Below are 72089 nucleotides of genomic sequence, written 5' to 3' on the forward strand. Positions count from 1 at the left end.
CTATTTATAGATTGAAACAAACCTCAAGGAGATAGAATATTCATTTTGTTGAACAGTTAAAGAGTTTGGCTTTATTCAAAATGAAGATGAACCGTGTGTTTACAAGAAGGTTAGTGGGAGCCATGTGACATTACTATTATTATATGTAGATGACATATAACAGATATGGAATGACATACATGCTCTACAGGCTTTTAAGACTTGATTGAGAAATAGTTTCTCGATGAAAGACTTAGGCGATGCTACCTACGTATTAGGGATCAAGATTTATAGAGATAGATTGAAGAGATAAATTGACCTAGTCGGAGTACATATATTGATAAAGTATTGCATCATATTAGGATGTAGGAGAGAAAATAGCAGTAGCAGCATATGTTTCGATGTTTCATGGGATAGTGATCTCAAAAGATAATTGACCCCTAAATTATTAGATGATAAGGGCCTTTTGAGAAAGTTCCATATGCTTCGGCAATTGGATCTATAATATGTACAATGATATGTATTTATCCTGATGTTTCGCTTTGAGCATAACGAGCAGATACCAGTCTAATCCAGGTGAGGGTCACTGGATAGTTTTCAAGAATATTCTTAAGTACTTAAATAGGATTAAAGATTTATTTTTGGTGTATGGAGAAGATAGGGAACTAGTTGTAAAGGGTTACACTGATGCTAGTTTTTTAACCTAATTTTTAGACAGACAAGGATGATTATATGTTTATGTATGTTTTATCTAAATATAAGTGATGTTAGCTGGAATAGTTCACAGCAAGAACATTGATGATTCTATAATGGAAGCCAAATATATTTATGCTTTTGAAACAACCAAGGAGACTTTTTAGGCATGTACTTAGGCGGTATCACCTTATTACTGAGATTAGTGATTAAAGAGATATAAATGTAAAGTGCATAGTAATGATAATATTGTAGACCCACTGACTAAGGCTTCGTCACAGCAGAAGCAAGATGATCATACTAGTTCCATGAGTATTAGATATATGGGTGATTAGCTCTAGTGTAAGTGGGAGATTGTTAGTGTTTATGCCATATAGACAACACTATGATGTTTTTAGTTTAAGACATTTGGATTATTAATATTTATGTTCTATCGATTATTCCTTTTATAATTTATTAGTTCTTTATTTAATGTGTTAGATATATTTGTGATGTCATGTCTAATAGTGATTTGTGTTTAGTTTTCAGATCTTACCTAACAGGACAAATCAGGACTTAACTGGAAATCAGTGCTTATACTGAAGTCAGAACTTAAGATATCAGAACTTAAGATATCAGAAGATATTTATCAGGAGATAATATTAGGACTTAAGAAGACGTTCAGATAAAGAAGGCGGCTGATTGAAGGAAAGAAGATTAAAGTAAACACAAGAAGAGATATGCATGGAGAAGAATTCTTTGAAGAATAGAATACTTGGAGGAAAAGATAACTAGTTGATATATTTTAGGATGCAGACTTATATTCTATATCGATTAGAAAATTATCTTGTAACTGTGTGTCTATATAAACACAACATAGGGTTTACACTATAAGTGTTATCCTAATCGAGAATATTATTCATTGTAACCCTAGCAGCTCTCATGATATTTGTTCATCACTGAGAGAGAACGGTTCTATTGTAATACTGTTTTATTAATAAGATTATTCTGTGTTTCATACTTTTGTTCTTAATTCGATTTGATTGTAGTATACACTGTATTCAACCCCCTTCTACAGTGTGTGTGACCTAACAAGTGGTATCAGAGCCAATATGTTAACACATATACAGTAAAGATCCAAAACAATCATGTCTGAAGAAGAGAAAACTCCAACCAAGCCCACCAAAACTGAAGAAACTCCAAAGACTCAAATCCATAATTGATATGAGACTATTAGTGTTCCAATTCTGAAACCTTCTGAGTATCCCATATGGAAAGTGAGGATGACTATGTTTCTGGAAGCTACAGATCCAGAATACCTTGACAGAATTAATGAAGGACCACATAAGCCAACCAAGCTCTCTGTTGTAGTTGCAGATCAGCCAGCACAGACTGTACCAAAGGAGAAAAATGAATATACAGCTGAAGATATCTCATCTATTACCAAGGATGCAAAGGTAAGGCATCTGCTGCATAGTGCCATTGATAATATCATGTCAAATAGGGTAATTAACTGCAAGACTGCAAAGGAGATATGAGATGCCTTGGAGACAAGATGCCAGGGAACTGACTCAATTAAGAAGAATAGGAGGACTATACTCACTCAAGAGTATGAGCACTTTGACTCAAAACCTGATGAGTCATTAACTGGTTTATATGACATATTTGTCAAACTCTTGAATGATCTGTCACTGGTGGATAATGAATATGATCTTGAAGATACTAATCTCAAATTCCTTTTAGCTCTTCCTGAAAGTTGGGATTTGAAGGCAACTACTATAAGAGACAACTATGCTCTTGATGAAACTACTCTTGATGAAATTTATGGTATGCTCAAAACTCATGAACTTGAGATGGATCAAAGAAGCAAGAGGCATGGGAGAAAGTCAAGAACAGTTGCTCTTAAGGCTGAGGAGGAATCCCCCAAATTGGTTGTCTCAAAGAAAGGCAAAGGAAAGGCTCTCATCACAAAGTCTGATTTAGAGTCATCAAGTTCTGATGATGATGAGGATTCAGAAACTGAAAGTCTATCTGAGATGGATGCTGATGAAGAGATGATGAAATTGTGTGCTCTAATGGTGAAGGGTATCACAAAGATAGCCTATAGGAAATTCAGAAGGGGAAAGAAGTTTTCCAGGAAAAGTGGAAGTTCTGATAAGATAAGAAGGGATTCAGAAAATCTGAAGGCAAGGCAGGAAAGTCTGACAGAGGAGATTACTCAAATGTTAAATGCTACAATTGTGGTGAGAGAGGCCACATATCTCCTGATTGCAAGAAAGGAAAAAGTGACAAAGGCAAGGCACTTGTCACAAAGAAGAAAAGCTGGACAGACACTTCAGATTCTGAACATGAGGAGAACTATGCCTTGATGGCAAATGCTGATAGTAGTTCTGAAGCTGCAGAGTTAAAGGTACCTCAAACAACTTATGCTTTTCATAATGATGATATTACTGAGTTGAGATCTTATCTTAAAACCATATTCATTAGTTATAGAGATCAGACTTTAACATGTGAAAGGTTAACTTCTGAAAATCTGGCTTTTAAGAAAAGGAATGACTATTTAGAAAAGGAGTTAGTTATATTCCATCAAACTCAGAAAGAAAGAGATGATGCTTTTTATGTTAGAGATGAAGTGTTAAAATTGAATCAATCTCTAAAAATTGAGTTAGAAAAGGAAAAAGAGTTTATCAGAACTTGGACTAACTCTGGCAGAACAATTCAGAATTTGCTAAGTAGTGGAAACTGGAAAGAGGGCTTAGGTTATGGAGATGATAAAAGTGAAATGGGAACTGAACAAATTAAGCCAATTATTGTTAAACAGACTACTAAGCCAAAGTTAAATCATGTTAAGTTTGTAGCTAAATCTGTAGAGTCTGATTCTGAAAAGATGAAAGATACTGAGACAGAAGTTAAGGCAGAGTCAACATCTGACAAATTAAAACAGGATAAACCAGCTAAAGTTAACATAGGCTTAATGACAAAGAAGCAGCTTAAGTATAAGTTGAAAGGGATTAAAAATGTAAACAAGGTAAAGACACCTAGGAAAAATAGGAATGGAAAGGAAGGTGTGAACAAAAGCAATAATTATGTGCATGTTCCTAATGCTCCTAGAAAGAAATGCTATAACTGTGGAAATTCTAACCATCTGACTTCTTTTTGTAGGAAGAATAAGAATATAAACTTTTTGCCTTCTAAGTCAGGAGTTAAGAGTCAGTATGTTAGGTTTAAGCCACAAAATCCTTGTTTTCATTGTGGTAGTTTATGGCATTCCATTTATACTTGTAAGGAATATCATAGTTTGTACTATGATTATTATCAAATAAAACCTTCTTTAAAGAAAGTTAGCATTATTCCTTCTACTGTAAGTTCTAATGCAAAGTATGATACTGTAAATTCTGATAAGAAAAATGTTAACATAAACTCTGATGTTAAATCCGCTGCAAATGTTAACAAACTTAATAAGGCCAAAGGATCCAAGCAAGTCTGGGTCCTTAAAACTAATCATTAGTGGTCTTTCTGATTGCAGGGCAACAGGAAAAATATCCTAGTTCTGGATAGTGGATGTTCAGGACATATGACTGGAAATAAAGCCCTGCTATCAGATTTTGTGGAGAAAGCTGGCCCAGGAGTTTCTTATGGAGATGGCAACATGGGAAAAACTCTGGGATATGGCAATATCAACCTTGGGAATGTCATCATTGAAAAAGTAGCTCTAGTCTCAGGACTTAAACACAATCTGCTGAGTGTTAGTCAAATCTGTGACAGAGGTTATCATGTGGATTTCTTTGAAGAACACTGTGAAGTTGTAAGCAAATCTATAGGAAAAGTTGTTCTAAAGGGATACAGGCATGGTAACATTTATGAAGCCAAGCTTTCAACAAGTTCTGATGGTTCTGCAATCTGTCTGTTAAGTAGAGCATCAATTGAAGAAAGCTGGAATGGTAAAAAAACTCTCTCATTTAAATTTCAACAATATAAATGAACTAGTCAAGAAAGATCTTGTGAGAGGACTGCCAAAATCAGTATTTTCTCGTGATGGTCTTTGTGATTCATGTCAAAAGGAAAAACAAAGAAAATCTTCATTCAAGAGCAAGACTGAATCTTCAATTCTTGAGCCTTATCACCTACTACATGTTGATCTATTTGGTCCAGTGAATGTCATGTCTATTGCAAAGAAGAAATATGCTATGGTCATAGTAGATGAGTTTACCAGATACACATGGGTGTATTTCTTGCACACAAAAAGTGAAACTGCATCTATCTTAATTGATCATGTCAAACAACTGGATAAGTTGGTCAAAGACTTTGTGAAAATCATAAGAAGTGATAATGGCACTGAGTTCAAGAATATGATTATGGAAGAGTTCTGCAAAGACCATGGAATAAAGCAGGAATTCTCTGCTCGTGGAACTCCACCGCAAAATGGAGTTGTTGAAAGAAAGAATAGAACTCTTATTGAAGCTACACGAACTATGCTTGATGAAGCAAAGTTACCAACCTACTTTTTGGCTGAAGCTGTGCAGACTGCTTGTTTTACTCAGAATGCAACATTTATCAACAAGCATGGAAAGATACCATATGAGATGGTGAAGAAAAAGAAGCCAAATCTGAAGTACTTTCATGTATTTGGATGCAAGTGTTTTGTTCTTAAGACTCATCTTTAACAACTATCCAAATTTGATCTAAAAGCTTATGAAGGAATTTTTGTTGGATATCCACTTTCCACAAAAGCCTTCAGAGTCTACAATTTAAGAACAAGGGTTGTCATATAAAATCTATCAATGTGTCTTTAGATGATAAGAAGATTATTGGACTTGAAGATTTCAATGATCATGATCAGCTGAGATTTGAGAATGAAGCTTTAAATTCTGATTCTGTAAATTTTGATAGTCTAAATCCTGATACTGCAAACTCTGATGGGTTAAACTCTGATGTTATTGAAACTGTGGTGACTACGCCAAAGGAAAATGCACTTGTGCAGGGGGAGCATATTGAAGATCCAACCACATCTCAAGAAGCATCAGAACTTAAAACAGGCTCTTCAACTTCTGATTCATCAAGTTCTGATGGGTCAAGTTTTGATAATTCTGTAAACTCAAATTATGATTCATCAAGTTCTGATAGGCCAAATTCTGAATATTCTGGAAACTCAAATCCTGAAGGATCCAACTCAGATAGCATAATTTCAGGGGGAGCATCAGAAAATGTTGTTGGAGACAGCATGGATCATGGGGGAGCATCCAGTTCTAGAGATAATCTTCCATCTGCAAGGAAGTGGACTAAAGCACATACACCTGACTTGATTATTGGAGATCCTGAAACAGGTATTAGAACTAGAACAGCAACATCAAATGAATGTCTCTATCACTCTTTTCTTTCTCAGGATGAACCAAAGAAAGTGGAAGAAGCTCTTCAAGATGCTGATTGGGTGTAAGCAATGCAGGAAGAGTTAAATGAATTTGAAAGAAATAAAGTCTGGACCCTAGTGCCAAGACCAAAGGGCAGATTAGTTGTTGGTACAAAATGGGTGTTCAGAAATAAAACTGATAGTGATGGCATAATTACAAGAAATAAAGCAAGGCTGGTTGCAAAAGGATACTCTCAACATGAGGGAATTGATTATGATAAAACATTTATACCAGTTACTAGATTGGAAGCCATAAGGATATTTTTGGCTTATGCTACTCACAAAAAGTTTACAGTCTTTCAAATGGATGTAAAAAGTGCTTTTCTTAATGGAGAATTGGAAGAAGAAGTATATGTTGAACAACTTCCAGGTTTTGTAGATTCAAAATTTCCTAATCATGTATACAGACTTGATAAAACACTTTATGGCCTTAAGCAAGCTCCAAGAGCATGGTATGAGACATTAGCTCAGTTTCTTCTGGAAAGTTGATTTAACAGAGAGACTATTGATAAAACATTATTCTATCTCAACCATGGAAAGGACTTACTTTTGGTACAGATATATGTTAATGATATCATTTTTGGTTCTACAAATGATAGACTATGTAAAAGGTTTGCCAAGCTAATGTAGTCAAGATATCAAATGAGTATGATGGGAGAACTTAGTTATTTTCTGGGCCTTCAAGTCAAGCAGAATGAAGAAAGAACTTTTATTTGTCAATCTAAGTACACCAGAAATTTGTTGAAGAAATTTGGAATGCAAGACTGTTCAAGTGCATCCAATCCTATGGCCACAGCAACAAAATTGGATAAGGATATTGGTACATCAGTAGATATTACTGATTACAGAGGTATGATTGGCTCATTACTCTATTTAACTGCAAGTAGACCTGATATCATGTATGCTACCTGTCTTTGTGCAAGATTTCAAGCAGATCCAAGAGAACCTCACTTAACAGCTGTGAAAAGAATTTTCAAGTACCTTAAGGGTACAGCTGATCTGGGATTTTGGTATCCTAGGGAATCAGACTTTAAGCTAATAGGTTACTCAGATGTAGATTTTGCAGGGTACAAAATTGACAGGAAAAGCACAAGTGGAAGCTGCCAATTTCTTGGAGGCAGATTAGTTTCTTGGTTTAGTAAGAAACAAAAGTCAATTTCCACATCAACTGTAGAGGCAGAGTACATTGCTACAGGAAGCTGTTGTGCACAAATTCTTTGGATGAAGAATCAGTTACTGGATTATGGGTTAGAATTTTCAAAAATCCCTATTTACTGTGATAATCAAAATGTTATTGCTATGACAGGTAATCCAGTTCAACACTCAATGACAAAGCACATCAGCATTAGGTACCACTTCATAAGGGAGCATGTGATGGAAGGTACAGTGGAATTGCATTTTGTTCCAACATATCAACAACTAGCAGATATCTTCACAAAACCACTATGTTAAGCTACTTTTACAAGATTGGTAAATGAACTTGGAATGGTTTCAGGTTCTTTCTCTAAATCTGCTTAGTTTATGTTCTGATACATCAGACTTTATGATCAGTATTTACAGATATTACTATCTTTATGTAGTCTGTGCTTAAATTGAAATTTCCTTAAGTGTTGATTGTTGTCTGATGTGAATTTCTAAACTCTGATAGTGATATGAATGTTTATGTGAATATTCAATCCAATGAGGATAACTTTGCTAGATACTGACCTAGTAGTCTCTAATATACTAATGATCCCATGTTTGAAGTAATTATTTATGTGGAAATCTTTTAACACAAGCAAATTCTGATATTGAGCTTGGTTAGGTTTACTTTATGTATCTTATTACTAAGTCAACAACTAGAATAATACTTCTTATCTGTTAAGTTCTGATGTTAGTAAATCTTATGGATGTACTAGGTGCTGATAAGCCTCACTTATCAAAAGAAAAAGAAAAGAAAAGAAATAAATATCAGGTACTCCTTTGAGATCTAGAGAAAAATATATGTGGAAGGGAAGATCCAAGTGCATTACTGGTATTAAGTAATATGCATTAGAAAAGCAAAATAAAATTTTCTTGTTGACTTTTTACATTCTCTGATTACTGGAGAAATACTCTGATAATAGCATAAATTCTGATAAGCAGTCTTGACTCACTTACACTGAAAAGCCACTGTAAAAAGGAATTTCAAAAGATGCATAAAATGAGCACAAAACAGTTGAGGTGGACTCATGCATGAACTCATTCTAGAGTAGACTTCAGACTAATGACAGATTTTAAGCAAAGTTCTTAGTTATGCCTTATTTCTAAGATGTACTGAAGTGAATTAGACTTTACTCTTTGTCTGATATTTAGCTTAATGCACACACTTACACTCCATGTGAATGATGAAAATTACTGTGGTGATCAATGTTATTTTAGATGAACAGTTTAAGTGTTAGTTGCATAAATTCTGAGGACAAGTTCTGATGGAAGTTCTGATGATTAAGTTCTGTTGAAACCATATCAGTATTTATGTGAAGAATTACAGAAATAAACATTCACTTTTTGAGTAAAGAAGCCATATTCTGATGACTTTTAAATTCTGATAATAATCAAGTTCTGATGCTGACGTGGCAGTATTTATTTCCTTGATTTATTTTTTAAGTCAATACTTGAACAATTATATTTTATCAGAATATTGGTTTATGTGAGATAAAGACAGTAATAATCATATGTTTAGTGGGAACAGTTTTTTTTTAAAAAGCTGCATATGCATAGTAATCATTACTTATTTCCCGTGCCCATTAACTACTGTCTTAACTGTTGCATGCCTGACAGGTGTAACGTCTGTTCCACTTCTCAATAATTGTTGTAACGTGGGGTGTATAAGTAAAAGTGATAAAAGATTTTCAAATCTTTTATTTATATTTCTATTCTATTTACTCTCTCTCTCTTTCTTACTCGCTCATATTTTTTGACGGTTTACAATACAAACATTTTATCAAACACTTTTCAGGCATTCTAACTTCTCATCTATTTTCAATGGCACCCAAGGATATAATCTTTAATGGAGCAAAGTTCGTCCCCAACAACTATGCTGCCATTCTCACTAAGAGTGAAGCTCCTTCAGAACTTCATTTTGTACAAGATTTCTTAACTCATAGTGAGATTGGGTATGCTCTGACTCAACCTCAATCTATTTCTGGCAAACAAGTGCTGACATTCTGGCGAACTGGGTTATATGATGATAGGGGTGCTGCTGGTTCTCCAAGCATAATTTTCACATCAGGCGATGTCGAGTATGTGGTTACCAAATCGACTATTCATAAAGCTCTCCATTTACCTGAAGACTGTACATTCTTAACAGTGGAGGAGCCTATTTTACAGCAGCTTATTGCCAATTTGGGCTATGAGCAAAGTCTGGGAAAGCTGGGTCAATTGAAAAGATCACATATTAGAAATGAATGGAGTTATTTCTTTGACTGCATCACCAAGGCATTCGTAAATAAATGCTCCAACTTTGATGTTATTCCCATTCTGAGTCAGCAAATCGGGTACGCTCTTATAAATCAAACTCATTTTGATTATGCAAGTGATGTGCTAGGTTTTATAGGGGATAGGATGACAGATGATAGGAATGTAGTATATTTTGCTAGATTCTGTCAGCTTATATATAGTTATTGTTGTTCTAAGAACCTCAACTTTTCAGTGACTTAATTTCATCCTTTAAGTTTGCAAAAAGGGCATTTAATGACCTGTTAAACTCTGATACCAAGAAAAGAGTGTTGAGACCTTTACAAATCCCTCAATCAGTAAAACAAGTCTTGGTAAATGCTGATCCAGAAACCTATACAATTGTATATCCTGATGTCCAACCCATCAACCCACAACAGCCATCAGTACCTACTCCTGTCACTCAACAACCACTTACATCAGATCATGCCCATCAACCATCAGCATCTACAGTGAAGCCTTCTTCTTCTAGAGCAAAGAGGACAAAGACTGTACCTCAGACACAACAAAAGAGAAGGAGGATGATTCTGAGAGATGAATCAGAAGATGAGGCACAGATTCAAACATCAGAACCTGTTGCTGAAGCAGCTGAGGAAGTGTTTTCTCAGAAAGTTCAAGAAACTGGGAGTTCTAGGCCCCTCAAAAGGCTTAGAAAGAGAAATTCTGATGAAAAATCTCCCAAAGTCTCTCCACCCTTGAAGAGATGGAAGAAACAAAGAGCTAACAGGAACACAGCTGAGTCAGATTCAGAGGATGTGGAAGCAGCAGCTAAGGAAGGGGATCAGGAATCTCTGATCCCAAAGGAGCCAATTGTGATTGAATCCCTTCCTTCTACACAACCAGAATTTGCTGAAGCCACTGCATCTACACCTCCATTGTCACCAATTCAAGCTGAAGAAACTGCTCAAAACAGAGTGCCTACACCTCCTGTGTCTCCAATCATTGATCAAGTGCATTATGAAAATCCAGGTACAAGTGCTGAAATAGATATTCACAACTTGGTTGTGCCTGAGGTTCTGCACTTAGAAGTTCCACCCATTCCTCAACATACTCCACCAACAACACCAATTTTGGATGCTGATATCAATGCAGATATTCCAACAACACCTCTTTTGAATCCAGATGATGAAGATCAGATATTAGGTGAGCATCAGAATTTGGATGTTGATCAAAACTTAGAGGATGATTTTGAAACCTCTATAGCCTCACACACTATCATTTTATCAGAGGAAGCTGATTATGCAGGCTCTGTAAGTTCTGATGCTATAAATGTTGACACTACTGGTGAAGCTGCTATAAATGAAAATGATGATGGAGCTGGTCCTTCAGGACATGCACCTCTACCAGCAGTTAATAAAGCAGATTTGATTAAAAAGTTTGTAAGAGGGGATGCACCAGTACCTTGGAGTAAAACTCCAAGAGGACAAGAATGGATCAAGGAGCACCTGGCTAAAGCTGATGAGATGCTGGTGAATGATGATTTCAAAGCACAGCTCAGAGTTACTGCATTGAGTACAAGGCACCTTCAAGGTCAACACTCAATAACTCAAGCCAAGGTGAACAAAATTCAAGAAACCCTGATTCAGCAAGACATGAATGTTAAAATGGATAAGAATAGGTTTTTCAAGCCTACCTTTAACAGAGTTGAGGCTATTGAGAAAGCTCAGGAGAAACAACAAGCTCAGATTGATGAAGTACTAAAGAATCAAGCTTCTCAACAAGTTCAACTAAATGAAATCCAATCTTCAGTGGAATTACTTCTCTCTCTCTCTCCTATTACCTGATGATGCCAAAAAGGGGGAGAAATTGATTAAGTCCAAATGCAAATTTGATTTAGAACTGAAGAAAAAGGATGATGAAAATGATGACCAGGGAAACTCTGAAAGGGGTAGAGGTCATGGACAAGGCAAAGGCTCTTCATCCAGGAAAGCAGGAACTTCTACACAGAGATTAAGTTCTGATGCTGATAGAAGAAAAAGTTCTGATAAGCAAGTTCTGACCAAGCCTGATGTTCTGATACAGGGTGAAAGTCAAGAATCACAGAAGTTTATGAAGACACTGAAGCTTAAGGGGAAGGAAACATCAGTATACTATCAAGACCCCAAGTTACAGAAGCTGGATGAAGAAATTTCAAAAAGACTATTTCTCAAAGACAATCCAAGAATGGACTTTGAAAGTCTGAAGAAAGAAGAAGCCAGACTTAAAGCAAAAATGACAAATTCAAGTCTAAAGCTTCTATTACTGCAAAGAAACCTCCAAAGCCTAAGGGCATTGTGATTAAAGAGAAGACAAACTCTGAGGTAACCAAATCTGAATCCAAATCCAAATCACAAGTAGAGGTAGATCCAAGATTCAAGGGCAAAGAAAAATTTGATGAACCTGTAAAGGTTTATATGCCAATTATGGATCTGGAAGTAAATTTTGATGAAGATACTAGTCTGATTTTGAAGAAGAAGAATATTCAAACAACCTCTGACAGAGCTCATGTTGTTCAAGATCAGGACTTAGTAAATTCTGATATTACAATGAAGCAAGCAATCTCTGACAAAGCTCAAGTTGGCTTAATATCAGAAGATAAAGGAAAGGAAACCTCTGACATTGCTCATGTTAAACCTTCAAAAATTCTACTACATGGGTTTACTAAAGCTCAACAATCTACTCAACCTTTGAAGACTACATCAAGTGGTTTTGAAGCAAGAGTTATTCGAGGAAAGGAAGCTAGAGACAAATCAGGATTGGGTAGTTCTAAAGAAAAGAGAGTAAATAATACTACCTCTGATCCAACTTCTTTGAGTGAACCAGGAGGGGGAACAACTCCTGAAAGATTGAATCAACCGGAGTCTGTACAAATGGTTTGTACAAATGGTTTACCACTCTGTGCTAAAAGAAGATATCATGCTATACTTCATGACAGATGGGAGGGTATTCCAGATTAGAAAGAATGTTATTCGTTTGAAGTACTTTGAAGAATTGCAACATGTGATATTTCTACTTCAAGTGAAAAATAGGTCAACAGATGGTGCTGCCAGTTACTTAAAATCTGATATTCAAAGGCAGAAGAAACTTTACTCTGTAAATTCTGATAGACCATACTATCCTAAGTACAGAGCTCACAATGGTGATATAGTTGAGATGAAGCCTAATACCGCCAAAATCATCACTACATTTCTTGGTATTAAAGGTCTTGAATTCAATCTAGAGTCTGATAAAGCCTATGTCATCAGACTGGATCAGGATATAAGGAAAGCAAAAATAAATGATCTCAGGGCTGCTATCTTTCAAACAGGTGAAGATGCAGTTGAACTTAAAGATGCAAAAAGGAGGATGCAGAATGAACTTGAATATACTGAGAGAAATCTTTTGAAGAACTATCTCAGAACAACTCCTGATATTAAAGAGATTACACACTGAAGCCAAGTCAAGAACTACAACTGATAAATTTTGAAGTATATACAGGCTAAAGCTGATATCAGACTTTAAGGATGGTAAAAGCTACAAGGACTGTGAGTTGTAGTTACTTAGTCAAATTCTCATATGCATTTGTACTTAATGTTTTTGACATCATCAAATATCTATTAAACTTGTATATTATGCTAATTTACAAGTTGGGGGAGATTGTTAGATATATTTGTGATGTCATGTCTAATAGTGATTTGTGTTTAGTTTTCAGATCTTAACTAACAGGACAAATCAGGACTTAACTGGAAACTAGTACTTATACTGAAGTCAGAACTTAAGATATCATAACTTAAGTTATCAGAACTTAAGATATCAGAAGATATTTATCAGGAGATAATATCAGGACTTAAGAAGACGTTCAGATAAGGAAGGCGGTTGATTGAAAGAAAGAAGATTAAGGCAAACACAAGAAGAGATATGCATGGAGAAGAATTCTATGAAGAATAGAATACTTGGAGGAAAAGATAACTAGTTGATATACTTTAGGATGCAGACATAATCGATTAGAAGATTATCTTGTAACTGTGTGTCTATATAAACACAGCATAGGGTTTACATTATAAGTGTTATCTTAATTGAGAATATTATTCATTGTAATCCTAGCAGCTCTCGTGATATTTGTTCATCACTGAGAGAGAACGGTTCCATTGTAATACTGTTTTATTAATAAGATTATTCTGTGTTTCATACTTGTGTTCTTAATTCGATTTGATTGTAGTATACATTGTATTCAACCCCTTTCTACAATGTGTGTGACCTAACATACTGTGATATAAATGTTAGATTAATAAATGTCTTTGGAATATGATATGTGAATTCTATATCTCTGAGTACGTGACTTAGAAATGAGATTATGAGAATAGTATCAATATTCCTAAAGGTCCATAGTCGAGTATTATTATTAAGGGAAAATAATAATATATTAAGACTGGTATGTTTGTTGACTGATGATCACATCTCACTGATCATAGGTATATTGATACTAAAGTCAAAAACACAGGCAGATGTAAATATACATGATGCTGGACAGACCCAATGCGAGATTCTACATGTCTGTTGTGTCATAAGTAATTCTCACTGTGATAATGATGTAATGGTCCTTAGACTTGAAATCATTATATTATTATACGAGAATTAATGTAATTTGATTACATTAAAAGTTACCTTTTACCTGGTAATGATAAAAGTGTATTTCAGGCATATTATGAATCGTATGAGAAATACGAATGATCTAGAAAGGATTTAACCCTCCTAATTTAAGGAGTGATATTATTAGCCTCTTGTGTGAGCTAAACTATATAAATGCGTGGTCACGCTCAAATATTGATTTGATATGATAGTTTACTCATTGATCAAGGAAACTTGGATTAAACTATGATGAGGATGACACATTACATGCCTCTAGTTTAATCTATAATATTTGGTTAAAGGGATTATATTACATTGTACATTATCACGAAAGGTTTAATCGAATCATCGATTTAATTATTATTACTTGGGTAGCAATGATGTATTACTAGATGTCTCTCATTGTTTATAATTTTAATATGAGATATTAAAATTATTGCCAACGTAATAATAACTTACAGGGTCACACAAAGAACGCTTGAAGGAGAAATTATTTAAATTATGAATTTAAATTAAATAAGTAATTTATTTTATTTATGATATTAATTAAGTATTACTTAATTAATTAAATAAATAAAATAGAGAAATTACTTAAACTAATTTTGAAATAAGTTATTAATTAATTAAGTGTGACTTAATTAAATAATAAATTGGAATTTGGGATTAGTATTAATTATAATTAGATTATAATTAGAACACTTATTATTCTCTCTATATAAACGCTTTGAGGGCTATTTATATAGGAGGATACATGGTTTACAAAACCCTAGTCGTTCAAGGAGAAAGAGGAAGAGAGTTAAAGATGGAGTTTTCGGGTGCTAGTACACATCAACCCTTCAAGAAAAACGTTCGTGTGGATACCGTAGAGCGTAGATCACGAGAGCGGGATACGTGGTAATTCAACAAGGTTTGGAACTCCGTTAATCCTCCATTGATGAACTCTTAAGCTTCTTTATGATAAAGATTCTTACTACGAATTAAATATCTATTTTTGCATGGATCCTGCGTAGGGTTTCGATTTTATTCTGGTTTTAATATAATTTACATCATTTTCATTGCCTTTATGTGCTCGAAACCCTTCAGGAAGAACATGTAACCTACTTGAGGGAAGCTTTTCAGATCTTAAGATATCACAAAATGATGTTGAATCCTAACAAGTGTGCTTTCGGAGTAGGGTCCGGAAAATTTTTAAGATTGAGGGTCTCCAAGAGGGTAATTGAAGCTAATCCAGACAATATAAAGACCATCTTAGACATGGAACCTCCATATTTCGTAAAGGATGTAAAAAAACTTACAGGAAGGGCTGCAGCTTTGGGACGTTTCATCTCTAAGTCCAAATATAAGTGCTTGCCATTCTTCAAAGCTTTGAAGAAAGTAAAAGACTTTGCATGGACTGATGAAAGTTAGATGGCGTTCGAGGAACTGAAGAAATACATGATTCAAGCCCCTTTCTTGGTTAAGCTAGTCTTGGATGAAACTCCGTACTTATATTTGGTTGTTTATGAAAATGCCCTGAGCGCCGTGTTGGTAAAGGAGGAGCTTAAAGTCCAGAAACCCATATATTATGTCAGCAAGATTCTACATGGGGCTGTTGAACTATTCAATCATAGAGAAGTTCGTGTTAGCCTTGGTTATGTCCTCAAGGAAGTTGCGTTCTTACTTTCAAGCTCATAAGATTGAGGTACTAACAAACCAACCTTTGAGAAATATCATTCACAGTCCTAAAGCCAGTGGAAGGCTGATCAAATGGGCCATAAAGCCGGGGGAATTTGACATTAAGTATAATCCCCGAACGGCGATCAAAACCTAGGCCTTAGCTGACTTCGTGGTTGAATGTGCCATCGTCAACCAAGAAGTCGGGGGATGGGAAAATACTACACCTTAAGACATACACAACAAGGAGGAGAATGAAGGAGAGCAGATCAAGGACAAGGAATTCTGGGTACTTTATTTTGATGGGGCATCAAAAATGAATTCAAGTGGAGCGGGGCTAGTTTTACAAAGCCCTGATGGGTTTCTAATTGAATATGTTATGAAGTTAGATTTTCCTATCACGAATAATGAAGCTGAGTACGAAGCTATGATCGTTGGATTAGGATTAGCAGGGACATTGAGGGTCAAAAACTTGTAAGTCTGTGGAGATTCGAAGCTTGTAATATCCCTGGTCATTCGAAGCATGGGACAAAACTATGGTAAAGTATGTACGTCTAGTGAGTTGTGATGACTCAATTCGACGAGTGTCATGTCGAGCATATTCCGAGAGAGAAAAATGCTAAGGCCGATGTGTTGTCCAAATTTGCCTCCTCGGAGGTGGAAGAAAGTTCTGGGTGCGTGTATTTTCGTGTTTTGAAAACACGAAGCATTGATGTTAAGCTTGTTGCCCCTATAGGGCTTAGGGGATCCTGGATAGATCCCATTAAGGCCCATATCCAAACTGGCTGGCTCCCAAATGATGTGACGGAAGCGCGAAAGTTGGTTGTGCGAGAACTGAGGTACTCTTTGATCGACGAAATCCTATACAAGAGATCTTATGTGGTTCTTTACCGTAGGTGCCTTAGGCCCGGCGAGGCGCGGTTAGGCCTTGAAGAAGTGCATGATGGTATTTGTGGACAACACTTGGGGGGAAGGGCCCTTGCGCACAAGATAACTCGCTTAGGCTTCTATTGGCCAAAAATGATGGCTGATGCCAAAGACTATATGAAGAAGTGTGATCGTTGTCAGAAGTATGCACCAGTTGTCCGACAGCCTCCCGAGATGCTAACTTTCATAAATTCTTTCATTCCTTTCGCCATGTGGGGAATGGATATTCTCGGGCGCAAAGGAAATTCTTGATTGTCGCTATTGACTACTTCACTAAGTGGATCGAGGCCAATATTTTGGCCAAGATTACGACCAAGCAGGTTGTACGAACCGTGTGGGAAAATATCATGTGCATATATGGAATTCCTCGCATCTTGAGGAGATATGGAAGTACTGTGAGGAGAATGAGATTGAACTACGGTTCACTTTCATGGCCCACCCTCCAGTCAACGGGCAAGCAGGAGTTGCGAATCGGATAATCTTATATGGATTAAAGTAAAGGATTAAGAAGTCCAGGAATAACTGGGTGGATGAAATACTTCCAATACTTTGGGCATACAGGACAACATATAGAGTCAATTTGTACTTGTTGAACTTTATAACTCACCCCTTTTAATATTTCAGATTCAGAATTTGGAGCATATTAAGAATAAGGAATGAGAACTATGTGGAGATATGTGCTGCTTAGTTTCGTGCTCTTTGAATTAGAATAAAGACTTTTGTATTTGGAGAATAAATTTGATTGTTTGTTTAGACAATTAATATCGAATTTATAGAGTTGCGTCTCGATTTTTATGGTTTTGATTTAATAAGTTTGACTGATAGTTCGACCTTCGTGATATTTTAAATTTTCAAATAAAAGAATGTATTTTATTTAAGTTGTATATTTAGAATTAATAGTCCAAAAAATCGGATTGTTACATTGTGATTTGCCAAACATATTATCAGCTTATACGTAAATTTATCCAAACACCTAAGGGTTCATTTTGATTGGGGGTTGGAAAGGGATATGTTGGGTTGGCAGTTGTTCAAATTTTACAACCCTTGTTTGAAAAAAAAATCCTGACGGAGGGTTGAGTTTTTAGGGGTTAAAAGGGGGGTTTATGATGGTTCTCATTCTATTCAAATTGGCGAGTGTTTCAACACCCCAAATCGGGTTGCTGGGTCTTGTAGAAAAGTGCGCCTGATACCCTTGTTGTCTGTTATTTCCCAACTGCCACAACCTTCTTTTTCTTGTTTCATTTTTTTAATTTGTTTTATATAAATTGACGTCTCAAACTCATGTTATATTACATAATTATTTATTCATCACACTTACATATATAATTTAATCACAATTACATCTATAATAGAATAATAGTTTTATAATCGTGCATTTGGCTTTATGGGCAAGATGAATGAAATTATAGTTTCAAATTTAATATATTTTAAAATTAATAAAATATAATTTAAAAAAAATTAAATTTATAATTTACTTTTACTTGAAAAAAATATTTTGTTACAAATCTTACCTCCTCAACCTTCATCCAAATATGATAAACTTGAACCCTTTCTTTTCAACCAATATATTCAAACATGATAGGGGTTCAACCCGACCGACCCCTTACCAACCCCTCGTTCCCCAACCATCAATTCAAACATACCCTAAAAGCATGTCCAGTAGCGGGGGTCACTTCCCTCCTTCCCACTTACACATTCTTGCCACCTCACACCCAAATGATTTTATAAAAAAAGTGACCCCCATTCATCCAATACTAGAAGCCCACTTCCCATATTTTGTAGGACCCATTATATTATTATTATAATATATATTTAATATAATATATTTAACTTAAATTTTAAATTTAATTTATTAGTAAAACTATTTTAATAATTCTATTTTTATTTAAACTTAATTTTATTTAAATTTAATTTAATGTTAATTTAAACTTAATTTAATTTAATGTTTTAATTTTAAAAATAATATTAAAATAAAATACATGTCTCGTAATTAAAATGCATCATATTATTAAAAACATGAAATAAAAATATAACACACAACAAAATATTAAATTTAAACGTTACAATTAAAAAAAACTTAACGATTATTATGAAACTGCGTAATATGCTCAATCAAGTCATTTTGTAGCTGACGATGTGTCCGTTTATCGTGCATCTTTATCATATATAGTTTTCAAGTTTGAACCGCTCCCCACTAGCTTCATTGCCTTTTCATAACATGCTTCAAATTTTTTAGCACCGTCGTTTATCCGGCTCCACCTTTTTTTCATACCTACGACTAGGGGTGAGCAAAAAATTTCATAACCGTCCAAACCAACCGTTTCAAACCGCCCAAACCGAAATTTAACGGTTTTGTAACGGTTTGAATCGGTTATGGTTTCATTTTTCCAAAACCCGAAAAATAACGGTTTGGTTTGGATTTGTCTTTTATACCGCCCGTTATATCCAAACCACCCGAATCTATTAAAATATTTTATTTATATATTTTAAGGATACATATATTAGATAAATTATTAATATTTATAAGTAGTTGAATCGATGTTATGTTAAGTGCACTTGAATGTTACATATTGAAGTTAAAAGATCCAAATTATTACATAATGAATTTGTTTAGTTGATAATTTATTAACTTATTAAATTTTTTACCTAGTAAATATATGCACATATTTTTCTTAACGGTTTAAACGGAAACCGCCCAACCCGAACCGTTATAGTTTGGGTGGTTTGGTTATATCAGTAACTGTTATGGTTACGGTAATGGTTAAGTAAAATGTAAAACCGCTAAATTTGGTTTGGATGGTTATGAGCTCTAAACCCGCCCATTTCACCCGATACTCACCCCTACCTACGACTCCTCTCTTGATAACACCAGAATTATCTTCTTCACAATATTGATGAATTCGTTCCCAAAACACTTCAGCTTTTTGATCAGTACTGGCCAATGGATCAATTGACACATTCAACCATGCACTTAGTAATAGGTTATCTTCAACCCACTTTCACTAACTAGTAATTTCTCGAACATCTTCAGTTCCTTCACAATCATCATTAAGATCAATAAAATTTGGGTTACTAAATGTCGACACTTGTGAACGTGGAGAGTTTTGACTATCGGTGGGTGTTTGTTGAGTTTCAAATTGTGAATTTGAAAATGGAGAAAATGGAAATTGGTACGGAGAATTTTGAGGACATGAAAATGGAAATTGAGAACTCTGTAAATATGGAAATTGGTATTGAGAATTCGGATTTTCAGAATTAAAATTATAATTTTGTGGGTTTGGAAAATAGGATTTGGATATGATATGAAAATGAAAATTGAGGGTTTGAATTTTGAGAGTTTGAAGGTGGAGGATTGTTGGAATTATTTGGATTCATCTTTTGTAGGAAAAATAAAATTTTTAAAGAATGTGGAGATGATGAATAAGGTATGAGAATTGAGTATTTATATATAAAAAAATACCGTTAGAAATATATACGTTAGAAATATTAACGTTAAGTTAGAAAGTAAGTTAAACACAAAAAAAAAATGAAAAAACAGACTTTGTATGCAAGTGGTGTCTGCGCTGTGGGGTCAATACAGATTAAAAAAAATTAATCAAATGGGACAGTCCCACCAAACAGGGACAGCCCATTTCAGTTCAACTCAATACAATGCAAAGAAAGTCTCATTTCATGTTTTTTTGCCATTTTGAGTGGCCCGAGAAAAGAGTTGGGACCGCATTGCCCATATTCTAAATACCGGATTATGGTCCATTTTAACACAAATTTTAATCAATGCGTCCAAAATAGGACTCCCGTAAAAACTAGTCCTCACCGCCGTCACCGGCACTTTCTTAACGCCAGTTCATCCTACATTACCCCGAGACGTAATTAAAACATGCGTTACTGAAATAATTACCTAAGGTTCAGTTAGTTAACCGCACATGTTTAATGCGTCTTACCCTCTAACGTATTATGTATTGCGTGCACCTACTTGACGCATTATTTATTTGCGTTAGACCCGTATACTCCTGGAAACAAAAAACATGAGTAACGGGGCCCACCACTTGCTGCTGCTTTATGAGAGTTGCACGTTTTATTCCTTCAATCTGCAGTATAGTTTTTGTTAAGTAACGCATCTGATATAAGTGTTAAGATTGTGCTAGGCAAGGGCCAAGTATTTATAGAATGCTTTTTTGGACAATTGTAGCATTTTTTATGCTTTTTTGGACATTTTCTCCTAAATAACTCATAAATTATAAATTAGGATATTTATATCAATTATATACTCCCTCCGTCCCTCCCAGATGTTTACATTTGGGTGGGGCGCGGAGTTTAAGAAAAATGATAAAATAGTGGAGGAAAGTTAAAAAAGTGAGTAAAGTAGTGGGACCGATTAATATTATATGTATAAAGTGGGTATAGTGGAAAAAAGTAGTGGATGTAGTTATTTTAAAAATTATAAAAACCTTACTATTTTTGGAAAGTTTTGAAATGTAAACAATTGGATGGGACATCCAAAAAAGGAAAGTGTAAACAAATGGGAGGGATAGAGGGAGTAACACTTTTGTACACTAAGCCATATCTTTCATTTTTTAAGATACACAGCCCGTATTGTTCTGTTTAATTTGGGTCGATGGGGCCCACTATTCAACACGCACTACGGCGTGATTAGAAGGATAGCATAATTCCAGTGATTGACAACGGATGTCAACCTTCCGTGTTTGCTATACTCATCTGCGTATACCTCCTCTCCTATCCATTTCTTGTATAGAATACCTACAGGCACACCCACATTCTAGTCATAATCACCCGCATCTCCCCTTTATCAAAGGTTAGAATCCTATTCATTTCTACAATTCTACAAGTGAACTTGTCTACTTAATTAAGTTTATCATTTTTTTAATTACTTCATTATGTAATGGAGGACTTCATTCTATCAACATGTTAGTATACTTTATCTCGTGTTCGTGAATTATATATCTTTGATGTTGTTACTTTTAGTTGTGCAATTTTGATGCGAATCTCTAGTAATTTATGTAATTGTAAGTGGCAAATCACCGCTTCTCAATGTTTTTGTTAGTTGTACATAAATTAATCTAGACTCAAGTTCTGACTAAACCGAAAATTGTAGTTGAGAATTTTTTCGAAGCCCCCGACTTTTAATTAACATTCGGTAGGAATTTTTTTAAGGCTAGCATCAAAAATTAGTGATAATTAATTTTAGTCCCGGCTATTTTGGTATTCTGGTTTCCCCGAGGCTAGGATCCATGAATAAGAGCATCTAAGTTTGGTTATTAATTCGGTTTAGTATATTGTTCTTGCAGGAGAACATGGCATCATTAGCAACAGCTGAAGTTTGCGATACGAATGCAGCACTGTTAAGCAGCGGTGATCTGCGTATTCTGCAGCCAGTCTTTCAGAGCTATGGCCAGTGTCGAGCATTCTCTGGACCTGTTGTGACTCTCAAGGTGTTTGAGGATAATGTGCTGGTCCGGGAGCTTTTAGAGACTAGAGGCGAAGGCAGAGTTCTGGTTATAGACGGTGGAGGCAGCATGAGATGTGCCTTAGTGGGAGGCAATTTGGGACAGTTAGCTCAGAATATGGGATGGGCTGGTATTGTTGTTAATGGATGTATCAGAGACGTGGATGAGATCAAGGGCTGTGATATTGGGGTCAGAGCATTGGCATCGCATCCCTTGAAATCGAACAAGAGGGGAATTGGGGAGAAGAATGTTTTGGTGCATATTGCAGGAACAATGATTCGCCCTGGAGAGTGGTTGTATGCAGATAGTGATGGCATTCTCATCTCCAAAACGGAGCTCTCTATTTAATTTTAATATCATGATTTACTATTGTTGTAATGTCTTAAGATTATTGTGATGTATTATTGAGTTGTTGATGATGAAATAAAATGGATTGTACTTTTCTCTGCTCAGTTTTCATGGTTCAGCTTTGCCTAGCTTATCACCACTAAATGGCTGCAAACATGAAGAGTAAACAGAGATGCTTTGTCTCCAGATTGGTGAGTTTCTTATAGAATTAACAGCCGATAATTGATTTCCCAGCACGCTTTATGAACCTAGAATATGAATCATGATGCAACGTAAACAACAATACAAATAACCACGCATATATGATCATCTCATCAAATATCCTCCAGAAAATAGGAGAGAACATACATAACAGTCACCAAATCCAGAAATACAAGTATATAACATCAACACATTATTGCACTTTACAAAGACATAAAGAAGCAAGTTTCATGTCCGCGTAACTAAATCCAGGTCTCTGGATCCACGACACCCACATTGCATTAAGTTATTAACAATTCTTACTTGCTAATTGCATCTGCATTACATTACATTGCCTTACATGGTATAGGTAAACAAGATCATATGACTATTGGTGCATATCCATCTTCTCTTGGGCTTCTGAGTTTTCTGTAACCAACGAAAACAGCCATAGCTATTCCCGCACCAAACAGAACCCCTACCCAAACAAAGCTGCTCTTTTCTGTTCCCCCTCCAATCTGCAGAAACCAAACACCCATTTTATTTATCTGATCCAAGGCTTTACAACTAATAGCTCCTCTTTGGCTTTGCAAACATTTAACCATCACTTATTGTTGGCTAGTTCTTTGCTTTAGTAACAGTTTGCAACTCTTGTAGTCTTACTATCCTATATATAGTCTTATTAATGTTCAATATTAAAAAACTTGTTTGACCTGAACATCCAGTAACATGTAGCAACTCAGTACAGTATTTTTTTTTTGGCGTTGCTGGTTCCGAAAGATGTTGGTTTTACACATGTTATTACTAATTATTTTCACTTCACATTTTTTTCAAATTTCCCATCCAAAACTTTAAAGTCAAACCTTAGCCAAATCTAACTACCTAAAAAATTTTTTTTTTTACCATAAATGAAAATAAATTCTGACATAAATTCACCTCAAATGCAGCCTGCAAGAAAGACTTTGTATTTGGTAATGGCTCTGCAACCAAAATGTAGAAGATCCCCATGGCTCCGGTGTGTCTTTGGGCACTGCTGTAATTGGAATCCAAATATAGAGTTTCCCCATCTGCAATTCTAACTGAGCCTGGCTTGGGATAACAGGTGGACATTCCCACGATGTAGCCAGCTTCATTACCAGCTTCCATTCCTTCACCATATTTTGGTGTTGATGAACATATTACTCGTCCATCCTGCATAATTTAAGAAAGAGGACATCATGCTAACAAATTAATTATAAAGGCACACATCTCAATCCTACATCTGGGACAAATGCATACTGCACTTGCAATAATTTGCACAACACTAAATCCATTAATATAGAACAAGTAGCCACTCCCTCGTATATGCTGAAATTAAGTTCTTGCTTAGACGGTCATGTCTGGTTCGGCGAGGAATGCAAGCAATTGGAGCAAGGCATTCTATAAAAACAATACTAGCAGAATTGTTTATTAAAAAGAAAAGATAGAAAATAAAGTAAGGTAAATACCCCCAGTATGCTGGTGCGCGACACCATAAATGACATCACCGCCTCTTGGCATAACTAGGCTTGTCCGTCTAGAATCAACACATGCCTTGTTATTCATATCTGTGGCACAAGCCTCAACGGTGAACTCGACCTGTAACAAGACAACACGGTAGTAACTCTTAGGGCCTACACTTGATGAACTAGATAAATAAAGTACCGCAAGTATATTTATTAGGTATGTAAAAGTTGACTCACATGGCAATCATGGTTAGTGCTAAGTGCCATCTTCGATTCATCAGACTTTTTCCAAGTATCAGTGACGTCGAATATATAAATCTTAAGAGGTATAATGGAGTTTTCCCAATCAACCCATTTCACAGTGTATTTCATGAAGATGCTTCTCCTAACACTCTCAAATCCTTTTTTAAGCTGGCAGTGTGTCTTATCATAGCAACAATATAATCCTCCTTTATAACCTGGTTTCAAAGGTCGGTCATATTCATCTACAGTTACATTGTATAGATCGCACCTGCACTCGGTACATCCTAATCTCTCCACTGCACCCCGAGTATCAATAGCATGAACATTAAGCAACCATTTCTCCTCAAAGCCATCAGGAATTTCTGCTGGGTCGCCAATTTCAATTCCATAAGGATCCGGGATATGAGTGGCTGTTTTTCGTGTTTCAGACCCGAGGCCAAAATATTGTGTTAGAGTATAACTGCAAATTCCAGCATTTCTTGCGACTATAAAATTTGCCTGGTGGAAACCGGAATTCTGGCTGTGCTTGGAGACATCAATTCCTTTACGTACGTAGTACCTAACAGCAACCCAGTGGTGTAGATAGGTCTCATGAAGAGGAACAGAGGTCCCTGCTTCATCAACTACTTCAGCACTAAAATCCTTGATTGCAACATGACCTCTCGGAAAATCAATATCGTAGAAAAATTTGTTTGCCACTGATCCAGGACGTAGAACAATCTTAGGTGATAGAAAGACTTTAGTTTTCACTACATTTTCGCGAGCTTCTAAACTTTGGAAACATGAGGCCAACAAGAAAGTTACAAACAATATACAACAACTTTGAGCACCTCCAAACATATTCACTTTCCTTTTATCTGTTAAAAGGAAAGACAAAACAAATAAATTAAGTTACTTAGATACATGAACTATCATTAATTCAAAATACTTCATCTGTACCAATTTAAGATTAATGATCATTCATTCTTATATAAGAACAACACTCCAGGTGTAAATGGCTTTGAGGATGGAACATTTCTACTAAACTTGTAATTCTAACTATTCTATTTATCAAATTATATACATTTATATTAAAATTCACACATATAATTTAACTTTTGATCAAAATTTATATAACATTCTGAGTACTTTGCAATATCTACACTTCAGTAATTTATTGAACATCTTGCCACTTAGACCCTGCTTACACTAATCCCTTGCTACTAACCAGACACAAAATAAGACCAGACTGAACAATGATATAATGGAAACATTAAAAAATAGTTCCGAAATGAAGCATGTACATATAAAGATAGGAACACATAAAAAAATAATACAAATATACATAAATGTACAAAATCAACAAGAATTTGTCAATAATTTTATAGAACTCATCAACAATTGCTTGGACAATTGTATAAAGACGGAATCCGGGACCTTAGCCAAAATCAGCTTTCGGATCCCTAACTTACATATATGCTACACAATATATTATTTATATATAAATGCTTCAAAAACATAGAACAATTTAGTGTTAAATTACTAATATAAGATCCTGAAAATGCATTTTCACTAACAAATTGAGATTTTAGAACGACTGGTTCCTTAACATGATCTCAAGCTCGGACTAGCGGGAGGAATCAGTTAAAATCTACAGGAAGTGCTTAAACAATCATACATCGCAGAACAACATGAAACGAGATACTAAAGGCATAACAGACACGACAAATCTTGAAAAACAAGCTAGGGGACATGCATAAAAACAACATTAACCAGAAAACGCAGACGCAGAGATATAAAAATAAAAAGCAAAAGAGTAAAAGACATACCAAAAGGCCAAAGATGAAATGTAGTACTAGTATGTAACAAACTGGAGGAGGATTAGAGACACAAAATACTGAGGTTTAGTTTATATAGCCGCTTTGACTATGATGAGAGAGTAAATAGGATGAGAGAACAGATAAATGCCACGTGCCTATCAATTAGCGGTTAATATCGTTTTATGCTAGAATCTTAATAAGTACTACTCTTTTTTTTGTAATAAAATGTTGCAAATAGTTTTCCTTGGTTTTGAAAAAAAGTTCATGTGAGATTGGATAATGTCCATGTGCATGTAAATTATGAAATGCACGTAATTTCTTTGTGATTGATCTCGGCTAACTTATTTTAAATCTTTGTTTCACACGTCAATTATTCATATTTCACTATTTCAGTATACTAAATAATAACACGGATAATAGATTTTCTTTCAATAAAACAAGTATAATAGATTTGTCGATTCACATAACAATCATATTGTTTTTTTGTTACTGGTTCTGATTTCAATTTTTGCTCACTCGAAATTCGTTACAACATATCCCCGTGTGCAAGAAGGTGGAAAGGGGAACCTAATATTCAAATACATGACATGTGCTACCTTTGCCTAATAAGATCTTATTTATTATTATCTTTTGATTATATTACTTTAAATATAAAATTAAAATTATATATTAAACTATAAAATTCTTCTTTTAGAGTAGATGTTTAATACGAGAAGATGTTATTATATTAGTGGAGTTCTACCGCACTAATTTTCCGATGAATGTAATAACAAAATACCTATTTTTCTTTCCACAAAATCAAAATGCCTAGGAGCGACGCTCTAAATGCCCACTAGATAGGTGTTTTAAAGATGTATATCTTTTTTTAAAAATGTTGAGCAATACATATTTGAAAATTTTGAATACAACATCTACACCTGCACGTATAAGTGTAGATTCTCATTCCACTTCTCCAAATGCATAAAACAAGTCATCAAGGCAATACGCAGTTTTCATAAAATTTAAAAAATGAAATACACCACGTGTATTTCGTAAACTTTTAGCCCGGACGATCCCGTCATAAGGTATTTTGAGCAGTTAGATCCTCGTAATGAGATATTTTGTTCATTTTCTCCATCTCGATCTGGGACCAATTCTCCGATGGCAAATAAAAAGGATTGTATATAAAAAAGGGATATAATAAACGGTACCAAATAGTCAAAAACATAGAGGCCCGCGAGAGGTAATTAAACAAGCAGCGGTTAGTATTAAAAAACCACCAGACCTGTTTTGTCCTCTGATGGGATCTGCAAGTTTCCAATCATACGCAAACTTGCATTATGCATCTCGCTTTTTTACCAGCTAAGTTCAGCATTCCCCTTACATTTTCCCCAGCTCATAATTTATTTGAACCACGCCAGAAGGGCGAAAATTGTATATTTAACTATGTAAGATTCAACAGTAAAACACTTGAACGTCGAAGCACTAATAACAAGCAACAGGAACAAGCAATTAAATGTGAATACTATTCTATCTTTTTTTTCCTTTTTCATCTTTTTATTACTGAAACTGCATACTAGCAACATAGTGAATTCATACAATCTATTAACATAAATTAGTTACAGCACAGTTTTGTACAACAAGGTTAAGTTGCCTTGGAAAAATTGACAAAACTCGTACCAGCAACACGGAGTGCTTTGTCGCAACTCGCATGAAACACAACTATGTACAGAAGCTGTTGATCCGCAGGAAATCCGGGTAAAACTTGTTCTTTTAACTCTCTCAAATCTGTCCCCAATCCAGCTCTCTAGCCAACCTGGTTGATGAATTTTGATAAATGACATTTGGTTAAGTCAACTTTTGTGTCTTTAATCTCTCCGCTTTAGGATGTCGAATCCAAGCAAATTTAAATTTTTATGACCACCGCTGATCGAATTAATCAGGGTGATCTTTTCCAAGGCTTTTTTCCTTTTTTCTGGGGTAACTTGAAGGGACTCCAGCTCTTTCTGCGTTGTTTCGATGTCTCACAAAATAGACCAGAGGCTAGAGCTTGCTGAAGCCAAACATCAAAATCTTCCTCTTCATCCATCATTTCAGCATCCAAATCCCAAGGATATCTGCTTGAGTTAGATCTCTGAGTTGACTTCTCCAATCCAACCATGTTAACGTGAAAACTTGGCCGATGGGTATTTGGCCTACAAGCCATTCCCTGTACAAGAAATTTTGTTCATGATATAAATTTAAACAATTCAAACTCAATCACAAATTTAACTAATAAGATATTAGCTTTTAAAAAAATACAACTGAGAGGACTGAAAAATGAACTTCAGTTTAACTACTACTACCAAGTGAGATAGCTGTTTTACACTTAATGTGTAGACAAAATTGTTTTTGGAAACAGATAGCGACTCATATAATTAAAGTTACTCCTTATGGAATTCCACTTGGCATAGAGAGGCTTGTCATTTGATTATCGACTGTTCAGCATAAAACAATCGAGGATCAAAAATCAGCAGTAATGGTCAAGGACAAATACTGCAAATTAGCAGCAGACCGCAGAGAAGAGAGATTGGAGATTTTGGGTATTATTTTGGGCAAGACACTAAGAAGTAAGAACCAAGGATCCATTTCCCTGTCATTTTATTGAAAATTCCACGTAAAGTTTCCGAACCAACTCAACCAATTTAAACGAAAATCAGATAGAGGTAGGTTATTTATATGAGCGAACATAAATGGTGCAGTCACAAAACGTAACATTTTTCATCCAGAAATCCTTTTACAAAAACAGGTTTCTTCTAACATGTAAGCATGAATACAAGGGTGAGCTCTATATGACTAAATACCTTTTCTCCATGATTATCAGACTAGTACTGCCTTCAAGTGAACTTGCTTATCTTGATAGGACAGCCAATATTCATTTTCAATTACCAAAAGCTTAGAAAACATAAATTACAATTCAAATTCTTTTAAAGCAAAATTTGGGTTAAGCTTTATTCATTAAAACGAAATCTGAAACAAATTATATATTCCCATTTGTCCCAAATTTCAGAAAAAAAAATTAGCACATCATCTCGAACTTCTGTTTCCGCTTTATTACGATAAGAGGACTTAATACAGCAATAGGCAATCCCTCGGTCCCTCCCTCTTAACTGTTTTCATTTTTGTTGCCTTTTTCCAATCTTTGCTTTACATTTCTTGATGATAAAACTCCAGTTTGAATAGAGTATAATTACACCCTTTATCTACATACATCACTAACCTGACAGATAGCCCATTCTGATACATCAAATATCTTGCTCTCAGCACAAACAAATGCACGTGGAATCTCCACCTAAAATAAATAAAAAAATTGCACCAGTCAGTTATGCAAATTTATAAAGACCTTGATATCTCATCAAATATCTTGCTCTCAGCACAAACAAATGCACGTGGAATCTCCACCTAAAATAAATAAAAAAATTGCACCAGTCAGTTATGCAAATTTATAAAGACCTTGATATCTCCACTATGCTGTCAAGCGAAGCACTTTGCCCAGCTATAAAAAAACACATTTATCTAGGAAATAAAGGACCGAACAGTATGAGTCAAAAGTTTAACAAAGCAAGAATGTGATGCTCAAGTGCTAAACCAGGATTATCGTTAATTGGACCACATGGAACTCATTTCTGTTTTTCCCATAGAGGAAGCCCGCGGGACTATACACTATATCTACATTGTTCTGGCAGATACTGATAAAAAATAATAACTAAGCAATAGGACAACTTAAATTGTTGCAGAATACGTCGAAGCTGTATACCTTTTGAGGCCGATTGAACACCAGAGAACCTCTGTATTCAACCCATCCATCTCCATCCTTAGCTTGATGATATTGACAGCAATCCTAAATCCAAAAACAGACATATTTTCACTATCAACTGTAGGAGTAATGTATAAAAAAGAACAGTCAGAGACCAAAGAACCAAACCTGACACCACCTTGCCATTGTCTTGGTCCTGTTCGTGCAAACCCAGATGTGTGAATTGCCACATTTTGTGCACTGTATACGTCTAGACTCTTCAGAGCAGTAATCCGAGCGACCCTGCTCATCATATTTGGTTAAACAATCTTCCGATAAAATCTAGTAATTACTAATCTGGTAGCTAATCACTTAAAATTTGTTAAATATATATTTCTGTATTTTACTGCATCATTTCCTGTTTCTCTTGAGGTCATCAAGAATATCATGTAACCATGATGTGAGATCACAAAATAGGAACTACTATGTTTCTGGTTTTCTGATGCTTAGTAGTTAGTAACACCTGGCTTCTTCGTTGTTTTTGTTACTGTACTTTAAAAAAGTACTGACATTCAACTTTCATTTTACCCTCTCAATCATAATGGAGACTATTGGTTTCTACACCCAAACGAACAATTACCTATCATCAGTATATGTAAGACAATATTGACTGAAAAAATAAATAATCTTAAAAATCACAAACACATATCTGGTTCTAATTCTATCTCAGTCTCAACAGTACAAACAGGACGTAGTGATACGAAAAAATTATGATTTTTTTTTACATCACGAACAACTCTAGAACTTGGGTGTACGGGAGTCGAACAGAGCAGACATATATATGGTTAAACTTTTCCGATCAGGAACAATGGCCAAGTACAATAGTGCCTGTTGAATTCACTTGACTGATTTATATGGTTCCCAGCCTAGATGATATGCAAGTTTAAATGTAAGCTCTTCAGTTACAGAAATAATGGAAATGAAATTACATTTTTACCTGATGTGAAATATCAGGAGATTTCTGTGCAACACTCTTATATTCTTCTTTTCTAAGTTGTTCATCATAATCTCGCTTCTTTGTAGAATCAGAAAGAACCTAGACGTATTAACAGAAAAAAAATATTAGCCGAAGGATGTGCGTCACAATCAAGCTTTTTTTCTTTGCTAGAAATTTGAATCAGGGTTGTCTTACATCTTAAAAGACAAGTATACCAGGATCCAACAAAAAAAGAGAGAGACTTACCTCGTAAGCACATTGAAGTTTCTTAAATGATTCGCTTGCTAGAGGGCTTCCCATGTTTTTATCAGGATGCACAAGCATGGCCTGATCACACAAATGTCACTCACTATAAGTATATTAACGAATACACACTGCATAAATCTTAATTCTATACAGTAATCGTTCTAGATTGCTGCACACTTGTCAAGCATGCAATTGCTGATCTTAGTATATAAGTATGGTGATAACACACATAGTCTAACCTTGGAATGAGCATGGGACTATAGAAAGAAAAATGATGTCGGGGTAAATGTTTTATGAAAGTATCATTCTTCTAAAAATTACTAACATTGGAAAACACCTAAAAAATATGTTAGCAACTAAAAAATTCTGAAATGGAGGGAATTAATTGTTAGATATCTTCACATATAACTCTGTATATGATAAGAGATACTCCCTCCGTCCCTTTCAATTGTTTACATTTTTTAGAGAGTGTCCGACACGCATTTTAAGGTGCATATTACGTATAGTTCTTTAATTTTTTTTTACAATTTTGTTTTTCTGAATAAAAATTAAAATATTTAACTTTTATTCAGAAAAAGAAAATTGTAAAAATAAGTTACATAACTATATTTTTTATGCACCTTAAAATGCGTGCCGGACACTTCCTCGGAAATGTAAACAATTGGAAGGGACGGAGGGAGTATATAACTATATAAGTGAAAATAGTTCTTATCTTTAATTTAGAGCTAGCTAGGTCGGTCTCAATATTTTTGTTAGTTGATTTCACTAGAATTCGATAATAAATTAGGCTACTTTAGATTAAGATAAGAGTACGTTATAAATTTATAATATTTACTGGAACAGTAGCGGTTGGGATTACCACTACTTAAGGTAACATCTTTAATGATTTGTAATTAAAACTGCAATGGGACAAGTCAGATAAAGAAACATTGTAAGATAGTTTTTGGCTTTGTGCTTCGACATTTGATCATATACCGAACATGGGTAACATTCTGATATCAAACATGCAGATCTATGCAGATTATAGTCCAAGGTAACACATTAGTGTCTAGCATGTGACTTAAGCACCTAGCATAATTAAAAATTCATTCTATTAACATACTATTTTGTACAGTCTCCAATATAATAGTCTCTCTATTCCTTTCATTACTCTTCATCGCTATATTCAGTCCGGTTTTACATCCTAAAAGTAATGAGATAACAGTTAAATATATCAGTGTTTTAAAATGAGAAAGAAACAGTAGTCAGTCCACATAATGCAAAAGTTCAGAACACAGTCTTCTTACATAGTGGACCATGACTTTCTTCGTTTTACCTAAAGAGGTTTCTCACATCTAAAAACATCCTACTCCACCTCAACTTATGAGATCCTTTCATATGCGGACAAAACATAAAGCGGCCCTGTTACACATGATGGTACATCACATCCGAAACGTAAATTCGAAGTAAAGCGTACCTTTTTCCGATACTCCTTCTTCAACAGAATAACATCAATTTTATTGACTCGTGATAATCCTAGTGCTTCGTAATGATCCACACTTCCCAATATTCTTTTCATCTCCTCAGGAGAATTCACCACTTCTTTCACAATATGGTTAGCGGAAGACTCCTGCTTCTTGACAACAGGTGGAGTGGGAGTTGTTGTGCTCGATGATGATTTAGTGGTGCTCGATGATGATTTAGCGCTAGAAGGTTTACAAGCGTGAACCTTTTCATCTTCGTCAGTAGGTGTAGAATAGTCACAATCTTCCACAAAGTCATTATCACTGAATGGCACTGATTCTTTGTGCTCGTCAAAGTGTGTGCTTTCACGCAAATTATCACACCGTTGAAGGATATAATTTAACAAGTCATTTGATAGAAAGGAGAGACTTATTGATGCAACAACACCAGGCCATCCCACTCGAGTCTTTACAGAATAGAGAGCATAGACGGTAGCAATTAAGACAACCAAGCGAGCATGGTTTAAGGAAAACAAATAACCTGCAACAAAAACAAAAAAAGGAAAAAGATTTAGATGAACTTCTATATTGTGGCCTTTCGATTCTCTCTTCCCTTAGTATTTACCACTAATCACAATCATCTATTGGGAAAAACAACCAAGCTTGTCAGAAACTACAGAGATCAACAACAAATATATGCTCAGAATTCGGAAACGTAAATGTGGCATACCTCCAACTATAAATAGTGTACCCATGATCCAAAAGTTAGCATACATCCACAAAACTAATATAGCACACAGCCCTACAATAAAAATTCCAGGAGTGTACCCCAAATACTGGATGGCAACCCCAGCAACCCCCTGAAATAACACTTCAGATATTCAGAATCATAGTTGGCAAATTTAGTTGAACAGAGTGGAGAACATAACTACAAAATCAGATTTCTGTAAGAGTGGAGTATAATATTACAAACATATAAACCATATTGTTTGAGAGTTGGAGCCACAAATTCATGGTATCAACAAATGCAGTTTAATTTTAGCACCTCTAGATATTGACCTTCACTAATTCCTAATATATCAAGTATTTGGCATTTAGCAATAAAGCACTAATTAACAAAAGTTCATATTTCTTCAAAATCAATCAACTAGCCCTTTTAACACTGGCACTAAAGATATCAACGTCATTCCACTGTAATTTTTTTTACAATGTTCATCCAATATCGTCCAAAGTTTGATAGTGATTACCACTGTACGACTGTGTAGAAATATATAACTACAAAGTAGTCAAGAAAAAGAATGTCCACCACTCCATCTAAAATGTAACAGTAAGTAACTAATCCATCCAGCAATTAACTATGACTAGATATAATGAAAGACAAAAAACACCATCAGTATTCATACCATACTAAGAAGTGCGTAGACAAGGCAAGACATAGATGTCAAACTGATAAAGCAACTCCACATTATAACAAGCAAAGCTGCTGAACCTAGCCCAACCAACGACCAAAATCCCCGAACAATACAATCCTTCCAATTAATCAACAAGAAATGCAGAACCGTCGCTAGTCTTGCAAAAACACAGCAAACAACCGGCCAATGCCGCTCTATGAAAGTCCCCATTTTGTCCCTAAAACAAGTAGCCGAAGTTTGAGCAACCGAGTAAAAATGCTTCTTTGATTGTAACCATTTCCACCCTTGATTAAACAATCCGATATCCTCCATCATCCCGAACTCTTAAAAATCACTTCAACCCCACAATGTCAAGTGTCAACCCCTAAATCTACAAGATCCAACAAACCTACTACCTAAACCCATCACCAAGATTCCGAAAAATTCTCCATCCCCAACACCATTGTCTCATCATCACAAAACTATATAACCAACTCTGCCAAAAATCCCAACAAAAAATTCACCAATCAAGAAACATAAATAAACAAACCCCCCATCTACATTCACTGAAAAAGATGAAATCTTGATCAAGAAAACACCTTAAACTCATGAAAACAATAAATATTGCTTCACACATACGTTTCTAATAAAGCAAAACACATAAATAAATATAGTCATATGCTTTTTGACTCAAATAATGACAAATTAATCTTTCTTATTCCATCTGTCTCAGTCCTTTCATGTCTTTCACATGTTTGATCTTATTCCCCACTCAACTAAACACACAATAATACAAACAATCAAGCTAATATATAAACACACATATACACACAAACCCACAAACAAAAATAAAAATTGTTCCAAGAAATTACTAAACTTGATGAAAACAAGTGAAATAACAAATGGGTTTTTGATAATTACCCCAAATCTATCCAAAGTTAAGAGCTTTAGTTGAGTTGAGTGAAATGAAACCCTAGTTTTATTTTTAGTGTTTTAGGCTTTGCTTGTGAAAAAGGAAGCAAAGTTTTGAAAAAGTTTCATAAAGTTTAGGAGAGAGAATGACAAGTGATGAGAGAGAAAGGCAGATAATATTCATAATTATATACACATCACATGTGTATGTGTATTACATTTTGCTTTGTTAAATTTTGTTTCTTTTTTTAGTTGACCTCAATTAATTTATGGTACTACACTACATGTACATTAATGTGGAATTAAAGTCGTATAAACATTCTGTTCTTGGTATATTATTCATTTCAACATTCTTTCGAAGAAATGGTCAATTTTGCAAATTTAGTTAGTTGGTCTAATGTGTTGAACTGCAATAAAAAAATCTCAAAGTCAGCTACTCGTATATATTAACTTGAATTGATAGCAAAAACTTATCATTTTTTTATAATGATAAATAGGTGTCATGACAGTTTATACATAAAATTATTGTACTTCACTTACATATTTGACATTTTTGATATACAATAAGATGTTGTCTAAATAAAGATTGTATATTACTTTTGTTAAAAAAAATTATCTCAGTGCAAAATTCATTATTCTCAAAATTTCATGACTTTTAACGATTTCCCAACTAAATCTTAATTTTTTTTTGGCTAATTTAATTTTTTCCGACTTTTTGTGAAAAAACTCAAAATACATTATTTTTGAATTTTAACTGTCCAAAATACAAGATAAAATGTCCAAAATATTCATGATTTACGCATTTTCCGGATGCGTATTTATTTTTTTAAAATTTAACTAAAAATACGTATATGGTACATGCGTATTCAATTTTTTTATCTAACAAGATGCGCATTGTTGAAATGCGAGTTCAAAAAAATAAAAATTTATATACATGCTTCTCCTACATATTCTTTATTAAAATATGAAAATTTGAATACACATCTCTCATGTACGTATTTAGTTAATATTTTAAGCGCCCTTCAGCGCCTTTTGATATTTTTGCACATTTTCCCTCATAATTTTTAAATTTTATCAAATCTTTATTTCGATTAATCCATATTTTATGAATTAATTATTAATTAGTTTTTTAACAATTTGTTTCGATTATCAATTTTTATGATCATAGCAATAACATAAAAAATATGCATAAGTAAGTCAAATAGAATGTAAATTGGTATATGCATTGTTTATTAAATTATTAATAACTTATAATGAATAGTATTAGTTTTTTATATATATTTTAAATAATGTTGGAGGACCAATAATTACTCAAAATGAAATTCCAATGTCGAGTGTTGTTTTGTTATTGAGTACAAAACAATTATTAAGAATAAATTACGTTAATCTACATAAATTTTATCAATAAAAATAAATAAATTGTCAAATTATTAATATTATATTATTTGAAATTAATTTTTGATACTACTCCCAAAATGTTACTATTGTATAGCTGTTTGAGTGTTGTGTTGTCCACTTGTATTTTTTATCGCTGCACTGTTAAAAGTCTACTTAAAGGCTTATTTCGTCACGAGGTTGACGGGGCTAAAACTCAAAAGTCATAAGGTATTTTTTAGTCTTTTACAATTAATCTTATATTTTATGTTTATAATTATAGTGCTAGTAGAGGGTTGACTGAGAAATTAAAAATGTCTAAAATATCGATATTTAAGTAATAACAATCTAAAATCATTATTTACAGAGAGAATGACCTAAAATATTAATAGGAGCTTATTTAGAATATAAAAGATTTGCATTCTATAATGCGTTATCTAATACGTATTTTTAGAATGAGAATCTCCGTTCATTTTTTTAAAGAATTTTACAAAAATATCACAGTATATAAATACGTAATCTTATTTACCCGTATGTCTATTATAAAAATGTGTATCTATATAATCTTTTTTTTTTCTTTTTTCATTTTGGTCAACTAAAATTAAGGGAAAGAAGCATTCCTAAAATGCTTATTTTAGGATACACATATAACACATGTCTTTGGTCGGTAATTTGATCTATCCCGTCCGAATTTAGACATTTTGAGCTATGCATTTTTTAAAATAGACATTTAGGATCATCACTCATGTTTGAAAACTAATTTATTTATTTAATCTTTTGTAATATACATGAGTTATAATATTATGTAATTAGGCGCTTTCATACATGATTATATTAAATTTGATTGGTTGCATATTTTTAAACAAAAAATAAAATAATATAAACTTGCAAAGAAGATTCGATATTAAACCTTTTTCATTGTAGTTCTTAGGATTCATTTGACCTTTAATTAAATCAGAACCTGAATTTACTATATTTTAACCACCCTCATTTTAATCCACCATGAAGCTTACAGTAGACTAATTACAATGAGGACGGGTAAGTGTTACCTAAAACTTAACTAATTAATAATTAAATTAGTGGTTTGTTGTCCACTTACACACTTGTCTACTTGCTCTTCCAAGTCTCACCTACCGGGTTGACATGTGGGCTTAACCGGGTCATGGGCTGACCTAGTAAACAAAAGGTAGGTCAAGTGTTTCATGTTTTACAGTACACTTTAAGTAGAGATGATGGCCTTTAGGCCCCTGAACTTCATAATTAAAAAAGATCCCCTAGGTTCACTTAGTTGTCTCTAGGCTTGGTGAAGTTTCACGTTTGTATATGTGAAGGAAAATGTTATTTTCGGATTTTTTTTTCCATTTACGGAGTAAAAAAATGTGAAAAGATTAAGTTACCTCTACATTTAATTTTTTCAGGGCTTTGACTGTGAATGCATGAAGGGTAGCTTTATCTTTTCACTCTAGTTTTACTCTGAAAATAAAGAAGTAGCTCTGAAAATAATATTTCTCTATTTGAAACAAATACGAGAGAGTTGTAAAAATATGGAAATGTGGAATCCTTTATTTATTTTTGTAGAGATTAGCAAGCAAGTCCCCAAAGAAATACAAATATAATAGCGAATAAAGACAAGCAAGTCCCCAAAGAAATACAAATATAATAGCGAATAAAGACCCCAAATGTCACTTTTTTCAGTCAAATGACATTTGCGCTTCAATATAATTACCAAGAGTACACTTTCTGAAAAGTTGGTCTTAAATGTCACTCTATAACTCAGTTTCAATTCATGTTTTTGTTAAATATAAAAATTCATTCTCATTTAATGTTTTTAATAATAAAAATCAATTTAAAAATACGTTTTAATTATTTTCAAGTAATATTTTATATTATTATATCTTTTTATTGGCTTTCAAAAACTTAAAAATTTTAAATTAATTTTTTAAAATTCAATCGTGGCCAATTTTAATTTTTTTTAATATTTTAGGGTTCTATCAATCCCTTTTGGGTTTTAGAAATATTGAAAAATAAATTAATAACAGATACCCCGATTTAGGGTTTAGGATTTAGCCCTAAACCCTAGAGCCTAAACCCTACTTTAAGGCCCTACAACCCTGAGAACCAAACTCTAATTATTCACCGTTTTTAATATTTTAGAGTTAACAAATTCTCAATTTGGGTTTTAAAAAATATTAAAATAATTATAGATCCGAATAAAATATGAAACAAAATACTCGTTAGAATAAAATTTTAAACTTGAAAATATACCACTATATAGAATTTCTGGCAAAAAAAATACAAAACCGCAAAACCAACCTGCGTTAACTTCAAAAAATTAGCTTCCAGGTTGCGTTTTGCCCCACCTTAATATTATTTGAAGTTGCGTTTTCAATTTAAAAAAAATCAAAATGAAACACGCAACTCCGTTTTTCATTAAAAAAGAAAAACATGACACGAAACTTCCTTTTGTTTTGAAGTGACATTTGGGGTCATCTTTTTTTTTTCAAAATGACATTGAAGGCTGTTATAGGGAGAATTTGGTATAACAATATTTTGGAGGTTTGCTGAAAACACGGAGCAAAATATGATTATTTTGCTAAGAACGCGAAGAACACGTAATGGATTTTGATGAATGTTGTAGCTGATCTTGTTCGTTGATTCAAAGAATGTCAGAGAGAAAATGTTTTTCTCCCTTATTTCAGACTATTGATCATCCACAAACAAGAGGCCTACGTGCCCTTTTATAGGGGTTCAAGCCACACGTAGTTCTTGGAGGACAAGTTACCTAGACGGGCTAGGGTTTGGCCCGGTCCATCAAAGCCCAGGTTCGTTGATCGTTGGATAGTTCGTAGAAAACCCATATATTATTCCATGGCCCAAGCCCAATTAGGCTATAATAGGCTGTCATGGTATTAGGCGAAGATATCTCGTTGGTGGGGCACGAGAACACCTAGAGGTCTCACATGCGACCCCTTAGAGTCTGGTCATATGATGTGGTCCTGAAAATATATAAGTAGTGCTGACCTCGATGAGGCCCTTCCAAGCATATTGTAGTCCCGATATACTTCCATGATGTGCCCCAATAGGGTCATGTAGTCATAAATTATTGTAGTTATACCTTCTGTGCAATTGAGATAACAGTAATAACTCCCACTTGTCTCTTCAAGTCTCTTTAAAATATGAGGTGAAGACTCCTCTCATGTTGATATGAGAGCAGGACTTCCCTACTGTTTATGTAGAGGCAGCCATATGCACTCAGTAATATAATGGCATGACTCATCTTATTGATATATCCCCACGTGTCAGCTGGTGAAGTCTTGGTCGACATAACGGTACATAATCTCTGGTCAATATATCGGTACGAGAGTCCAACTTTATATTCAGATCCAATTATTTTGGCCATATAATAATAATAATTCTTGTTATGGGTCTGTTTAGAGCCCATATCAATATTCGGGTATAACAAAGGCCATTCATTCTCAAATTGTGATATTTGGATCAAACACCCTGTACCTGTAATAGTGAAAATTCTATTTCATATATAGTAGGGTATGAGTTTAGAGGCGGATGACGACCTTTATTCGTAATTAAATCAGTTAATGAATTCCATAACAGACGAGCTTAAAAATCAGTTAGTATTCTCAATTTTTCGACATCAGAGCCTACAAAATATTATCATTAATTTATGATTTTATACTCGAAACTACGATCTAAGTTAGTTTATAGTTCCACTTCGGGGATATGTTACTAATGTTTTACTTAATCTCATTTCGCACATGCATTAGCTAATTTCGGGAATAAGGTGTAATTTTAATTATCTAAGTTGGTACAAACAATTTTAATAATGGTTGTGTTTTTATACCTTTCACGAAAGATCACGAGTTTGAATCCTGATGCGTATAATCATTTAGGGAAAAAAGTTGGTATTGTTGTAAATTGATTGTCATATAGTTAGTCAATATTGCAATAGTTAGGTTATGCATGGATGTGTAGAAATTGTTACCTTACATTAAATACTTGCTCCCTTTGTTTTACTATAAATAGATTGCACCTGTGAATGAAAACTTTGCACCGAACAATTCTTTCTATGCTCATATTTCACTCTCCTCTTGCTCTCTAATTTATTAACTCTTTTATAGTTACCATTATTACTAGTATATTACAACACGTTATCAGCACGAAGCATGTCGAAACTGAGAATGTATAATTTTAATTTAAATATACATATATATATGAATAGACGTGATTATACCCTATACATATAATTTAAATATATATGACCGAAGTAGATGTGGTTACACCCTCTACTAATAATTTAAATATATATGACCGGAGCACCGCCTATTAAAATTATTTTATGTTGCAACCACAGTTTAAGGTCACTTGTTCGTGTTGGTCCAACTCCAGGCTTCCTTTAGCCTCACAGCTTCTAGATTTCAGTTGCAACTACACATAGTTTGCTAAGACATTTAACAATGAGTAACCTCATGAATAACCCACCTATATTAACAATATGACCTTTTTTTTTGTGGTCACATTTTCTTAACCAGATAAAATCTAAAGATAAACCATCTTCTCAACTAACTGAGGAGATGAACCAAAATAATTGAAAAGAGAGGAAAACGTCATTTTTGTGAATTTGTAAAACGGATTAGGATTATAGTAACATCGTTCCCTGCCGTATACTTTGAACCAGTGCCGGAAGGCCCTGCAACCAATTTTTTGTGCTTGTTTTCCGGAACAGAACAAATGGCAGGATCTCTGCCTTGTACTTTTTAGTATTTCTTAAATTTGCTAGCAAAAGCATATGTATATTGCAGACTTTTGCTGCTCCTCTAGTACAGGAGCAGCATTCTACCAAATTCAAGTAATAGGAATTTTGTCTGATTTTTGCAGTTTTTTGTTTCAGTTCTGTCTACAGACTCCAAATTCAATAACATTTCAGCTGCTCATACCAAACTTCAGCTTTTTTATAAGAAATCAATAACATCTTCTTCTTTTTTTACTTTGCACTCGTACAAATATATACAGGCTTTCTTAATAAATGAGGGTTTTTAGATACATTTAAAACAAACGTTATTAATCAACATAGCATACATTCTCAAGACAGAAGACTGCGGAGAGACAAGTAGAAAAGAGCGCATAAAGACATGCATGTGCGCAATCATATTGGTTCTTCGTTTGTAGAGAAACGGGAATATCGTCTAAGTTTGCCAAGAGAACCTGACATTTCCGAACACAAATGAAAATAAGAGATCGCCAAGATATTGACATGCCAAGCCTGAACAAAAACCAAGCAATCATCCTCTATCAGAATTTGAGGTCACTACTCCTTGTTACTAGTTACTACAGCTAAAGGCTTCCTTTAGCCTCATAGCCCCAGGACTTCAGTTGAAAGTCCTAGCACAAGTCATCTATAATAACAAGTAAATTCAGGAAATTTGAATTTGCTGGTTTGCTCTCGAACCATCCTGAATTCTCCAGACATAACTTTTAGCGTCCATGAAACTTTTTGTGGTCACATATTTTTTAGAAATTATATAAACCACAAAAATAGCCATCTTCCCAACTGATTAAGACAAACTAAAATAATTGAAAAGAGACAATTACTTCATTGTTTTTAAGAGAATGGATAAACATTGAATAAAGCCTTATCCCATGTTTGTTTGTTAAGGTGGGATACCAGAGCCACCTGAAACTGAAAGCAACAGCATGCTTATGACCTACTGTTGTAATAATGGATTTCCCATATCCAAAATCTAGAATTAAGCCACACAAGGTATGCCACGTGTCGCCTTTACAGTAACCAGATATTATCTTCTACATTCTTCTACTTGGTAGTATAAATATGTAGCAATAACATGATACATGCAGTCAGGAAGGAATTTAAGAAGTGTGTTCTACAGAAGTCATATTGATATAGATTTTTAAGTAGTGATCAGATTATTAAAAGGCAAATAAGGAGAGGCAAGATCATGGCAACTTCAGTGATGAGTTCAGTGCCAGTGAGTTTGAAACCTAGTTTCGCAGTTGACAAAACAGCAGTGAGAGGTCTTCCTTCACTTGCAAGGACTTCTACTTTTAAGATCAAGGCCAGTAAGGTTAAGAAGATCAAAACTGACAGCCCTTATGGTATATAATTAAAAAACTCTTTGTAAAGCTTCTCCGTGTGTGTGTTTAGTTATGCATCATGGATCATGTAGACATTATACACTTATATTTTTTTAAAAGTTGACAAGATCATAATACAAACACTTATTGATCTCTAAGAAGGGTAACCTTGACGACTGCGACGGATCTAATCTTTATATGCAGTACTTAAATTTTAAGTATGCACATATGCGGGAAAACTTCTGGTAGTCTTTTTTATTTATAATCACTTGTTTTGGGGCTAAATATGTTGAATTTGTTAGGAATTAATGGTGGCATGAGCTTGAAAGAAGGCAAAGATGCCTCTGGAAGGAAGGCAAAGGTAAATTTCTTTTGTGTTTTATAAATAGTTTCTTATTAGAAAAGAGTCCTAGCAGCAGTAACTTTTTTTTTGCTATTCTTGTTAATGTAAGTGCTTCTGTGATGTGCTTCAGGGAAAGGGTGTGTACCAATTTGCAGACAAATATGGTGCTAATGTTGATGGATACAGGTAGAATTTAACTTGTACATATTCAGAATAAACAAAAATAATTAGTGTTTGTCTTTGTGTTCGTCCGATTCATTAACAGCTAAAATAATTGTACCTGTGTAGTCCGATTTACAATCCAGATGAGTGGTCTCCGTCAGGTGATCGTTACGCCGCAGGTAAACTACACAACTCAAGAACTTAAAATGTGGAATTAACAAAATCTAATGCAAGAAAAATGAGGGATGATTTGGAAATGCAGGCACAACTGGGCTGTTGATATGGGCAGTGACTCTAGCTGGTATTCTTGGAGGCGGAGCTCTGCTTGTGTATAGTACCAGTGCTTTGGCTAATTAAAAGAATGTGTATATACTATTATTAATATCAAATCTGCCTTGTCCTAAACACAAGGACTTGCAATATTGTGACAAGTTATAGTTGTTTCTAATGTCTGATATATCTTCTCCTTTGGCTAAGATGTTTAAAATCAATGTCCAAGTTATATGTCAAATAGGTGTAAATTGATTGCATTTCTATGCATCAGACACTGAGACACCATTAGGATTTCTACCATCTAGCATAGCCCGAAAGGATGAATTGTACAATTTATTAAAAACAATGCTAAGTTAAAAATGAAGTCAAGGCCAAAATGATGAACTCGTAATGATTGGTTGAATTCGGATACTGCCTAGCAGGGCTCACGTTTATAAGAAAAATTGCCAAAAAAGAAAGAAAAGAAAAGCTAATGAATCACCCCAAAGTTTCCATATCAACTGTGAAACAAATTTACAAAGCAGATATTCGCCTTCTATCATTCATGACTTCCAAACCTATAGTATAGTTCTAATTTAAGACATTCAGATAATAGGATCAATACAACATAGCTTGCCATGCGATTTTACTGCTCAAGCTGCCGGGGGAAAGGACCTGGTGTTGAAGGAGCTTATTTGTCGAGTTCCCTCCATCAGTGTCTTACGGACAATCTGCTTAGTCAGTTATTAATATTAGGCAAAACACATCTTTTAGCATACAAACTTTACTTCTTTTTTCTATATAGTCTATGAACTTTTAATTTAAAATTAAGAACCCTAAACTTCTTAGAAATTATATTAAAAGGTCTGAAGCTAACGACAGTAAAACGGGATCAAACAGATGTACATTAATATTACATTTGATGTGGCAACTCTTTCCAAACATAATTACATGTATATTTCTCGCACCAACTAAACCCTAATTTTTCACCCTGCTTATTCAAGAAGTAATTATGTTTCAACTGTAAAATAGGGAACTACTATCCTTGACAATGTTGGTATTTTCCTTGTCTATGTGAGTTGTATGTAACTTCATATTATATATTAAAGTGCTCTTATTGTACTATCTGATAGGGTATAAGAGACTCGGTTAGGATTCAACCTAGACCTAAAGGATATCAGACTCGATCGATGGACCGAGACCCCCCTCTCCTAGAACAATCAAATGGAGAGACCAGACCCGGGTCCATCCCATGACCCGGATCCGGATCCAACCCGGGACCCGGACCACCTGCCTACCCGGATCCGGAGCAGGGCTAAGACCTACATGAGGGGGGTCCCAGCAAACACATGCGCATCCCGCAACCCGCCAAGGAAGGGTACGTGGGCACGTGACTGACAGCTATCAACAACCAACACACCAGACAAGCGCGACGCGTATCAGAAGGCCGTTTGAACACCCTGGAGGTCGTCCTCCCCTGTACACGTCTAAGCAATCCACCCAAGACAGGCATCCTCTGCTCCCAAGATCCAACGGCCCTGTTTTAGAGGTAACAACCCCTAAACCCTACCTTTGGGCTATATATACCCCCAAGGCTGAAGGGTTTAGGGGTTAGAAAAATATACACTCTTGCACACTCACTCTCTCTTATATCCATACACACACAACAACCTTTCCATTACACATACATCTTCATATTCTCCAAAAACCCTGTTCTTATTCTTACACCGGAGGCGCCGTGGGAGCCAAACCCCCGTTCCGGTGTTGTTTTGCAAGCGCCCAACCAGCAGCTACACCTCGTTTATACCCAGAAGGTCCAGGAACGGCGTCGGACGGAGCCGCCCGCTCACCAGAGTTATCATTTGGCGCTAGAAGGAGGGGGCTCCATCCTTGGGTCTCGGTGCCCCTGGATTCATCTTCATCAGCAAACTCTTAAGAGAGTCCACTTTTAAGCCTGTAAGAACACAAACAACCATACCCTTTCTTGAATATGAATGTTCATTTTAGCCACGTTTGTGTGAGCTCGTTATTTTAGGCCACGTTTGTGTGGGCCCGCTCTTGTTTGTTAAATTTTGGTTGTTTAGGGTTTGATAATCTTGATAGTCTTGAAGCCTGGGGTTTAATAGTCTTGATAATTTTAAAACCCAGAATTATTTTAGCTGGCATATTTTCTTTTGTGTTCTAGAGCCTGCTGTTCTTGTTTAGTATTATTGTTAGCAAAGCCCAGAAAGTTTGTTTGCTGTTATTCTGGAAATTTTTTGTAATCTTCAAAAAAGGAACCTCAGATCCACATTTGTAGCCTCAAATCTTGGTCAGTTGTTTGTACAATTGTGGTAATGCAAGAGCAGGAAAAATTACGGCTGGTAGGCCCTCCGCAAGTACCCAGGTCCAGGATCAGGACCACTCTCAGGCTCATGAACCTGGGGGAGATCGAGAGACCCTCCAGGAGCAACCATTGACATAACACCCCCGGTCTTGGAAAGGCTAGTGACATCCCGGGATGCCAGAAATGTCATAGAGCTCAATCAGTACAAGTACACCAATGTTCCAGTTGCAGAGGAGCACATGGCTAACTTAACAAGCCATGAACTTGCTGAAGCAATCAGGCTCTACAGAGATGAACAAGCCCGGCTCCAGATAGAATATGAGCAAGATGAAGAGCAAGAAGAGTCCGGGGATTCTCAGCAATCCAGGAGATCTGTCTTCGACCGAATTGAGGCTAAGGCAAAAAAGACTCAAGAAAGAACCTAGTAAGAAGGAGACAGAAGCAACCAGAAAGAAAAAGTTAGAAGAAATCAGAGAACAGATAAGAAAGAAAGAAGAGGCAAAGCTGGAGCAAAAAATTCAGAAAAGAATGCAGCTGGAGGAGGAGAGGCTCCTAGCTAAAACAAAAGGCAAAAGAACTCGGAGGGACTCTACCCCCGAGCTCAATCTGACGACGAAGAGGAGGGCCAGAAGGACCTTAAAGACATGATTTATGAGCTCCAGAGAAAAATGGAGAGAGATTCCGGGTTGGAAGTTGGGGAGACCCTCACGCCCTTTAGCCACTCCCTAGAAGCCATCCCTCGACAGAAAAATCTCAAGCATTACAACTTCGACTCTTTCGATAGATTGGGGGATCCGGAAGAGCACCTCAACTACTTCGAACATATAGCTCAGATATATTATTACAACGACTTAATCAAATCCAGATTCTTCACCTCGACCCTCAAAGGGGGGGCTCAAAGATGGTTCAGCAGGATCCCATCAAGAAGCATTCACTCTTGGAAAGAATTCAGAGGAGCTTTCCTTAGAAGATTCAGAGCCAATAAGACACATAAAATGCACATGTGTCACCTGGAAATAATCCGCCAGTATGATAATGAAGCACTCTCAACTTATATGCGGAGATTCCAGGAAGCCATCAACAAAGTCTCGAATCTCGATGAAAGGGAGGCTCTAAGCATATTTCGAAGGAACCTGGATCCAGAACACAATGAAAGATACATTGTAGAGTTGATAAACAAAGAGCCACAAAGCCTGACCGCTGCCTACTCTATGGCAGCCCGGTTCATAAAAGAAACAAAACTTCGAAATATGACCTACCGAAAGGGGGTTACCATCAGGAGAAGAAGTTCAAACAAAGCAACCAAATCCAGCAGACAAATGTTGTGCAAAATACTCCAATATTTCAAAGACTGGGTCCTAAGGCAGAATCCAAAAGTGATACCGGCCCACCCAGGCAAGCAAGAGAGCCTAGGAAAGAGCCAGAATGGACACCACTAAACAGGACCCGAGAAGAAATACTAAAAGAGATCAAGGGAAAGCCATTCTATTATCCTCCAAAGCCAATGCAGACTCCTCCGGAGAGCAGGCCTTACAACAGGCAGTGTGACTATCATGAAACCCATGGACACAAAACTGAAAACTGTCTCTCTCACAAATACTTCATTGAAAATCAAGTTAAGAAAGGCAACATCAATCAGTACATCTCCCGGGAGACAAATCAGAGAGAAGAAAGGCAAAGGAAAGGTAAGAAAGTAGTAAATGTGGTCCTAGGAGGGTCACACTCTCCCCCTAGGAGCCCGGGCTCAGGAGATGAAATGTTCTCCGTCCAATCCTACCGGGAGATGATGATCTCATTCAGCAGCAAGGATTATGAAGGGGTCAACCCGAATCACAACGAAGCCTTGGTGGTAACACTTGATATTTTTGACAACGAAGTAAGAAGGATGCTGATAGATAATGGATCTTCAGTAAACATACTCTTCAAGCATACTGTGGACAGGATGAAGCTTGGGAGCGTACGCTCTAATGAATGCCAAGAGGACCCTCTGTATGGGTTCGGGAACAACTTGGTCCCGATCCAGGGAACCTTATACTTGCCAGTCATATTTGGATCGGCCCCAAACCAAGTTACCCATGTGATAAAGTTCTACGTGATCAATACTCCCTCTTCCTACAACGGCATAATCGGGCGCTCAGCCATGACCAGGATCCAAACAATCACCTCCATATCACACTTGAAAATCAAATTCCCAACTCCAACCGGGGTAGGATAAATCAAGGGAGACTATGAGGTAGCTGAAAGATGTTATAGCCAGACTCTGGTAATGGCTGAAACTCATCAAGACAACAAGAGAAAGGCCGTGGTACTCCGGAAACAACAAAGTATTAAGAAACATCGCCCCCACTCAAGGGATGATGCGAGAAAAGAAGTTCAGATCATAGAGTCCCTCTCAAATCCAAAAGCACCCAAACCAAAACAAACTGATGAGCATCCTTGAACAAAGTAGGCTAGAAAAAACCTGCTTGCAGAATACGAGCTGCCGTCTTCTCACCTCCATAGTGTCCCCCATAAACCGTGGAATGGCAGTCTCGTAATATCCCCTCCGTCTCACAAAACGGGATACATCTCCTGATGATCTGGTCAGCTCCCTGTCTAAATAAATATGGTTCATCCCACATATACCACTTCACCTCATGCAGAAACTTCTTCTTTTGGGCGGATGTTAAATTAGGAGGCATTATGTTGCTGACGAGATAGTTTACAATATCTGCAAACCATGGTTCTTCCTCCTGAATTGCAAATAACTGCTCATCCGGAAAAGATTCATTGATTAACGTCCTATCTTGTGAAGTAGAATCGGGATTCTCCAACCTAGAGAGATGGTCAGCTACTTGATTCTCAGTACCTTTTCTATCTTTGATCTCTAACTCAAATTCCTGAAGTAAAAGCACCCAACGAATGAGTCTCGGCTTCGAATCCTTCTTAGAAACCAGATAGCGAATAGCTGCATGATCAGTGAATACTGTTACTTTCGTACCAAGGAGATAAGATCGAAATTTCTCAAAGCCAAAGACTATAGCCAAAAGCTCCTTCTCAGTAGTGGTGTAGTTCAATTGGGCACCATTTAAAGTCTTACTCGCATAGTAGACCACATGGAAGAGATTTTTCTTGCGCTGTCCCAGAACTGCACCTACCGCATAATCACTCGCATCACACATCATCTCAAATGGTTCTGTCCAATCTGGTGCTGTAATGACTGGTGCCGTGTTCAAACTCTTCTTGAGAGTCTCGAATGCTGCCAAACATTCATCATCAAATTTGAACGGCACATCTTTCTCAAGCAAATTGCACAACGGCTTAGATATCTTTGAAAAGTCCTTGATGAATCGCCGATAAAAACCCGCATGACCAAGAAAACTACGGATTCCTTTCACAGAATTAGGTGGGGGAAGATTTTCAATGACTCCCACCTTGGCCTTGTCCACCTCCAGACCCTTGCTAGAGACCTTATGCCCAAGGATAATGCCTTCACGCACCATAAAATTACATTTCTCCCAATTAAGCACCAAATTAGTTTCCACGCATCTTTTGAGTACGGCGCGCAGATTATTCAAACATTCATCATATGAGTGTCCAAAGACGGAGAAGTCATCCATGAACACTTCGACGTTATTTCCAATCATGTCAGAGAATATAGCCATCATACATCTCTGAAAGGTGGCCGGTGCGCCACATAACCCAAACGAAACTCTGCGAAAAGCAAATGTGCCAAATGGACAAGTGAAGGTAGTCTTTTCCTGATCCTCTGGTGCAATACAAATCTGATTATACCCGGAATAACCATCCAGAAGACAAAAATACTCATGACCCGCCAATCTGTCAAGCATCTGATCAATAAATGGAAGAGGGAAGTGATCCTTCCTTGTGGCTTTGTTCAATTTTCTATAATCCATGCATACTCTCCATCCTGTAACTGTTCGAGTAGGGATGAGCTCATTCTTTTCATTTGCGACCACAGTGATACCTCCCTTCTTAGGTACACATTGTACGGGACTCACCCACGAGCTGTCAGAAATAGGATAAATGATGCCTGCATCTAGCCATTTCAGAATTTCTTTCTTCACCACCTCCTTCATGATGGGATTCAGTCTTCGCTGCTGTTCCACAGTTGGCTTACTACCTTCCTCTAGCAGAATTTTATGCATACAATATGAAGGACTTATCCCCTTGATGTCTGCTATGGTCCATCCTATAGCCGATTTGAATTCTCTCAAAATCCTTAAGAGCTTGTCTTCCTCACTACCTGAAAGGTCAGATGAAATAATAACAGGTAACGTAGATGAATCACCTAAAAAAGCATACCTCAAGTGTTCAGGTAATGGCTTGAGCTCCAAGGTAGGTGCTTCCTCTATTGATGGTTTGAGCTTCCCTTCAGCGTTCTTGAGGTCAGAAGTACCAAGAGATTCAAATGGTATGTCCAGTTTTCGCTTCCAGGGAGAAGCGTTCAGATATTGTAATTGCTCGTTGCTATCTTCATCATCGCTGTCAAAATCCCCCACTAAGGCCTTTTCCAATGCATCAGACATTAGCATGTGATCGAGTTCTGAAGTAACCGCAGAATCAATCACATCCACTTTTAAGCACTCCTCATCTTCTGTAGGGAATTTCATTGCCTTGAATACGTTGAAGGTCACATCCTGATCTTGGACCCGCATAGTAAGTTCCCCTTTTTGCACATCTATCAAGGTACGGCCAGTAGCCAAGAAAGGCCTCCCCAAGATTATGGGAATCTTCTTATCTTCCTCAAAATCCAGAATAACAAAATCTGCAGGAAAGAAGAGCTTATCCACTTTGACGAGCACATCCTCAACTATGCCCCTTGGGTAAGTAATGGAACGGTCAGCCAATTGTAGCGACATGTATGTGGGTTTTGGATCAGGCAGATCCAGTTTTTTAAAGATCGACAACGGCATCAGATTAATGCTTGCTCCCAAATCACAAAGGCACTTGTCAAACATCAGATTGCCAATTGTGCAAGGAATGGTGAAGCTCCCTGGATCTTTCAGTTTAGGTGGTAACTTTTGTTGCAGAACAGCGCTGCATTCTTCCGTGAGAGCAACGGTTTCAAGGTCATCCAGTTTCACCTTCCTTGAAAGAATAGTCTTCATAAACTTCGCATAACTAGGCATTTGTTCCAGAGCCTCAGCGAAAGGTATATTGATGTGAAGTTTCTTGAACACCTCCAGAAACTTCCCGAACTGTCTATCCAGCTTTTGTTGCTGCAATCTCTTAGGAAAAGGTGGTGGAGGATAGAGCTGTTTCTCCCCTGTATTAGCCTCAGGCAGAGTATGTTCAACAGTAGTCTTCCTTGGTTCCGCCGCTTTCTCCTTTTGCTTAGATTCTTCACCTCTAATTTCAGCTTCTACTTCTTTTGCCTTTTCAGCATCAGCTACTTTTCCAGACCTTAAGGTAATAGCCTTGACTTGCTCTTTAGCTTCCTTCCTGCCTGGTACTTCCGTGTCACTGGGAAGAGTGCCAGGTTGACGATTGAGCACTGCATTGGCTAATTGACCAATTTGATTTTCCAAGGTCTTGATAGAAACCGCCTGACTCTTGCACAACAGCTTAAGTTCCTCAAAATCAGCACTAGTAGGTACAGCTGCACTTCCCTGTTGAGGATATGATTGCCTTGTAGCATACTGTTGTGGTTGCTGGAATCCAGGTGGGTTAAACTGTTTACTCACTCCTTGCTGATATGGTGGCTGAATAGCATTCTGATTATTCCCCCAGCTGAAATTTGGATGATTTCTGTTATTAGGATGATAGGTCGCTGGCACAGGCTGCTGTTGTCGCTGATAATTATTCACATACTGAACAGATTCGTTTACAAGAGAACACTGATCCGTAGCATGAGAACCTGCACAAAGCTCACAAACCATAGCTATTTGATTAACTCCATACATAGCCAGAGAATCAACCTTCATTGATAGCGCTTGGAGCTGGGCTACAATAGCGGTGGCTGCATCAACTTCCAGAATACCTGCTACCTTGCCTGACGTCATCCTCTGAGTTGGGTTTTGATGCTCATTTGCAGCCATCGTCTCGATAAGATTATACGCCTCAGTATAGCTTTTAGCCCATAAGGCTCCTCCAACTGCTGCATCGAGCATGGGCCGAGATTGGGCCCCCAAACCATTATAGAAACCAGTGATCACCATCTAATCCAGCATTCCATGATGTGGACATTTTCTCAACATTTCCTTGTAGCGTTCCCAAGCCTCGCACATAGATTCTGTAGGTTGCTGCGCAAACTGAGTAAGAGCACTCCTCATAGCAGCAGTCTTTGCCATTGGATAAAACTTCACCAGAAACTTTTGCGCAAGATCTTGCCACGTAGTGATGGACCCAGCTGGTTCAGAATGTAACCAGTCTTTAGCCTTGTCCCTTAGTGAGAATGGGAAAAGCCTCAACTTGATAGCTTCATCAGTCACGCTATTATACTTAAAAGTGCTGCAGATCTCGACAAAATTCCTTATGTGCATGTTGGGGTCTTCAGTTGCCGCTCCTCCAAAAGAAACAGAATTCTGCACCATCTGAATAGTGCCCGGCTTGATTTCAAAGGTGTTAGCTTGAATAGCCGGATGAAGGATGCTTGACTGAATGTCATCAATTTTAGGCCGAGAAAAATCCATAAGAGCTGGATCAGCTTGAACAATACGATCTCCCATGTTTACTGGTTCTTTCTGCTCAGTTCCTGAATCCGAATCCTCAAAATCTAACTTCTCCGGAATATCAAGAACTTCGTCTGTCTCCTCAGCTGTATCTAAAGTCCTCTTGCGAGCACGAGAACGAGTTTGCATAAACGCTTGCTAAAGTACCTGAAACACAACCAAAAAGAGTAAGTAACTACTACGTCCTAATCACTGAGTCCTAATGACCAATGATGGTAAGTACATAAACTAAACAAATACGCCGAGTCCCCGGCAGCGGCGCCAAAAACTTGTTAGGGCGAAAACACGCGCTAATATTCACGCAAGTATATGCGTTCGCAAGTAATATAGAATACTTTCTAGTTCGTTCCCTCAGAGACTCAGACTAAATTATTGTCTAATTAAACTCACTCACCAATGTATGATTACTTCTCAATGTTAAGATAATAACACTTAAAATTGTTGATTAAATATTAACTATAATTAACTACGTAATTAACCACTTAACTAACACTTCAATTTATCAATAATAAAACACTCATGAGATCACAAATTCATTATTACTTCCTTCTATAGCCATGGTTATTACCTTTAGCATGTGACAGTGATGATATTAATCGAATAACACGAAACTGATAAAAGCCAACTTTCATTGTACTAATACCATTCCACCAAGCATCCACAATTAAGATAGAAGTCGAATAGTCATCAATTATGTTGAGTTCCTATATGTCTACAGAAATTGACAACACAACGATTTAAGCACAAGTTATTCCTTTTTTGATTACATAGGGCAAATAAAACTGTTAGAATTACCCACTAATCATGCTCAACGTACATGAACCTATGCTAGCATGGCAAGTTCTAAATCTCAAGATCCACTGTCGCTTCACAAGAGATTAACACCCTATCTTATATGTTCGCGACGCACATAAGACGAATACACACAACCAATACTAGATATCAAACAATCATCACACACTAAAGTATTAAACAATTAACTAAAGAATTCCATAATAAATCCGTTGCAACCCCATGATCACGATTAGCCCATAATAGAACTTATCGCCATCATGGGTTCATATGAAATCATGATAAACAAACACAAGAAAATAATAACTAAACTAATTATATTAAAACAGAGTATGTCACAAGAGTAAATAAGTCAAAGCAAGAAAACTAGCATCCAACGTTACAACGAAACTAGAATCACAAGAAAATATGCTTCCTCTTCGTTGCGGTGTGCTAAATCGGTCTTCTTCCTTATCTCCTTCGCTTCTTGCGTAAAACACAATCTAAAACATAATCCCCTTCATACTCTCTGTGAAAACGTCTCAAATCTACTTATATAATAGTCCCATAAAACTCATATTACATAGAAGTTGGAAGCCAAACAGAAGTAGAAGTCTAAAATAATTTATCTTTTTCCCCGACCCTGCGCGGCCGCTCAGCATAGCTGCGCGGGCGCGCAGGTTGCTGCGCGGCCGCTCAGCATTGCTGCGCAGGCGCGCAGGCCTCTACTGGAAAAAATCCAGGTTTGCTCCGTTTCTTCGCCGTAATCTGCCCGTTCCTTTCCTCTCGCAATGGTGAACACATGCCAAGGCTTATTCTTGATGATTCCTCCCCCGAAATGCAACTAATACCCTGAAATGCATAAACACTAGAAAAACGCATCAAATACACAAAATACTTGATTTCAAGACACCAATTTAAGCCATTTTAAGACGTTCTAAGTGGTATAAAATGCCACTTATCAATAAGATATTCAACTTTTCCTTTCGACTTAAAGCATCAGCTACCACATTTGCCTTTCCAAGATAATAGTTTATCGCACAATCATAATCTTTGATCAATTCCAACCACCTTCTTTGTCGCATATTCAGTTCTTTCTGAGTAAAGATATACTTTAAGCTCTTATGGTCCGTATAAATCTCGCACTTTTCCCCGTACAAATAATGCCTCCAAATCTTAAGGGCAAATACAATTCCTGCCAATTCCAAATCGTGCGTTGGATACTTTTGCTCATGCGGCTTGAGTTGCCTTGACGCCTATGCTATTACCTTCCCGTGTTGCATTAACACGCATCCAAGTCCTTTATAGGAAGCATCACTGAATATCACAAATTCACCTTTATCATCTTGTAATACCAACACTGGGGCGGTTACCAATCTCTTCTTTAACTCTTGGAAACTTTCCTCGCATTTTTCTGTCCAAACGAACTTCTCGTTCTTTCTTGTCAATTTCGTTAATGGAACGGCAATCTTTGAGAAATCTTGCACAAATCTTCTATAGTATCCGGCTAATCCCAGAAAACTTCTGACTTCCGTCGGAGTCTTGGGTCTTTCCCAATTCATTACAGCTTCTATCTTGGCTGGATCCACTTTAATTCCTTCTTTATTAACTACATGACCAAGAAATTGCACTTCCTTTAGCCAAAATTCACACTTTGAAAACTTTGCATACAGCTTCTCTTTTTGCAGAATTTCCAAGGAAATCCTCAAATGCTCCTTATGATCTTCCTCCATTTTGGAATAAATAAGTATATCGTCAATAAACACAATCACGAACTTGTCCAAATACTGCTTGAACACTCTGTTCATAAGATCCATAAATGCAGCTGGCGCATTCGTCAAGCCAAATGCCATCACCAAAAACTCATAATGTCTGTATCTTGTTCGGAACGCTGTCTTGGGTATATCTTCCGCTTTGATCTTTAATTGATGATACCCAGATCTTAAATCAATCTTTGAGAAACACGAAGCTCCTTTTAATTGGTCAAACAAGTCCTCAATCCGCGGTAGAGGGTACTTATTCTTGATCGTCAACTTATTCAGCTCACGGTAATCGATACACAATCGCATACTTCCATCCTTCTTCTTTACAAACAACACCGGTGCGCCCCACGGGGATACACTCGGTCGGATTACTCCTTTGTCCAACAACTCTTGCAACTGAGCTGCCAATTCCTTCATTTCAACCGGCGCCATGCGATAGGGAGCTTTCGACACTGGTTCCGTACCAGGAGCCAATTCAATCGTAAACTCGATCTCTCTGTCTGGAGGTAGTCCAGGCAATTCATCAGGAAACACGTCCGGAAAATCTCTTACTATCGGAATATCGTCGATCCTTACAGATTCTTTCTCCACGTCCACGACATGAGCCAAATAAACCTCGCATCCTTGAGGTATTAATCTTCTCGCCTCAATAACCGTTAGAAATTTCTTATCTTGCCTTTTTCCTTTAAATATCACTTCCTCACCATCCTTGGTTTTTAACTTCACTTTCTTACTTTTACACTCTATTTGCGCCTCATGATTTGACAACCAATCCATTCCTAGAATAACCTCAAATTCTCCTAACTTAAAAGGAATTAAGTCAGCAGAAAAGTGCCGACCTTCTATAGACACATCACAATCGGGACAAATCTTATTAACAACAACTTTCTCTTGATTTTCTACCTCTATAATCAACTTAGGCTCTAGAGGGTACGCAACACAATTTAACTTATCAAGAATGCTTTCAGAAATAAAAGATCTGGTTGCTCCAGAATCCATCAAAACTTTTACTTCTACTGAGTTTATAACAAGCATACCTGCTACCACGTCCACATCTTGCACTGCATCTTTCATTGACATGTTAAAGGTCCTAGCTCTGGGTTGAGCTGATGGTGCTGGGAGAGACGGCGGTCCAGCAATTCTGAGAACATTAGCCTTCTGCACAGGCTCCTTACAATTTCTAGCCATATGGCCTACCTTGCCACACTTGAAACAAGCCAAATCAGGCTTCCTTATTTCATTTGAACATTCCGAAGAATAATGCCCCTTCTGGTTGCACTTAAAACATGTTATATCCAGCTTATTACACCTCCCCGAGTGTCTCTTTCCACAGTTCCTGTATTCTTGCATCTGGGGTCTGCTTTCCTTTCCCGGTTGTCCAGCTTTCTGGAAACGGTTCTTCTGAGCTCCATTCCCGGGTCTAAACCTCTTGAACTTTTTGTTCTGACCTCCACCATTCTTCCCAAACTTTCCTCTGAACTTTGAACTTCCTTGCTCTTGCTCAGAGCTTTCAAACTTCCTCTTTCTTCCTTCATTTTCTCTTCGAGCAGCTTCCCGCTCTCCTTCCACTATCATTGCTTTCTGAACCAAAGCAGCATAGTTCTTGATCTCCAACATCGCTATTTGACTCCTAATCCACGGCTTAAGTCCCTGCTGGAACCTCTTAGCCTTCTTTGCTTCAGTATTCACGTACTCTGGCACGAACCTTGCCAATTCCGAAAACTTCACCTCATATTCTGCTACCGACATTTCCTCCTGTCTAAGATCCAGAAATTTCATCTCCAACTGATCTTGCATATAACTTGGCAAATATTTTTCCAGAAACATCTCAGTGAACTTCTCCCAAGATAAGTCTTTACCTTCCAACAACGCCTTACAAGACTCCCACCAGAAACTTGTTCATCCCTCAAATAATAACTTGCGTACTGAGCTTTCTTATCGTCCTTAACTTCGGCTAGCTCAAAGGCTTTTTCCATCTCTCTCAACCACGACTGTGCTTTAATCAGATCTGGAAAACCTAAGAACTCTGGAGGATGAACAGATTGAAAGTTCTTGAAATTTCCAACTTTTGGGGCCACAGGTTGTTGCAAAAGCTGAGCAAGTCTGCTCATCAAAGTGGTTTCTGGGTTTATTTCTGGGTCTTGGGTGGGAATTTCTTCTTCTTGGTGATCTGGTGAGTTGGCCATTTCTTACAAACCTGATTGAGCAACTATTTAGCAATACGATAGCATGACATATATATATATATAACAACAATTTTTTTTATGAAATCTCTTTTGTGGGTTTTAAGTTTTACCCAATTTGCACATGCAATCCTATTACTACATAATTCTCATATCAGTGTTGTTTTATCATGGCACGGAATAGGGTTTTACGATCTTTAGACATGGTTGTACGAAAACATAGCTGTATTTAAAACATGGCATTGAGAACAGTTTATAAGATAAACAAGGTGCACAAAGGAAAGCAAGATAATAGATTTATTTAAATCAAGGGTTATATAGGAAATATTCTGGATTTTAAGGTTCTGAAACAAGGTACAATAAATAGCAGGGTTAAACAGAGGAAAAACTGGAAAACATCCCCCTATCTACCCCTAACTTCCAACTACTACTACTACTACACTGGTCTGAAATACAACAAGATAAATGAAAAAGGGATCCCGGCATCTGACCAAGTATCCCAAGGCCTACCGGCGCTGAAAACAACAACAATCTACGGGCTCAACCAACAGTCCCGTCTAATCATCTAGAATCTCTCTCAACACAACCAACATCCAGCGAATGATCTTATGCAGCCTCCGGGCCTCAGCATCAGCATCACTAGTGGATGGTCCCTCATCCAATCTCTTCCTGGCAACCTGCTCCACCAACTGAATCCTAGCTCTCCATTCCTCCATCAGCACCGAAGTCCTCTGCCTAGAGTCTCGAATCAACCTATCTACCAAAGCTCCCAACTTAGGAATGCGGGAGTACACAAAGTCTTGGTCCTGGGTTAACTTGCCACCAATACTGACAGGAATAGTCTTAGGCATCTCCGACTCTGGCTTAGGGGCAGGGGTCTCTGAATCAAGCCTCAAGGGTGAAATCTGCATGGGGATCTCACTACTCTCAGAAGGGTCCTCCTCTGGGTCTGAACTAACATAAATAGGCTCCTCTGGAGAGGGTGGAATAGGGTTAACAGGGGTACCACTCAAGCTAATCTCTGAGTCTGAATCACTACCACTACTAGGATCTTGAGAGAAAACATAAAACAGCAACCAAGAAACAATGTTAGGGTCAAATAAAGCTTCCAGCTAACTCACACCCTAACTCTAGTTTCTGCTTTACCAATCAAACACTTTCCTTAGACTATACCTAATAGTCTAACTCAACTCTACATGAGTCGAACTCTCCCGCGATATAGATATATTCCCAAAATACCCCTTTTTAAAACCTAACTTGTCTCAGGGACTAGATCCTGTAGCTCTGATACCAACTTGTGACGCCCTCAATCTCGGGGTTAGGAAATGAGGACTCACACACCTCTATTCTAATAATAAAATATGCATAAACCCCGATTAACTACTAACAAGATCAACAGGATAAAGTATGAGACAAGATTACAACTACCAATCATAAAATATAACTTACAAACCCAAAATATTATTAAATAATCAATATCGATTCCGGCTGGGAACCGACAGATAACCCGTTGTATGTTTAAACACCTTTTTCTAGGCGCGAGCTCACTCATAACCTGTACTACCTGCTCTGGCAACTGGAAGCCCTCAACACGGTAGGGACCACCAGGTACGCTCTTACGAGCAGTGCGCCTAAGCCTGGCCATCTTCTTGCTTAACTGCCATGGTTAGATTAAGACAAAACAAATGAGTATAAAACTCAGCAAGTAACTAAATAGCAGTTCTACAATATCAAATCTCAATATACTTTGAACAAACTAGGGCATTCTACTTTAGCTAATCTAGGTGGCAGATTTCCACATTTTTTTTTGTTTTCTTTTGGATAAGGAAAGGTATCCGAAGAATAGTTGGGCTTTCAAGAAACAAAGCTCGAAACAGGGCGAAAGCCGACATTCATCACAATTCATTATAGGATCAAAATAGATCTTTCGGTAGAGGAAAGTAACAGTATTTCAAGATATAGAATCATTCATATGATCAACAATTTCAGGAATCAGGGTTCTGAGCTTTAAGCTCCACATTAACATAATCAACTCTTTTCAAAGCAGTATAAACCATTTTCATTTCCAAAAATCAATTTACTGAATAAAAGTTTCAGTTCCCTTTTTAAATAATCATTTAGAACCCTTGATTGGATCACTTATCTTTCCATTTCATTATATACGGGTGATCAGCCCGTATCGACCTCCATTCCGGTCTTTAAGGTACCATTCGGCATAATTTCAGCCTTAAATTGGACTAGTCCCACTAGCCTCTTACCATGACTGGACTAGTCCCATTAGCCTCTTACGTCTCAATCCAATCCATCAGGAATTCATTCGGAAAACCTTGAGTTGGAAAAACAAATAGGTTTTCTAAAATCCATTTTATCATTACCAAGCATTTGAAATCATTCGGACTCTTTCAAGTCGAAACTCATTCTTAATTCAGATTTTAAAGAAACAAAGTTCAGGGAGTGAATCAAAGATACGCAAGGAACAATTCTCAAGAATTCTGTATCAAGGATAATAAGGTACTAAATTTGAAGGATCAGTAATAACTTAGGGATCATTAGGGCGATCAAGAGAAACAGGGTATCATTAACAGAGTTATCCAAGATAATTAAAGGTTCAATATGATTCATGGCATTATAGGAAACTGGAACAGAAAGGCAGATTATCAAAGGGTGAAATTAATAGGATTATCAATAACAGGTTATCAAGAACAAGGGTACTTCAAATCAATATCAGGGTTTCATAAAGCAAGGGTTTTATACTTTAACAGTTCAATACTCTACGTGGTATGAACAACATTTCCTTTATAATCATTTACACAAGTAATCATCGGAGGAATTGATCAAGGATTTCGAAAGGATGGAAATAGAAGTGCAGACTCCAGGAATTGGAGGTAAAGCAATATATGCAATGTCATATCAACCTGAAATTTTGGAAAAGATCCGATGTTGTCAAGAGCAAGTGATGAATCGCGAAAGGGATAAGTTATCAAGAGAAGAAATCAAAGCTCAAAAGGATGAAAGAGGAATATATCGTGTTAACTCACGTATTTGGATACCAAATGTTGTGGAGCTAAAGCACGAGATATTGCATGAAGCGCATAACTCGAGATTCTCAATCCACCCTGGAAGTACGAAAATGTACAAGGATTTAAAAGAGAGTTATTGGTGGCCGAACATGAAAAAGGAAATTGCGGAATGGATAAGTAAATATTATACGTGTCAAAGAGTAAAAGCAGAACATCAGAGACCAGGTGGATTGGTTCAACCACTGGACATACCAGAATGGAAATGGGAACATATCGCGATGGATTTCATGGTAGGATTACCTAAACCCAAGTCTAATCACGATGCGATTTGGGTAATAATCGATCGATTGATGAAATCGGCACATTTCTTGCCAATAAACGAAAGGTTTTCGTTAGAAAAATTGGTTAAATTATACTTGGATGAGATTGTGATGCGTCACGGAGTTCCTGTATCTATCGTGTCTGATAGAGATCCAAGGTTTAACTCGAGATTTTGGCAACAATTTCATGATCATTTGAGAACTAAACTGAAAATGAGTACGGCATATCATCCGCAGACTGACGAACAAAGTGAAAGGACAATACAGAAGATCGAGGATATGTTGCGAATTTGTGCAATAGATTTCAAAGGAAATTGAGACGATCATTTGCCATTGATTGAGTTCTCTTACAACAACAATTACCACGCAAGCATTGGCATGCCGCCTTATGAAGCGTTGTATGGAAGAAAGTGTAGATCCCCTATATATTGGGACGAAGTAGGTGAGCACAAATTAATTGGCCCAGAGCTAGTTCAACAAACGAAAGAAAATGTGGAAATGATTCGAAAAAGATTAATTGTTGCTCAAGATTGATAAATGAAGTACGCAAATCGAGAACGAAAAGATATGCAATTCGAACCTGGAGATAAAGTCTTGTTAAAGATATCTCCTTGAAAAGGTTTAACCAGATTCGGAAAGAAAGGGAAGTTGAGTCCTATGTATATTGGACCATTCGAAGTACTGCGACGAGTTGGAAATGTGGCATATGAATTAGCGCTACCTCTGCAAATGCAACATCTTCACAATGTATTTCATGTATCTCTTCTAAAGAAGTATAATGCTGATGCAAACCATGTGATCGAATTGGAACCAGTGGAAATTCAACCAGATTTGTCTTATGTGGAACAAACAGTTTGAATCTTAGACCGAAAGGAGAGGACACTTAGAAATAAAGTTGTACCTCTAGTTAGAGTGTTGTATATTTGTCTTTATTATATATTAGTATCTGGGAGCATAGATAGATGCATTCCAATTTAAAGAGTCAGCTTAGGAGTTAAGCTGTGTTGTCGGGCCGTCAGGTAGAACGGAACCCGTCCTAAAAAGGGATTAAAGTGTTTAAAATGTGGAATATGTGTTAATATGTGAAATAAAATGTTTAAGTAAGTATTGCGTTCTAATGACCTGTTGGTTGGTAAAGGTAATTGAGAAGCGTAATTGAAACGCTGAGTGTCGGGCCGTCAGGCAGAACGTGACCAGGTACGCATAAAGAGGAATAATGATAAAAAGGGAAAATTTTATGATCATACATGAGTTGTGATGTTTGAATATATGTACTTGCTTGTTTGTATGCATGAATACGTGATCTGTTAATTTTTAAATGGATTTAAGGGAATTATTTGATTTAAATAAGGTTTATTGAACCTTTGCACATTTTTATAAAATTATTCGAGTAAGGTCATGGCGTGGAATTTGTTTTATTATCTTCAAAATAGTCCTAGGGACTTTCTAAAAATGATAGACGGATTTATTTCATGATCGTTGCTTTTTAAAATGATTTAATGTAATTAAAATGCTATTTTTAGCATAAACTTGTAAAAATCATATAAAATCAACCGTACGCTCAAAAGTTTATTATGAGTAATGATTAGAAAGCTAATTTCGAGATCTACGTCTTAAAATTGTCAATCGCAATATTTTTTCAACTTTCTGAGAGAGATATATTTAATATTTACATTCGATTTTATTGAAATAAAAAGAGAAAGGAAATCAAACTAAAAGGGGATTAGTAATTTACTAAACTACCCCTGCCCTCTATTATATATACTAGCTCATTTTCTCCCCCTATCTTTCTTTTCTTTCCCGTGACCCTCTCATCTCTCTCTCTCTCTTTCTCGATCACTCTCATCTCTCTCTCGGCTCTCTCCCCATCTATCTTCTCTCTCTTACATGCAACAACAAAAACTAATCCAAACTCAAAGATTTTATCATCCATAGCCTTCATTTTTTATATTCTACTCAAACACCACTTGCATGTAAGTGTTTATGTAAGTTTCATAGTTCCATCTCCTTGGTTGTATTCAAGAAAATGTGATTTCTTGATATATGATCATAAGAGAGTCTAAAGTGATTTTTGTGGTTTAAAACTCAAGAGGAGACCCGTTATGGGCACTCTTAAGTTCGACCACCACCGGCCGTGATCCAAGGAGAGCCGGTGGGATTTTAGGAATATGATGTACTTAGTTGAAATTATATGGTTTTTGAGCTCTATGCACTTTAAAACCTATATTTAACCTTTGCATGTCTTGATTTCTTGAAAAGTTCAAAGGGTTTTGTATTTCTTTTGAAAATTTAAGTGTATTGGTTGATAAAAGGGTTTTGATGATTGTTCTAAAGGCTTTTGGACTTGTGTGATTGTTTAGGTGCTTGAGAAATCAAAATTTAATGTTGCATGTTAAGGTTTTGGTTCGGTTTTTGTACTAATAAAAAGGGAATTGGATTTTGTGATTTGATCTTGGTGTAAGCTAAGTTTAATTAGTAAGAAATGAGATTGCATATTGATTTATAAAAGGGATTAGTGATGCATGTATGTTATTTGCAAAATTCGATTAGGGTGTTACTAAGTGATGAATGGTTGAGTAATATGAAATTTATGATTTGAAAGAGTATTTGATTCAATTAAGAGGTGAATTTGAATTGCATGTAAGAATATATATATAGATTGGTTCGAATTTTATTTGATAAAGAAAAAGGGTATTAGTCTAAGTGTTGGTTTTTCTAGAGATGATTAAGAAATTAAGTATAATTCTTAACAAGATCTTTGCATGCTAAAAACTAAAGTTGCATGGTGTAATTTTTGAGAAATTCAATTGTATAGATAGGGTTGTGGTTCAAATTTTTGATGTTAAAAGAAAGGAAAATGATTCTTTTGAAGGTTTTGATTGAACTATGTGTTTATGTGAGCTAAAGTGAGTATTTGATTGATTTTGTGCTTAGTAAGTACATTAAGGCCGAATAGGCCATAGGAATCAAGAGTCAAAACTTGGTTTCGATAATCGAAAGAATGATTGGGTGTGTATATGTGAATATCTATGGATTTGTTTGTTTGATTGTAGTATGTGGTTCGAATTAGGGAATAAAAGAAAAGGGGAATTAAGTTGTTTGATTTTAAAGAACTATAAGTGATAGTTATGGTCGTAAAGATTTAGTTTTGAATGAATTGTGTACTCGTATGAGTTATAATAGTTTGATTTGAGAAATAATCGAGATTAAAGCAAGTATAAGTTGATTATTGAGTATATAAAGATATAAAGTCTATGAGAAAAGAATGTGTTATGTGTTATGTGCATGTGTGTATAAGCTATACTCGTATAGTTCGAGTCAAGAGTACAATCGAGTTATCGTATTGAGTGAACGTTCGGGGAACGTGAGTTGAGAAACTAATTAAGGTTTTGGTTTTGGATTGTAGATTTAGAGCGTGAGGGCATTCAGGCTAGAAAAGGGAAAGGTATACTAGGTGGCAGTAGTTCAACCTTCAGGAAAGCGAATCCAGGCAAGTAACTCTACTTACTTGTGTAAATGGTTAAAAAGAGGATATTGTTCATGCCATGTAGAGTATTGAACTGTTAAAGTAATGTACCCTTGTTATCGATTCTTGAGATACCCTGTCATTGATCTTGTGAACTTGTTATTGATAAGCTTATTGATCCAACCCTTGGTAACTCCTTTTTCCTACTTACTTGTTATACCATGAACTGTTATAAACCCTATAAGTACCTTTACGAACCCCTTGTAATGATGCTTCATTCCTTGTTTACCTTATACTCTATTGATCCTGGAAACGGTTTTGATTTCCCTAACTTGAGTACCTTGTTACCATTGATCAAGATCCCTAGAATTGAACTTTGCTTATCCTTGATTCATTTCCTTAACGTTGAATTCTTGAAATTGAACTTAAGAATGAGTTTCGACTTGAAAGAGTCTGAATGATTTCATATTCTTGGTAATGATAGAATGAATTTAGTAAACCTATCTTTTTCCAACTCAAGGTTTTCCAAACGAATTCCTGATGGATTGGATTGGGACATAAAAGGCTAGGGGGACTAGTCTAGTCATAGTAAGAGGCTAGCGGAGCTAGTCCAGTTTAAGGCTGAAATTATACCATTGGTACCTTAAAGACCGGATGGAGGTCGGTACGGGCTGATCACCCGTATTATTATTATGAAATGAAAGATAAAGTAGTCCAATCAAGGGTTCCATAATTATTTAAAAAAGAATTGAAATTTCCTACGCAGTAATTGATTCTTTGAAAATGAAAAAGGTTTATATTTCTTTGAAAAAAGAGTTGATTGTGATATTGTGAAGCTTACAGCTTGTGAACCCTGATTTTGATTATGTTGATCATATAATTGATTCCCTATAATGAAAAGATTGTCGCTTTCCATTTGAAAGATCAGTTGTGATCCTGTTAATGATTTGTGATGAATGTCGGCTTTCACCCTATCTTGAGCCTTGTTCCTTGAAAGCCCAAAGTTTTCTTCATAACCCCCTTTCATAGCCTAAAAGATAGAAATCTGCCACCTAGAATTGATAAAGTAGAATGCCCTGAGATCAGTAAAGTATATTCTGGATTTTATATCATAGAACTGCTTTTTAGTTACTTGCTGAGTTTTATACTCATATGTTTTGTTTTAATCTAACCATGGCAGTTAAGCAAGAAGATGACCAGGCTTAGGCGCACTGCTCGTAAGAGCGTACCTGGTGGTCCCTACCGTGTTAAGGGCTTCTGGTTGCCAGAGCAGGTAGTACAGGTTTTGAGTAAGCAAGCACTTAGCCGAAAAGTTGTTAAGATACAATGAGTTATCTGTCGGTTCCAAGCCGGGATCGACTATGTACATTTGGTTTTATTTTGGGTTGTAAATAATATTCTATGGTTGGTAGTTGTAATCTTGTCTCACACTTTATCCTGTTTGATCCCGTTAGTAGCTAATCGGGGTTTATGCTTATTTAATTCATAGATTAATGGTGTGTGGGTCCTCATTTCCTAACCCCGAGATTGAGGGCGTCACAAAAACTGTAAAGTCTGATTTTGAAAAGATGAAAGAGTCTAGGACAGAAGTTAAAGAACAGTCAATTTCTGACAAACAGGATAAACCAGCTGAATTAAACATAGGTTTAATGATAAAGAAGCAGATTAAGCATAAACTGAAAGAGATTATAAATGTGAACAAGGTAAATGAAGCTAGGAAAAATAGGAATGGAAAGGAAGGTGTGAATAAAAGCAATAATTATATGCCTGTTCCTAATGTTCCTAGAAAGAAATGTTATAATTGTGGAAACTCTAACCATCTTGCTTCTTTTTGAAGGAAAAATAAAGATATAAACTCTTTACCTCCTAATTCAGGAGTTAAGAGTCAGTCCGTTAGGTTTAAGCCACAAAATCCTTGTTTTCATTGTGGTAGTTTATGGCATTCCATTTATACTTGTAAGGAATATCATAGTTTGTACTATGATTATTATCAAATAAAACCTTCTTTGAAGAAAGTTAGTATTATTCCTTCTAGTGTAAAGTCTGATGCAAAGTATGATATAAAGTCTGATAAACAGCATGTTAGCATAAACTCTGAAATTAAATCCGCTGCAAATGCTAACAAACTTAATAAGGCCAAAGGGTCCAAGCAAGTCTGGGTCCTTAAAACTAATCAATAGTGGTCTTTGTGATTGCAGGGCAACATGAAAAATATCTTAGTGCTGGACAGTGGATGTTCAGGATATATCACTGGAAATAAAGCCCTGCTATCAGACTTTGTGGAGAAAGCTGGCCCAGGAGTTTCTTATGGAGATGGCAACATGGGAAAAACTCTGGGATATGGCAATATCAATCTTGGGAATGTCATCATCGAAACAGTAGCTCTTGTCTCAGGACTTAAACACAATCTGCTAAGTGTGAGTCAAATCTGTGACAGAGGTTATCATGTGGATTTCTTTGAAAAATACTGTGAAGTTGTAAGCAATTCTACAGGCAAGTGGTTATGAAAGGTTACAGGCATGATAACATTTATGAAGCCAGACTTTCAACAAACTCTGATGAGTCTGCAATCGGTCTGTTGAGTAGAGCATCAATTGAAGAAAGCTGGAATTGGCATAAAAAACTCTCTCATTTAAATTTCAATAACATAAATGAGCTAGTAAAGAAAGATCTTGTGAGTGGACTGCCAAAATCAGTATTTGCTCCTGATGGCCTTTGTGATTCATGTCAAAAGGCAAAACAAAGAAAATCTTCATTCAAGAGCAAAACTGAATCTTCAATTCTTGAGCCTTATCACCTACTGCATGTTGATCTATTCGGTCCAGTCAATGTCATGTCTATTGTAAAGAAGAAATATGCTATGGTTATAGTGGATGAGTTCACAAAATACACTTGGGTGTATTTCTTGCACAAGAAGAATGAGACTGCATCCACTCTAACTGATCATGTCAAACAGTTGGATAAATTGGTCAAAGATTCTGTCAAAATTATAAGAAGTGATAATGGCACTAAGTTCAAGAATTCAATAATGGAAGAGTTCTGCAAAGAGCATGGAATTAAGCAGGAATTTTATGTACCTGGAACTCCACAACAAAATGGAGTTGTAGAAAGAAAGAACAGGACACTCATTGAAGCTGCACGAACTATGCTTGATGAAGCAAAGCTACCAACCTACTTTTGGGCTGAAACTGTGCAGACTACTTGTTTTACACAGAATGCTACACTCATAAACAAGCATGGAAAAACACCATATGAGATGGTGAAGAAAAAGAAGCCAATTCTGAAATACTTTCATGTATTTGGATGCAAGTGTTTTTTTCTTAAGACTCATCCTAAAAAGCTGTCAAAATTTGATCTAAAAGCTGATGAAGGAATTTTTGTTGGATATCCACTTTCCACAAAAGCCTTCAGAGTCTATAATTTAAGAACAACAATTGTCATGGAATCTATCAATATATCTTTTGATGATAAAAAGATTACTGGACTTGAAGATTTCAATGATCATGATCAGCTGAGATTTGAAAATGAAGATTTATATTCTGATTCTGTAAATTCTGATGACTTAAATCCTGATCCTGTAAGTTCTAACAGGTTAAGTTCTGATGTCATTGAAACTGTGGTAACTACTCCAAGGGAAAATGCACCTGTCCAGGGGGAGCAAGCTGAAGATCCTACCATAACTCAAGACTCTCAAGAAGCATCGGAACTTGTCACTGGCTCTTCAAGTTCTGATTCATCAAGTTCTGATGAGCCAAATTCTGATAATTCTGGAATCTCTGATTCTTCAAATCCTGAAGGATCCAACTCAAATTCTGGAGTCTCAGAGAGCATAACTACAGGGGGAGCATCATAAAATGCTGATGGAGACAGCATGGATCATGGGGGAGAATCCAGTTCTAGAAAACAACTTCCATCTGCAAGGAAGTGGACTAAGGCACATACACCTGACTTAATAAGTGGAGATCCTGAAGCAGGTGTCAGAAGTAGAACAGAAACATCAAATGAATGTCTCTATCATTCTTTTTTATCTCAGACTGAACCAAAGAAAGTGGAAGAAGCTCTTCAAGATGCTGATTGGGTGCAAGCAATGCAGGAAGAGTTAAATGAATTTGAAAGAAATAAAGTCTGGACCCTAGTGCCAAGACCAAAGAACAGATAAATTGTTGGCACAAAATGGGTGTTTAGAAATAAAACTGACAGTGATGGCATAATTACAAGAAATAAAGCAAGGCTGGTTGCTAAAGGCTACTCTCAACAAGAGGGTATTGATTATGATAAAACATTTGCACCAGTTGTTAGATTGGAAGCCATAAGAATCTTTTTGGCTTATGCTGCTCACAAAAAGTTCAAAGTCTTTCAAATGGATGTGAAAAGTGTTTTTCTCAATGGAGAATTGGAAGAAGAGGTATATGTTGAACAACCTCCAGGCTTTGTAGATTCAAAATTTCCTACAGACTTGACAAAACACTTTATGGACTTAAGCAAGCTCCAAGTGTATGGTATGAGACTTTAGCTCAATTCCTTCTAGAAAGTTGATTTAACATAGGCACAATTGATAAAACACTGTTCTATCTCAACCATGGAAAGGACTTACTTTTGGTACAGATATATGTGGATGATATCATATTTGGTCCTACAAATGCCAAACTCTGTGAAAGGTTCGCAAAGCTAATGCAGTCAAGATATCAAATGAGTATAATGGGAGAACTTATTTATTTTCTGGGACTTCAAGTCAAGCAAAATGAAGAAGGTACTTTCATAAATCAATCCAAGTACACCAGAAATTTACTCAAGAAATTTGGAATGCAAGACAGTTCAACTGCATCCACTCCCATGGCCACTACAACCAAGTTAGATAAAGATACTGGTTCATCAGTAGATATTACTAACTACAGAGGTATGATTGGCTCTTTACTCAATTTAACTGCAAGTAGACCTGATATCATGTATGCTACCTGTCTTTGTGCAAGATTTCAGGCTGATCCAAGAGAACCTCATCTAATAGCTGTGAAAAGAATTTTCAAGTACCTCAAGGGTACAGCTGATCTAGGATTGTGGTATCCTAGAGAATCGGATTTTAAGATAATAGGTTACTCAGATGCAGATTTTGCAGGATGCAAAATAGACAAGAAAATCACTAGTGGAAGCTGCCAATTTCTTGGAGGCAGATTGGTTTCTTGGTTTAGCAAGAAACAGAAATCAATTTCCACATCAACTGCAGATGCAGAATATATTGTTGCAGGAAGCTGTTGTGCACAGATTCTATGGATTAAGAATCAGTTACTAGACTTTGGGTTAGAATTTTCTAAAATACCTATTTACTGTGATAATCAAAGTGCTATTGCTATGACAGGTAATCTAGTTCAACACTCAATGACAAAGCACATCAGCATTAGGTACCATTTCATAAGGGAACATGTGATGGAAGGTACAGTGGAATTGTATTTTGTTCCAACAAATCAACAACTAGCAGATATCTTCACAAAACCACTATGTGAAGCTACTTTTACAAGACTGGTAAATGAACTTGGAATGGTTTCAGGTTCTTTCTCTAAATCTGCTTAGTTTTTGTTCTCATGCATCAGACTTTATGATCAGTGTTTACAGATTGTCTTATCTTCATATAATCTGTGCTTAAATTGTAATACATTAAATACTGATTGTTATCTAGATGTGGATCTATATACTTTGATAGTATTTTGAATGTTCTGTGACTATTCAATCCAATAAGGATAACTGTGCTAAATGTTGACCTAGTAGTCTTTAACATACTAGAAGTCCCATATTTGAATTAGTTGTTTATGTGGAAATTCATTAACAAAAGAAAATTTTAATGTTGAGCTTAGTCAAATTTACTTTGTGTATCTTATTACCAAGTCACAAACTAGATTCTTGCTTCTTATTTGTCAAATTCTGATGTCAGTAAATCTTAAGGATGAACCACATGCTTGATAAGCCCACTTATCTAAAGAAAAGAAAAGAAAATTGAAGTCAGGTACTACTTTGAGATCTAGAGTAAATAAATGGAAGGGAAGACCCAAGTGCATTGCTGGTATTAAGTAATATGCATTAGAAAAGCAAATAAATTTTTCTTGGTGACTTTTCACATTCTCTGATTACTGGAGAAATACTCTGATAATAGCATAAATTCTAATAGCAGTTGTGACTCACTTACACTGATAAGCCACTGTAAAAAGGAATTTCAAAAGATGCATAAAATGAGCACAAACAGTTGAGGTGGATTCTTGCATAAATTTATTCTATAGTAGACTTCATTATTAATGACAGATTTTAAGCACTTTTCTTAGTTATGCCTTATTTCTAAGATGTACTGAAGTTTATCAGACTTTAATCTTTATCTGATATTTTGCTAATGCACACACTATCACTCTATATGAATGATGAAAATTAATGTGGTAATTAAGTTGTTTTAGACAAACAGTTAAGTGTCATATGCATAAATTATGAGGACAAGTTCTGATGGAAGTTCTGATGCTTAAACTCTGAAGAAACAATTCAGTATTTGTATGAAGAATCACAGAAATAAACATTCACTTTTTGAGTACAGAATCCATGTTCTAATGACCGTTAAAATCTGATAATAGTCAAGTTCTGATATTAAATTCTGATGGAAACTCTGATGCTTACATGGCATTATTTATTTACTTGACTTATTTGTGGTAAATATTATAACGGTCATATTTTATCGAATATAATTAGGTGAGATAAAAATAGTCATAATCATTTAGTAAGTGGGAAGCGTGTTTTCCTTAAACATTGCATGTGCACATTTATTACTGCTTACTTCCCGTGCCCACTAATAATGTTTTGACTAATGATATGCTGCCAGGTATCTAAAGTCTGTTCTGCTTCAATCATAACAGTTGTCAAAAAGAGAGTATATATATGGGAGTTAAAAGATTTTATAATCTTTTACCTACTTTTCTTTCTCTAATCTCTCTTATTCTCTCTCTCACTAATATTCTCTGAAGCTATTTTCTTACAGGCCTTTTATCAAACACCTTGTGTACACTCTATTTTCTCACTTATTTTTTACAGAAATGGCACCCAAAGACATCATTTTCAATGGAGCCAAGTTTGTTCCTAACAACTACTTGGCTATACTGAGCAAGGATGAAGCGCTATCAGAACTTCACTTCATCCAAGATTTTCTATCTGGAAGTGAAATTGGGTATGCTTTGACCCAACCTGAAGCAATCTCAGGGACTCAGGTGCTGGAGTTCTAGAGGTCAGGAGTTTATGATGATGGTGATACTAATGGGTCCCCAAGTATCATATTTACAACAGGGGAGGATGCACATGTGGTGACTTTGGCCACAGTTCGACAAGCACTCCATTTGCCAGAAAACTGCACTTATTCAACAGTTGAGGAGCCAGCTCTTCAACAGCTAATGGCCAATCTGGGCTATGAGAAAAGTTTCTTCTTTTTGTTGGTTCATAGTCCATATGGGGTTCTGGTCTTATTTGTTACTTTATGTCAAAGCTTGGGCAGTTGAAGAGACCCTACATCAGGAGGGAATGGAGTTTCTTCTTTGACTACATCACAAGAACTTTTGTAAACAAATGTTCAAACTTTGATGCAATTCATATCCTAAGTCAGCAAATTGGGTATGCTCTGATTACTCAATCTCATTTTGATTATGCTACTGCTGTACTAGGATTCATAGGGAAAAGGATGACAGAAGATAGAAATACTGTATATTTTGCTAGATTCTGTCAACTTATTTACAGCTTTTGTAACTCTGATGCACCCCAACTAGCAAGTGAGTTAATTTCACCATTTAAACTTGCTAAGAGAGCATTTACTGACTTATTATCTACTGATAATAAGAAAACTGTTCTAAGACCCCTCCAAATTCTACAATCAGTCAAACAGTTTTTAGTAAACTCTGACCCAACCACATACACTGCTAAATATCCTGATGTCCAACCAACCCAACCTCCATCAGCACCTCCAACCACTACCCAACCAACCACTTCTCAACCTCAACCAACTCAACCTACCATCAGAACATACTTCCAACCAGCTCAATCCTCACAACAACAACCATCAGCACCTGCCATCAGACCTTCATCTTCCAGGCCTAAGAGGGCAAAGTTTATTCCTCAACCTCCACCAAAGAGAAGGAAGATGATTCTAATGGATGAGTAAGATGATGAAGAAGCACAGGTTCATGCATCAGAATCCGTGACTGTTGAAGTTGAAAATGTCAATTTTCAGAAAGAAATAGCAGCTGAAAAGGAAACTTCTCAGATAAATACTGAAGCTGAAGGTTCTGATACTTTGAAGAGAAAGAGAACTGTAAGTTCTGATGCTGCTAAGGCAACTCCTACATGAAGGGTTTT

The 72089-nt window shown here is 36.2% G+C and overlaps 5 protein-coding genes and 1 non-coding gene across 7 annotated transcripts; 3 read left to right on the forward strand and 3 right to left on the reverse strand.

The window, feature by feature from the left end:
- The first annotated feature begins 21374 nt into the window (after positions 1–21374).
- Positions 21375–22616, forward strand: LOC141720944 (putative 4-hydroxy-4-methyl-2-oxoglutarate aldolase 3). The gene is made up of 2 exons (XM_074523649.1): positions 21375–21512; positions 22006–22616. The coding sequence occupies exon 2, from the start codon at positions 22012–22014 to the stop codon at positions 22510–22512; it is 501 nt and encodes a 166-aa protein (XP_074379750.1). The 5' UTR covers positions 21375–21512; positions 22006–22011; the 3' UTR covers positions 22513–22616.
- A 179-nt stretch (positions 22617–22795) lies between these two features.
- LOC141720945 (uncharacterized) lies at positions 22796–26383 on the reverse strand. Its single transcript, XM_074523650.1, has 4 exons — positions 26228–26383; positions 24414–25276; positions 23629–24309; positions 22796–23210 (listed from the first exon to the last, which is right to left on the reverse strand). The coding sequence occupies exons 2-3, from the start codon at positions 25257–25259 to the stop codon at positions 24142–24144; spliced, it is 1014 nt and encodes a 337-aa protein (XP_074379751.1). The 5' UTR covers positions 25260–25276; positions 26228–26383; the 3' UTR covers positions 22796–23210; positions 23629–24141.
- Positions 23073–24005, reverse strand: LOC141719604 (uncharacterized). The gene is made up of 3 exons (XM_074521984.1): positions 23952–24005; positions 23629–23883; positions 23073–23210 (listed from the first exon to the last, which is right to left on the reverse strand). Exons 1-3 carry the CDS (start codon positions 24003–24005, stop codon positions 23073–23075), a joined length of 447 nt encoding a protein of 148 aa, XP_074378085.1.
- A 1326-nt stretch (positions 26384–27709) lies between the features above and the next one.
- On the reverse strand, positions 27710–35127 carry LOC141720946 (uncharacterized). Of its 2 annotated transcripts, none has more exons than XM_074523652.1 (10): positions 34970–35127; positions 34061–34544; positions 33388–33517; positions 32672–33198; positions 31216–31296; positions 30970–31068; positions 30162–30275; positions 29994–30077; positions 29457–29528; positions 27710–28406 (listed from the first exon to the last, which is right to left on the reverse strand). In XM_074523652.1, exons 2-10 carry the CDS (start codon positions 34382–34384, stop codon positions 28137–28139), a joined length of 1701 nt encoding a protein of 566 aa, XP_074379753.1. In that variant the 5' UTR covers positions 34385–34544; positions 34970–35127; the 3' UTR covers positions 27710–28136. The 2 variants fall into 2 exon arrangements, with proteins under 2 accessions (XP_074379753.1, XP_074379754.1); XM_074523653.1 differs by having other exon boundaries at positions 34061–34614.
- A 7065-nt stretch (positions 35128–42192) lies between these two features.
- On the forward strand, positions 42193–43423 carry LOC141720947 (photosystem II 10 kDa polypeptide, chloroplastic-like). Its single transcript, XM_074523654.1, has 5 exons — positions 42193–42463; positions 42745–42803; positions 42916–42971; positions 43074–43126; positions 43210–43423. The coding sequence occupies exons 1-5, from the start codon at positions 42307–42309 to the stop codon at positions 43302–43304; spliced, it is 420 nt and encodes a 139-aa protein (XP_074379755.1). The 5' UTR covers positions 42193–42306; the 3' UTR covers positions 43305–43423.
- An 8273-nt stretch (positions 43424–51696) lies between these two features.
- On the forward strand, positions 51697–51803 carry LOC141722382 (small nucleolar RNA R71). Its single transcript, XR_012575401.1, has one exon. It is a non-coding gene; the product is annotated as a small nucleolar RNA R71 (small nucleolar RNA).
- Positions 51804–72089: the final 20286 nt, after the last annotated feature.

Source organism: Apium graveolens, chromosome 4 (genome assembly GCF_009905375.1).
Source record: "Apium graveolens cultivar Ventura chromosome 4, ASM990537v1, whole genome shotgun sequence".
NCBI classification, from domain to species: Eukaryota; Viridiplantae; Streptophyta; class Magnoliopsida; order Apiales; family Apiaceae; genus Apium; species Apium graveolens.

Coding starts and splice junctions, on each gene's coding strand:
- LOC141720946 (XM_074523652.1), bottom strand. CDS start 34,384: ATGATGGAGGATATCGGATTGTTTAATCAAGGGTGGAAATGGTTACAA. Junction 30,276..30,969: donor CTCCTGATATTTCACATCAG/GTAAAAATGTAA, acceptor TATGATGAGCAG/GGTCGCTCGGATTACTGCTC. Junction 30,078..30,161: donor CAATGGCAAGGTGGTGTCAG/GTTTGGTTCTTT, acceptor TTTTGGATTTAG/GATTGCTGTCAATATCATCA.
- LOC141719604 (XM_074521984.1), bottom strand. CDS start 24,005: ATGGATTTAGTGTTGTGCAAATTATTGCAAGTGCAGTATGCATTTGTC. Junction 23,884..23,951: donor AGTATGCATTTGTCCCAGAT/GTAGGATTGAGA, acceptor TAAATTATGCAG/GATGGACGAGTAATATGTTC. Junction 23,211..23,628: donor TCTTGCAGGCTGCATTTGAG/GTGAATTTATGT, acceptor TGGTTTCTGCAG/ATTGGAGGGGGAACAGAAAA.
- LOC141720947 (XM_074523654.1), top strand. CDS start 42,307: ATGGCAACTTCAGTGATGAGTTCAGTGCCAGTGAGTTTGAAACCTAGT. Junction 42,464..42,744: donor CAAAACTGACAGCCCTTATG/GTATATAATTAA, acceptor TGAATTTGTTAG/GAATTAATGGTGGCATGAGC. Junction 43,127..43,209: donor AGGTGATCGTTACGCCGCAG/GTAAACTACACA, acceptor TTGGAAATGCAG/GCACAACTGGGCTGTTGATA.
- LOC141720945 (XM_074523650.1), bottom strand. CDS start 25,259: ATGTTTGGAGGTGCTCAAAGTTGTTGTATATTGTTTGTAACTTTCTTG. Junction 24,310..24,413: donor GCACTAACCATGATTGCCAT/GTGAGTCAACTT, acceptor GTCTTGTTACAG/GTCGAGTTCACCGTTGAGGC.
- LOC141720944 (XM_074523649.1), top strand. CDS start 22,012: ATGGCATCATTAGCAACAGCTGAAGTTTGCGATACGAATGCAGCACTG.